A 72,089-nucleotide genomic window follows, 5' to 3' on the forward strand; every position below is an offset into this window, starting at 1 on the left:
CACCCTTCTTACATTGGCCTGTTATAGCGCCACCAGCGGGTCAACTTTTGCACAACACATTTTTGGAACAAAATGGACCAATCTTTGACGTCAGTAACGTCAAAGAGAGCACTGCCTGCGATCTTGACATTTTGTACTTTTATAGCCATTGTTTTCTGGCTTGAAGCGAGCCCACAATTGTTTCGAAGGAACAATATTTTTCTAGTGACAATATCTAACCGTCATATCAAGTTCTCCTCAAAACTTCGGTTCCTTTCTACTCTTACATACTTAGACAGAAAATGAAAATAAAAACATCAATGTGTTCAGCTTACAGTGGCGAAGTGTGCTATTATTTTTTACAGCAATTGGCCAAATGGTGGCGCTGTAGGAAGCCTTCGAAAGTGCGAACTTTGAACAGGTATAGCTCATGCTCTGATATACGTACAGCCATGAAACCTGTATACACGTATGCGTCTCCTCTTGCCGAACAACTTTTACGCTCTGACTTTTGACCTTTGACCTTTAGATCTCCCACAATTTGGAATTATATGAAAAACAGTAAAAATCTATCTCCTCCTGGGATTTTCGCGTTACGCTCATAAAACTTTTTTCACATGAACTTTGGACCAATACGGTCAAACTAGTCTCGGCGGATTTCTTTTAAAGTGAAATATATTTTTTTAATAATTCAATCCATATTGCGGTTTTATGCAAATTATTCTTCGGCCTCTAAATCATACATGCAAAGTTACACGTTCATGGCATTTGGCAAAGATGTAGAGGGTTAGTCAAAGTATCACTGAAACCAATTTTATTCCAATCGGCCAAAGGGGGGCGCTATACAAAGCGTTTGAAAATTCAAACTTTAAACGGGCATAAGTCATGCCTCGTTTCGTTTGAAGACATGCAACTTGCTTACACGCGTGCTTTGACTCAAGCAGAAGACATCTGTGTCTTTTTTAAGTAAGCTCCGCCCTTAGATTTTCCACAATTTTGAGCAGTTTGTAAAACGCTTAAACCCGCTTTTAATCTGGAATTTTCGCGTCACGTCCACAAAACCTTTTTTTACATGAACTTTGGACCAATATCTAAAGATCTGTCAGATCGGATTTCTTTAAAATTTAAACATGCTTTTTAATATAAATTCAATGAATATTGCAGTTTTATGCAAATTATTCTTCTGCCTCTAAATCCTACATGCAAAGTAACATGTTCATGGCATTTGGCAAAGATGTAGAGTGTTAGTCCAAATATCACTAAAACCAATCTTACCCCAATTGGCCAAAGGGGGGCGCTATATCATTTTGAGCAGTTTGTGAAATGCTTAAACCCGTTAGGATTTTTTTTTTGCAATTTGCATGAAACATTCTACACACAATCTAAGGACCTTTATCTAATATGCCTATGAAGTGCACACACACAAAAAAATAATAATAATGAATATAGCTGCAAGCAGCGATAAAGTGACCAAAGCCAAAAACACCTCAAATCATGAACACAGCCTGCAATGTGCGTGAAATCTTGCAAGCACATTCCCAATAGGTCAAGGAACAGATACCACCCTTCTTACATTGGCCTGTTATAGCGCCACCAGCGGGTAAACTTTTGCACAACACATTTTTGGAAGAAAATGGACCAATCTTTGACGTCAGTAACGTCAAAGAGAGCACTGCCTGCGATCTTGACATTTTTTACTTTTATAGCCATTGTTTTCTGGCTTGAAGCGAGCCCACAATTGTTTCGAAGGAACAATATTTTTCTAGTGACAATATCTAACCGTCATATCAAGTTCTCCTCAAAACTTCGGTTCCTTTCTACTCCTACATACTTAGACAGAAAATGAAAATAAAAACATCAATGTGTTCAACTTACAGTGGCGAAGTGTGCTATTATTTTTTACAGCAATCGGCCAAATGGTGGCGCTGTAGGAAGCCTTCGAAAGTGCGAACTTTGAACAGATGGAGCTCATGCTCTGTTATACGTACAGTCATGAAACCTGTATACACGTATGCGTCTCCTCATGCCGAACAACTTTTACGCTCTGACTTTTGACCTCTGACCTTTATATCCCCCAGAATTTTGAATTATATAAAAAACAGTAAAAATCTATCTCCTCCTGGGATTTTTGCATTACGCGCACAAAACTTTTTTCACATGAACTTTGGACCAATACGGTCAAACTAGTCTCGGCGGATTTCTTTTAAAGTGAAATATTTTTTTTTAATAATTCAATCAATATTGCGGTTTTATGCAAATTATTCTTCGGCCTCTAAATCATACATGCAAAGTTACACGTTCATGGCATTTGGCAAAGATGTGGAGGGTTAGTCAAAGTATCACTGAAACCAATTTTATTCCAATCGGCCAAAGGGGGGCGCTATACGAAGCGTTTGAAAATTCAAACTTCAAACGGGCATAAGTCATGACTCGTTTCGTTTGAAGACATGCAACTTGTTACACGCGTGCTTTGACTCAAGCGGAAGACATCTGTGTCGTTGTTAAGTAAGCTCCGCCCTTCAATTTTCCGCCATTTTGAGCAGTTTGTAAAACGCGTAAACCCGCTTTTATTCTGGAATTTTCGCTCCACGTGCACAAAACTTTTTTTACGTGAACTTTGGACCGATATCTAAAGATCTGTCAGATCGGATTTCTTTAAAATTGAAACATGCTTTTTTAAATAAATTCAATGAATATTGCAGTTTTATGCAAATTATTCTTCTGCCTCTAAATCATACATGCAAAGTAACATGTTCATGGCATTTGGCAAAGATGTAGAGTGTTAGTCCAAATATCACTAAAACCAATCTTACCCCAATTGGCCAAAGGGGGGCGCTATATAATTTTGAGCAGTTTGTGAAACGCTTAAACCCGTTAGGATTTTTTTTGCAATTTGCATGAAACATTCTACACACAATCTAAGGACCTTTATCTAATATGCCTATGAAGTGCACACACAAAAAAAATAATAATAATGAATATAGCTGCAAGCAGCGATAAAGTGGCCAAAGCCAAAAACACCTCAAATCATGAACACAGCCTGCAATGTGCGTGAAATCTTACAAGCACATTCCCAATAGGTCAAGGAACAGATACCACCCTTCTTACATTGGCCTGTTATAGCACCACCAGCGGGTCAACTTTTGCACAACACATTTTTTGAACAAAATCGACCAATCTTTGACGTCAGTAACGTCAAAGAGAGCACTGCCTGCGATCTTGACATTTTGTACTTTTATAGCCATTGTTTTCTGGCTTGAAGCGAGCCCACAATTGTTTCGAAGGAACAATATTTTTCTAGTTGGTAAAGCGCCTGTCTAGTAAACAGGAGATCCTGGGTTCAAATCCCAGCAGTGCCTTGTAGCATCTGCTTTCGGGCTTACATGGAATATCGGGCTTTCAAGAAATATCAGGAATGTAGCCTATTTGGAACCCAAAACGGAGGTGTCTCTTCCAGGCATGTTGAAAGAGATATTCGAAGGTTGTGGGTTCGAGTCCCTCCACAGTGGCTAGGCTATGTACCTAGGTTTCTGACTTTTAAAAATATTCTTTAATAAAAACCTAAACATTTTTTTCAGATTGGGCTGCACCTGACTAGAAAGGAAAAAAAGTCTGTTGTAGTCTCTGTGGCGCAATAGGATAGCGCGCTCGGCTGTTAACCGAGAGGATGGTGGTTCGAGCCCACCCAGGGACGGGACATTGGAGGGTTTTCGCTAGTACCATACATAGTGGCAGGCCAGAACCATGCACAGACAAAGATGCACTTGTGGAATGTTTGGGAATTATGTCAGTGTACAGTCTCCACTTTCGCCCTGCCAAAACCTTCTGCCGCAAAGGTCAATTGGTGCTCGTAGAATTTTTGCACACAATACCGGTTTGTTTTTTATTATATCAGGTCCATAGCATCGAGCTACAGAGCTCAAAGGGGCGAGGCATTAATCATTAAACATGTATTTTTTTGCTCTTGAGATGCAAGCAAAATGTCCAGGTCACTGGCGCTGTGGCTTAGTTGGTAAAGCGCCTGTCTAGTAAACAGGAGATCCTGGGTTCAAATCCCAGCAGTGCCTTGTAGCCTCTGCTATCGGGCTTACATGGAATCTCGGGCTTTCAAGAAATATCAGGAATGTAGCCTATTTGGAACCCAAAACGGAGGTGTCTCTTCTAGGCATGGTGAAAGAGATATTTGAAGGTTGTGGGTTCGAGTCCCTCCACAGTGGCTAGGCTATGTACCTAGGTTTCTGACTTTTAAAAATATTCTTTAATAAAAACCTAAACATTTTTTTCAGATTGGGCTGGACCTGACTAGAAAGGAAAAAAAGGCTGTTGTAGTCTCTGTGGCGCAATAGGATAGCGCGCTCGGCTGTTAACCGAGAGGATGGTGGTTCGAGCCCACCCAGGGACGGGACATTGGAGGGTTTTCACTAGTACCATACATAGTGGCAGGCCAGAACTATGCACAGACAAACCTGCACTTGTCGAATGTTTTGGAATTATGTCAGTGTAATTAATCTCTCAATCTCCACTTTCGCCCTACCAAAGCCTTCTGCTGCAGAGCTCAATTGGTGCTCATAGAATTTTTGCACACAATACTGGTTTGTTTTTTATTATATCAGGTGCATAGCATCGAGCTACAAAGCTCAAAGGGGCGAGGCATTAATCATTAAACATGTATTGTTTTGCTCTCGAGATGCAAGCAAAATGTCCACGTCCCTGGCGCTGTGGCTTAGTTGGTAAAGCGCCTGTCTAGTAAACAGGAGATCCTGGGTTCAAATCCCAGCAGTGCCTTGTAGCATCTGCTTTCGGGCTTACATGGAATATCGGGCTTTCAAGAAATATCAGGAATGTAGCCTATTTGGAACCCAAAACGGAGGTGTCTCTTCCAGGCATGTTGAAAGAGATATTCGAAGGTTGTGGGTTCCAGTCCCTCCACAGTGGCTAGGCTATGTACCTAGGTTTCTGACTTTTAAAAATATTCTTTAATAAAAACCTAAACATTTTTTTCAGATTGGGCTGCACCTGACTAGAAAGGAAAAAAAGTCTGTTGTAGTCTCTGTGGCGCAATAGGATAGCGCGCTCGGCTGTTAACCGAGAGGATGGTGGTTCGAGCCCACCCAGGGACGGGACATTGGAGGGTTTTCGCTAGTACCATACATAGTGGCAGGCCAGAACCATGCACAGACAAAGATGCACTTGTGGAATGTTTGGGAATTATGTCAGTGTACAGTCTCCACTTTCGCCCTGCCAAAACCTTCTGCCGCAAAGGTCAATTGGTGCTCGTAGAATTTTTGCACACAATACCGGTTTGTTTTTTATTATATCAGGTCCATAGCATCGAGCTACAGAGCTCAAAGGGGCGAGGCATTAATCATTAAACATGTATTTTTTTGCTCTTGAGATGCAAGCAAAATGTCCAGGTCACTGGCGCTGTGGCTTAGTTGGTAAAGCGCCTGTCTAGTAAACAGGAGATCCTGGGTTCAAATCCCAGCAGTGCCTTGTAGCCTCTGCTATCGGGCTTACATGGAATCTCGGGCTTTCAAGAAATATCAGGAATGTAGCCTATTTGGAACCCAAAACGGAGGTGTCTCTTCTAGGCATGGTGAAAGAGATATTTGAAGGTTGTGGGTTCGAGTCCCTCCACAGTGGCTAGGCTATGTACCTAGGTTTCTGACTTTTAAAAATATTCTTTAATAAAAACCTAAACATTTTTTTCAGATTGGGCTGGACCTGACTAGAAAGGAAAAAAGGCTGTTGTAGTCTCTGTGGCGCAATAGGATAGCGCGCTCGGCTGTTAACCGAGAGGATGGTGGTTCGAGCCCACCCAGGGACGGGACATTGGAGGGTTTTCACTAGTACCATACATAGTGGCAGGCCAGAACTATGCACAGACAAACCTGCACTTGTCGAATGTTTTGGAATTATGTCAGTGTAATTAATCTCTCAATCTCCACTTTCGCCCTACCAAAGCCTTCTGCTGCAGAGCTCAATTGGTGCTCATAGAATTTTTGCACACAATACTGGTTTGTTTTTTATTATATCAGGTGCATAGCATCGAGCTACAAAGCTCAAAGGGGCGAGGCATTAATCATTAAACATGTATTGTTTTGCTCTCGAGATGCAAGCAAAATGTCCACGTCCCTGGCGCTGTGGCTTAGTTGGTAAAGCGCCTGTCTAGTAAACAGGAGATCCTGGGTTCAAATCCCAGCAGTGCCTTGTAGCATCTGCTTTCGGGCTTACATGGAATATCGGGCTTTCAAGAAATATCAGGAATGTAGCCTATTTGGAACCCAAAACGGAGGTGTCTCTTCCAGGCATGTTGAAAGAGATATTCGAAGGTTGTGTGTTCGAGTCCCTCCACAGTGGCTAGGCTATGTACCTAGGTTTCTGACTTTTAAAAATATTCTTTAATAAAAACCTAAACATTTTTTTCAGATTGGGCTGCACCTGACTAGAAAGGAAAAAAAGCCTGTTGTAGTCTCTGTGGCGCAATGGGATAGCGCGCTCGGCTGTTAACCGAGAGGATGGTGGTTCGAGCCCACCCAGGAACGGGACATTGGAGGGTTTTCACTAGTACCATACATAGTGGCAGGCCAGAACCATGCACAGACAAAGATGCACTTGTGGAATGTTTGGGAATTATGTCAGTGTACAGTCTCCACTTTCGCCCTGCCAAAACCTTCTGCCGCAAAGGTCAATTGGTGCTCGTAGAATTTTTGCACACAATACCGGTTTGTTTTTTATTATATCAGGTGCATAGCATCGAGCTACAGAGCTCAAAGGGGCGAGGCATTAATCATTAAACATGTATTTTTTTGCTCTTGAGATGCAAGCAAAATGTCCAGGTCACTGGTGCTGTGGCTTAGTTGGTAAAGCGCCTTGTTAGGATAAATTATGATACATAATTATGTTATTGGTGTATGAGTCTCATATGACCATATAAAGGCATAATATGAACTGAACTCACAGTATAGAGACCACATTTTGTGGATACTGTAAAGCTCAGGCTAATAGATTACAGGTCATAGTAACTTTGGTTGCCCCGACTGTAATCATGTTTTGATATACTGTGATACTATGATATAAGTCACGAGTGGTGGAAAATTACCAAGCACTACGTGTCCCTTTCTCACTGTCTTCCTTGTTATGATATAGGAACGAATCAATGAGTTCCTGTTACTTCCTTGTTATGATTTGGGAACAAATGAAAGAGTCCCACGATCTCTTACTGTCATAACTGTACTCTTTATATACTGAATGTAACTTCCATTTTGAGAGAGAGAATCCTCTGTCCTGCCGTTATGGTGGGAAGAGATTATCGAGCATACCACTAGGATGATATGCCCACTGCTTTGTCTTCCTTGTCTGTCTCTCTTCAATACAGCAATATAAGATATACGTCCTTTGGTCTCTTTGTCTTATTTTAACTATGGATTTAGAGATCCATATTTATCTTTAATAATTTATCTAATAATAATGGTCCTTCGAGCCGGATACTGTTTGTAACATTGGCCGACTGAGGGACGGATAAGTGTTCAGGGCTGTTAGCCATTTAAAGTTCACTTTCTCTCCCCCGGTGGAACAATGTTCAACACGTATCTGGAACCAGCCAAAATTGGAATTTATCTCTACATTGTTGTATTTTCAGACAAAGGAATTTTATTTGACAACAGTGTTATGAGTTTTCGATTAATGTGGAACCGCGTGGACCCCCAGGAGCAGCGGACCGTGTTGGACCGTCTTCCTTGAGGTTGGATACTCCCCCGGTCCTGGGCTGCATCTGGGATTTCCACGCTCGGCAAATTCCTAAGTGATTAAGATAAGTACATATTTACTAAGTCCCCGTAACGCGTCGTGTCTGTTGAATTTTGAATTAACGATGTTAATGTTATGATAATTGATATGATTTGTGAAGTATGTTCTCCCTCTGTCTGGAGGAGTCTAATAATGTTTTGGTTTGACACGCGTCGTAAATTAAACCCTTATCTATAGATACAGATGGTCGTAAATTTCTTTGTTTCATCTTACAACGTTTCAAGGTGGTGATCAACACCTTAAATCTATTTTTAACTATTTCCTGTTTGGTTTCTCTCCCTCTCATTGCCATGAGGAAGTAGAGACAAATATTTTCAGACTTTTAACTTTTTCGGTACAGTCGTTTTTGTTTTGTCAGTTTGTTTGGACCCTATGAATGGTCATTATATGTTGGGCTTATAACCTAGGGCGTGTGCTTATAGTCAGCCTGATTAAAACCGTGCTCATAGTCAGTTTGTGGTTATAGCTTGTTATGACTGGACCATATGAAATGGTCAGTATTTGTCAGTTTGTTACTGTTATTTGGTACTGTACCGATAATACTGTGTTTATTTGGGTCTCTCACTTTCATGGCTTTGCGCCAAGCCATTCGGAAATTGAGAAACAATATTTTATCTTTAAGACTATGTTACTGACCAGTTCTGTTTTCTGTAATATTAAATATTTTTAAGACATTTTAAAATGTCTCTGAGAAATTAAAGTTAAGATTTAAGACTAAGAATAACTAACTCAAATTATTGATGCCTAAATTCATTTAAACTGTTGTAACGTTAAGATTTAAAAACTGCTAGAGGCTTCTGGCTGTGTATTATACAATAATTTCATTTATTTGATGAGTTCTCTGTGAGAATGAGTTTGCCGTAGGCTACTGTATGTGTGTGCGTGCATGCATGTGCGTGCGTGGGTTTGAGGTGGAATGTGTGAGCTCAACCCCCACCTCTCTCTTCGTCAACGTGTGTGCCCACTGTATGTGTGAGTGCGGGCATGCGCCTGTGTGTGCGTAAATGTCGCTTTAACCCCTTATCTGTTCCGCTCCCTCTCCCCCACTCTTGTGTGAGTGTGTGCGTGAGCGTGCGTGTTGACTGTGATTCATGCCTGTCGAGGTGTATGCGTATGTGTGCCTGTGTGCCTGTTAGACATCTGCCGCCTTCAAGGTCAGATGGTCTGTGTGTGAGAGAATTGTTATGGGAACATGTCTTGTTTAGACTTTCCTTTCTCCTATTTTTCGTAAACGTTCTGATTGTTTACTGTCTATGGTATTTTGTTTAATTGCCCTGTTCTTTTACTGTTAAAACTCCATTACCCATAAATCTCTGTTGGGAACGTCATGTTCCCTGGTTACCATAACAACCAAATTAGACGCCAGACAAGGTCGCTTCTCGCCCCTGAGGCGTATTACTTATCACTGCCTCCCCTGTACCCACTGTACTGTACTGTAGTGCATGAATTAAAGATTTAAACAATTTAAATTATTTGATTTAACTTTTATGTCACAACTATAAGTTGTAACAAGAAGGGGAGTGTTTAATATATTTTAATTGTTTAATATATTTTAATTTTGATTTGATTTTAATTTATTTAATTTGTTTTTTCATTGATTTAAGATTTATTTGAAACTTAATTTGAAATATTTCTGTTTACATGGGCTGACGGTGACGGAGAGAGGACCGCAGTGTGGGGAAGGAGGAATCGGGTCAACTGAGAACCACCTGACTGAGATGGGGTGCAGACGAACCACGACCTGAGGCCCGGCCAGACCAGTGCACGAGCCAATCAACCGCAGCGGCACGATGTAAAAATCGTGCCTTGTCGGTGAGAATTCTGTTGCACTGTTGTTGATGCCATGTGTAGTACAAACACTATCATGATGAACTAAATTGTTTTGAAAACAGTAAACTGGCCAAGTCCTTCGTCCCCCCTAGGAATCACCTGAGAAGACGACCGAGACCCAGAAGAACCGGCCCCACATCAACTGCATCCTGCGTCCTCCTCCTCACGTCTCTACAATGCCCCACCGATCATCATCATCATCACCCTCATCATCATCATCGTCATCATCGTCATCCGATCAATGGTCATCCGATCAACTCATATTTTCTTTTTTCATTTTTCATTCTTTATTCTTTATTTTTATCTGTTTATTCAATTTTAATTCTGTCTTCATTCATCTGTAAGAAACGATGAATGATGTGTCACATTTCTTTAAACTTTAAGGATTTATTCCAGTTCCCTTTTAAAAAAATATATATTACAGTCCTTTTCGAAATTTGAAGTTATAAATATTATTAAAGTCTTCATAATATTATTATTATTATTACCCTGATAAAATGTTTAATATGGAGGTCATATGAACCTCATACAAATATGAAAAGGATAGATTGTTAGGATAAATTATGATACATAATTATGTTATTGGTGTATGAGTCTCATATGACCATATAAAGGCATAATATGAACTGAACTCACAGTATAGAGACCACATTTTGTGGATACTGTAAAGCTCAGGCTAATAGATTACAGGTCATAGTAACTTTGGTTGCCCCGACTGTAATCATGTTTTGATATACTGTGATACTATGATATAAGTCACGAGTGGTGGAAAATTACCAAGCACTACGTGTCCCTTTCTCACTGTCTTCCTTGTTATGATATAGGAACGAATCAATGAGTTCCTGTTACTTCCTTGTTATGATTTGGGAACAAATGAAAGAGTCCCACGATCTCTTACTGTCATAACTGTACTCTTTATATACTGAATGTAACTTCCATTTTGAGAGAGAGAATCCTCTGTCCTGCCGTTATGGTGGGAAGAGATTATCGAGCATACCACTAGGATGATATGCCCACTGCTTTGTCTTCCTTGTCTGTCTCTCTTCAATACAGCAATATAAGATATACGTCCTTTGGTCTCTTTGTCTTATTTTAACTATGGATTTAGAGATCCATATTTATCTTTAATAATTTATCTAATACGCCTGTCTAGTAAACAGGAGATCCGGGGTTCAAATCCCAGCAGTGCCTTGTAGCCTCTGCTATCGGGCTTACATGGAATCTCGGGCTTTCAAGAAATATCAGGAATGTAGCCTATTTGGAACCCAAAACGGAGGTGTCTCTTCTAGGCATGGTGAAAGAGATATTTGAAGGTTGTGGGTTCGAGTCCCTCCACAGTGGCTAGGCTATGTACCTAGGTTTCTGACTTTTAAAAATATTCTTTAATAAAAACCTAAACATTTTTTTCAGATTGGGCTGGACCTGACTAGAAAGGAAAAAAAGTCTGTTGTAGTCTCTGTGGCGCAATAGGATAGCGCGCTCGGCTGTTAACCGAGAGGATGGTGGTTCGAGCCCACCCAGGGACGCGACATTGGAGGGTTTTCACTAGTACCATACATAGTGGCAGGCCAGAACTATGCACAGACAAACCTGCACTTGTCGAATGTTTTGGAATTATGTCAGTGTAATTAATCTCTCAATCTCCACTTTCGCCCTACCAAAGCCTTCTGCTGCAGAGCTCAATTGGTGCTCATAGAATTTTTGCACACAATACTGGTTTGTTTTTTATTATATCAGGTGCATAGCATCGAGCTACAAAGCTCAAAGGGGCGAGGCATTAATCATTAAACATGTATTGTTTTGCTCTCGAGATGCAAGCAAAATATCCACGTCCCTGGCGCTGTGGCTTAGTTGGTAAAGCGCCTGTCTAGTAAACAGGAGATCCTGGGTTCAAATCCCAGCAGTGCCTTGTAGCATCTGCTTTCGGGCTTACATGGAATATCGGGCTTTCAAGAAATATCAGGAATGTAGCCTATTTGGAACCCAAAACGGAGGTGTCTCTTCCAGGCATGTTGAAAGAGATATTCGAAGGTTGTGGGTTCCAGTCCCTCCACAGTGGCTAGGCTATGTACCTAGGTTTCTGACTTTTAAAAATATTCTTTAATAAAAACCTAAACATTTTTTTCAGATTGGGCTGCACCTGACTAGAAAGGAAAAAAGTCTGTTGTAGTCTCTGTGGCGCAATAGGATAGCGCGCTCGGCTGTTAACCGAGAGGATGGTGGTTCGAGCCCACCCAGGGACGGGACATTGGAGGGTTTTCACTAGTACCATACATAGTGGCAGGCCAGAACCATGCACAGACAAAGATGCACTTGTGGAATGTTTGGGAATTATGTCAGTGTACAGTCTCCACTTTCGCCCTGCCAAAACCTTCTGCCGCAAAGGTCAATTGGTGCTCGTAGAATTTTTGCACACAATACCGGTTTGTTTTTTATTATATCAGGTGCATAGCATCGAGCTACAGAGCTCAAAGGGGCGAGGCATTAATCATTAAACATGTATTTTTTTGCTCTTGAGATGCAAGCAAAATGTCCAGGTCACTGGCGCTGTGGCTTAGTTGGTAAAGCGCCTGTCTAGTAAACAGGAGATCCTGGGTTCAAATCCCAGCAGTGCCTTGTAGCCTCTGCTATCGGGCTTACATGGAATCTCGGGCTTTCAAGAAATATCAGCAATGTAGCCTATTTGGAACCCAAAACGGAGGTGTCTCTTCTAGGCATGGTGAAAGAGATATTTGAAGGTTGTGGGTGCGAGTCCCTCCACAGTGGCTAGGCTATGTACCTAGGTTTCTGACTTTTAAAAATATTCTTTAATAAAAACCTAAACATTTTTTTCAGATTGGGCTGGACCTGACTAGAAAGGAAAAAAAGTCTGTTGTAGTCTCTGTGGCGCAATAGGATAGCGCGCTCGGCTGTTAACCGAGAGGATGGTGGTTCGAGCCCACCCAGGGACGGGACATTGGAGGGTTTTCACTAGTACCATACATAGTGGCAGGCCAGAACTATGCACAGACAAACCTGCACTTGTGGAATGTTTTGGAATTATGTCAGTGTAATTAATCTCTCAATCTCCACTTTCGCCCTACCAAAGCCTTCTGCTGCAGATCTCAATTGGTGCTCATAGAATTTTTGCACACAATACTGGTTTGTTTTTTATTATATCAGGTGCATAGCATCGAGCTACAAAGCTCAAAGGGGCGAGGCATTAATCATTAAACATGTATTGTTTTGCTCTTGAGATGCAAGCAAAATGTCCAGGTCACTGGCGCTGTGGCTTAGTTGGTAAAGCGCCTGTCTAGTAAACAGGAGATCCTGGGTTCAAATCCCAGCAGTGCCTTGTAGCCTCTGCTATCGGGCTTACATGGATTCTCGGGCTTTCAAGAAATATCAGGAATGTAGCCTATTTGGAACCCAAAACGGAGGTGTCTCTTCTAGGCATGGTGAAAGAGATATTCGAAGGTTGTGGGTTCGAGTCCCTCCACAGTGGCTAGGCTATGTACCTAGGTTTCTGACTTTTAATAAAAACCTAAACATTTTTTTCAGATTGGGCTGCACCTGACTAGAAAGGAAAAAAAAGTCTGTTGTAGTCTCTGTGGCGCAATAGGATAGCGCGCTCGGCTGTTAACCGAGAGGATGGTGGTTCGAGCCCACCCAGGGACGGGACATTGGAGGGTTTTCACTAGTACCATACATAGTGGCAGGCCAGAACCATGCACAGACAAAGATGCACTTGTGGAATGTTTGGGAATTACGTCAGTGTACAGTCTCCACTTTCGCCCTGCCGCAAAGGTCAATTGGTGCTCGTAGAATTTTTGCACACAATACCGGTTTGTTTTTTTATTATATCAGGTGCATAGCATCGAGCTACAGAGCTCAAAGGGGCGAGGCATTAATCATTAAACATGTATTTTTTTGCTCTTGAGATGCAAGCAAAATGTCCAGGTCACTGGCGCTGTGGCTTAGTTGGTAAAGCGCCTGTCTAGTAAACAGGAGATCCTGGGTTCAAATCCCAGCAGTGCCTTGTAGCCTCTGCTATCGGGCTTACATGGAATCTCGGGCTTTCAAGAAATATCAGGAATGTAGCCTATTTGGAACCCAAAACGGAGGTGTCTCTTCTAGGCATGGTGAAAGAGATATTTGAAGGTTGTGGGTTCGAGTCCCTCCACAGTGGCTAGGCTATGTACCTAGGTTTCTGACTTTTAAAAATATTCTTTAATAAAAACCTAAACATTTTTTTCAGATTGGGCTGGACCTGACTAGAAAGGAAAAAAAGTCTGTTGTAGTCTCTGTGGCGCAATAGGATAGCGCGCTCGGCTGTTAACCGAGAGGATGGTGGTTCGAGCCCACCCAGGGACGGGACATTGGAGGGTTTTCACTAGTACCATACATAGTGGCAGGCCAGAACTATGCACAGACAAACCTGCACTTGTCGAATGTTTTGGAATTATGTCAGTGTAATTAATCTCTCAATCTCCACTTTCGCCCTACCAAAGCCTTCTGCTGCAGAGCTCAATTGGTGCTCATAGAATTCTTGCACACAATACTGGTTTGTTTTTTATTATATCAGGTGCATAGCATCGAGCTACAAAGCTCAAAGGGGCGAGGCATTAATCATTAAACATGTATTGTTTTGCTCTTGAGATGCAAGCAAAATGTCCAGGTCACTGGTGCTGTGGCTTAGTTGGTAAAGCGCCTGTCTAGTAAACAGGAGATCCCGGGTTCAAATCCCAGCAGTGCCTTGTAGCCTCTGCTATCGGGCTTACATGGATTCTCGGGCTTTCAAGAAATATCAGGAATGTAGCCTATTTGGAACCCAAAACGGAGGTGTCTCTTCTAGGCATGGTGAAAGAGATATTCGAAGGTTGTGGGTTCGAGTCCCTCCACAGTGGCTAGGCTATGTACCTAGGTTTCTGACTTTTAATAAAAACCTAAACATTTTTTTCAGATTGGGCTGGACCTGACTAGAAAGGAAAAAAGTCTGTTGTAGTCTCTGTGGCGCAATAGGATAGCGCGCTCGGCTGTTAACCGAGAGGATGGTGGTTCGAGCCCACCCAGGGACGGGACATTGGAGGGTTTTCACTAGTACCATACATACAAAAATATATATAGGCTAGAGAGATCCATTGATAAAGTATGCCTTTTGACTCCTGTATGAACGTTCAGCTTTGTAAATAAATAAAAGAGAGGTAGCCCATTATTCAAACCGCCGTTCTGCTTTACAAGGTTGTACAAAAGATTCTGTCAATTTAGTTAGCAGAAGAGCTCTCACCTCGCACAGACTGTCTTGTAGGCTACTTTGCAGTGTTGATATGGGCTTGAAGCAGAAGAATTTGTATTTGTAAATGCCTAAATAGACACAGAAGAGTACCAGCTTTGCTGACAGAACGCTCTGCTTCTCATTGTTGGTCACTGGCACTTTTTGTGCATTTCATCAATGAAACAGCATTAATTGCGTTTGCAGTTCGTTCGTTTGGCTTTAGCAGCGCGATGCTGCCGAGCTCGCGCTGCTCTGCCTCTGATCTGAAAGCGAGTCGAGACAGGCTGAGGGAGCGGCGTGTATCAAAACAGCGGCGGAGTTCGGCCAGTGGAGACGCCCCTATACTCTATAGAGACGGAACGAGAGGGGCGTCTCCACTGGCCGAACTGCGCCGCTGTTTTGATACACGCGAGGGAGGGAGGGATCGCAGCGCAGGCAGAGAGTAGTATGAATAATACACGTTCTGGGGTTAGGGGTGGAAACCCGCCTCTCACAGTGTGTTTCCAAACGAACCATTGAACGTGCATTGTAAATGCCCGTGCTTTAACTGTGATATGCGCGAAACCCCGGACATTTGAAGGAATTTATAAAACCCCCCCCGGACAGGCCGGACAGCCCCCTAAAAGAGGACATGTCCGGGCAAAAGAGGACGTATGGTCACCCTACACCAGTAACACAAGGTAAGACCCTAGTCAAAAGATCCTATAGGATTCTGATAGAAAAATCCTTTAGAAAATCCCATTAAGAATCCTATAAGAATCCTTTACAGTTTTGGAACAGATCCTATTGGATATTTTCTTATAGGATAATAATCCTTTAGAAAATCCCATTAAGAATCCTATAAGAATCCTTTACAGTTTTGGAACAGATCCTATTGGATATTTTCTTATAGGATAATCCTATAAGAAAATATCCAATAGGATCTGTTCCAAAACTGTAAAGGATTCTCTATCAGAATCCTAAAGGATATTTTGGCAAGGCATTATACATTTTTATGGTACTGTAATGCCTCAGGTGCCTTGCCTGGCTGCCACCCACCAACAGGGGGTGGTGTTGTGCGGACTGATTTATCAGGCTATCAGTGTTTAGACATAGTATTAGATTGTGACATTATCATTGACATCTTGAGTGAGATTCGAACTTAGGACCTCCGGTGCTTTAATCCTGCCCTGATCCTCTGCGCCACAGCTCCTGTTAGTAAGGATGGGTTTGTGGTCCTATTTGACATTTTATAGGATCCAATAGGATTTCCCCTACACAAATCCTATTGGATTTTTTCTTATAGGATTATTATCCTATAAGAAAATATCCAATAGGATCTGTTCCAAAACTGTAAAGGATTCTTATAGGATTCTTAATGGTATTTTCTAAAGGATTTTTCTATCCTATTGGATTTTTTTCTTATAGGATTATTATCCTATAAGAAAATATCCAATAGGATCTGTTCCAAAACTGTAAAGGATTCTTATAGGATTCTTAATGGGATTTTCTAAAGGATTTTTCTATCAGAATCCTAAAGGATATTTTATACCCAATAGGATCTGTTCCAAAACTGTAAAGGATTCGTATAGGATTCTTAATGGGATTTTCTAAAGGATTTTTCTATCAGAAATCCTACAGTTCCAATAAAATCCTATTGGAACTTTGAAAAATCCTATTGGATTTCCAAAGTTCGATATAACCCTATAGGATCCTATTGGAACTTTACAAAATCCAATTGGATGTTGCAAAGTTCCAATAGGATCCTATTGGACTTTCCAAAGTTAGATATAACCCAATAGGATCCTATTGGAACTTTGCAAAAATCCTTTTGCAAAGTTCCAATAGGATCCTATTGGACTTTCCATATAACCCAATAGGATCCTATTGGAACTTTACAAAATCCAATTGGATTTTGCAAAGTTCCAATAGGATCCTATTGGACTTTACAGAGTTAGATATAACCCAATTGGATCCTATTGGAACTTAACAAAATCCAATTGGATTTTGCCCTAGTCAAAAAATCCTATAGGATCTTCGAAATTTCCAATATAATCCTATAGGATTTTGAAAATCCTATAGGATCTTATTGGTTTTTCACAAATTTCCAATACAGTCCTATAGGATTCTATCGGTACTTTAGAAAATCCAATAGGATTTTGCAAATTTCCAATAGGATCCTATTGGGTTATATCTAACTCTGTAAAGTCCAATAGGATCCTATTGGAACTTTGCAAAATCCAATTGGATTTTGTAAAGTTCCAATAGGATCCTATTGGGTTATATCTAACTTTGGAAATCCAATAGGATTTTTCAAAGTTCCAATAGGATTTTATTGGAACTGTAGGATTTCTGATAGAAAAATCCTTTAGAAAATCCCATTAAGAATCCTATAAGAATCCTTTACAGTTTTGGAACAGATCCTATTGGATATTTTCTTATAGGATAATAATCCTATAAGAAAAAAATCCAATAGGATAGAAAAATCCTTTAGAAAATCCCATTAAGAATCCTATAAGAATCCTTTACAGTTTTGGAACAGATCCTATTGGATATTTTCTTATAGGATAATAATCCTATAAGAAAAAATCCAATAGGATTTGTGTAGGGGAAATCCTATTGGATCCTATAAAATGTCAAATAGGACCAAAAACCAATTCTTTCTAACAGGAGCTGTGGCGCAGAGGATCAGGGCAGGATTCAAGCACGGGAGGTCTTAAGTTCGAATCTCACTCAAGATGTCAATGATAATGTCAAATCTAATACTCTATGTCTTAACACTGATAGCCTGATAAATCAGTCAGCACAACACCACCCCCTGTTGGTAGGTGGCAGCCAGGCAAGGCACCTATCCAATAGAATCTGTTCCAAAACTGTAAAGGATTCTTAATGGGATTATTATCCTATAAGAAAATATCCAATAGGATCTGTTCCAAAACTGTAAAGGATTCTTAATGGGATTTTCTAAAGGATTTTATAATACTATAAGAAAATATCCTATAGGATTTTCTAAAGGATTTTTCTATCGGAATCCTAAAGGATTTTCTATAGGATTTTTCTATCGGAATCCTAAAGGATTTTTTGACTAGGGTGCAAAGTTCCAATAGGATCCTATTGGACTTTCCAAAGTATATAACCCAATAGGATCCTATTGGAAATTTGCAAAATCCTATTGGATTTTCTAAAGTACCAATAGAATCCTATAGGACTGTATTGGAAATTTGTGAAAAACCAATATGATCCTATAGGATTTTCAAGATCCTATAGGATTTTCAAAATCCTATAGGATTATATTGGAAATTTCAAAGATCCTATAGGATTTTTTGACTAGGGGAGGTTTGTGACATACACACATGTGTAGTCACATATTTGTTTTTTTATTATGTATGGTTTTATTGTATTTTTAAGAGCCGCATTGTGTCTTGGAATAAGCATGGAAGTTATAGTTTAGGAACAGGCTTTAGGAACATCCCACTTTTCGCCACTGGGTGGCAACATCCACCGGTGAGACAGGTATTAGTAGATGGTCAGGTGACATCTCTCTTCAGATGAACAAGGAAGAGCATGCAACAACAACTAAAGCTGACTGTCTCCTTTTTGTCCTATTTTATCAGGTAAATGCAGTATTAAAACATAAAACCTGTTCAATATGAGCACTGTGTAGTATAAACAAAGCTTGTCTTGGTTCTTTACCAGAAATGTAGTGATTTTGTGTTTAATGTGTAGGTCTATAGTGAATCTGGGTGGTGTAAACAGATTGTACAGTTGTTCTGGTTTGTTTCAGTAACAGTTGTTCTGGTTTGTTTCAGTAACAGTAGGCATATGTGTGTGCTCCCTTTTAGTGTTAAAAGCTCCTATTACAGTGTTTAATATGATTAGTACCCTTTTGCATTTTGGAATGTTTATTTTCGTTTTTATTCATTTATCTCCAGTAAAGTGCCTTCTAATGTATCATATATCCATGTGTTGTGTTATGCCAATGCAGTATTTACCTTTTGGGTCAAGGTGACTGATGATTATAAGGTCATGTTGATATAGCATTTAAAAAAAGAAATAATTCTACACATATTATTGGTAAAACCAGTTAATTGATACTGTGAACAAACAACATATGGGAATATGCAAATAAATGTTTATTGAGATTTGGATGAATATGTGTAAGAGAGAAGAAAATGAGAAAAGATGGGTTTATTGTAATTGTGTGGACATGTAAGAAGTGAATATGTGACTGACTGAAACTCTTTAAAAGAGAGCGCAACGACACCTAAAGCTGACTTGGTGGCAGCCAGGCAAGGCACCTATCCAATAGAATCTGTTCCAAAACTGTAAAGGATTCTTAATGGCATTTTCTAAAGGATTATTATCCTATAAGAAAATATCCAATAGGATCTGTTCCAAAACTGTAAAGGATTCTTAATGGGATTTTCTAAAGGATTTTATAATACTATAAGAAAATATCCTATAGGATTTTCTAAAGGATTTTTCTATCGGAATCCTAAAGGATTTTCTATAGGATTTTTCTATCGGAATCCTAAAGGATTTTTTGACTAGGGTGCAAAGTTCCAATAGGATCCTATTGGACTTTCCAAAGTATATAACCCAATAGGATCCTATTGGAAATTTGCAAAATCCTATTGGATTTTCTAAAGTACCAATAGAATCCTATAGGACTGTATTGGAAATTTGTGAAAAACCAATATGATCCTATAGGATTTTCAAGATCCTATAGGATTTTCAAAATCCTATAGGATTATATTGGAAATTTCAAAGATCCTATAGGATTTTTTGACTAGGGGAGGTTTGTGACATACACACATGTGTAGTCACATATTTGTTTTTTTATTATGTATGGTTTTATTGTATTTTTAAGAGCCGCATTGTGTCTTGGAATAAGCATGGAAGTTATAGTTTAGGAACAGGCTTTAGGAACATCCCACTTTTCGCCACTGGGTGGCAACATCCACCGGTGAGACAGGTATTAGTAGATGGTCAGGTGACATCTCTCTTCAGATGAACAAGGAAGAGCATGCAACAACAACTAAAGCTGACTGTCTCCTTTTTGTCCTATTTTATCAGGTAAATGCAGTATTAAAACATAAAACCTGTTCAATATGAGCACTGTGTAACAAAGTTTGTCTTGGTTCTTTACCAGAAATGTAGTGATTTTGTGTTTAATGTGTAGGTCTATAGTGAATCTGGGTGGTGTAAACAGATTGTACAGTTGTTCTGGTTTGTTTCAGTAACAGTTGTTCTGGTTTGTTTCAGTAACAGTAGGCATATGTGTGTGCTCCCTTTTAGTGTTAAAAGCTCCTATTACAGTGTTTAATATGATTAGTACCCTTTTGCATTTTGGAATGTTTATTTTCGTTTTTATTCATTTATCTCCAGTAAAGTGCCTTCTAATGTATCATATATCCATGTGTTGTGTTATGCCAATGCAGTATTTACCTTTTGGGTCAAGGTGACTGATGATTATAAGGTCATGTTGATATAGCATTTAAAAAAAGAAATAATTCTACACATATTATTGGTAAAACCAGTTAATTGATACTGTGAACAAACAACATATGGGAATATGCAAATAAATGTTTATTGAGATTTGGATGAATATGTGTAAGAGAGAAGAAAATGAGAAAAGATGGGTTTATTGTAATTGTGTGGACATGTAAGAAGTGAATATGTGACTGACTGAAACTCTTTAAAAGAGAGCGCAACGACACCTAAAGCTGACTTGGTCTCCCTTTTGTCCTGTTTTATCAGGTTAACCTGCAGAGCCGTTTTAAATATATAATCTGTTTGCCACACCCTGGAATTGTGTGGTTGAGACCAGTAATGGTCAAAAGGTATTTATGGTTTAATAGTGTACAAACTACTAGAAGACATGTGTCTGCATTAGAGATGTGTGCATCATACATTCCCCCCCAACACCAAATCCATTCATCATTACAGATGAACCAACCTGGGGAAGTGGAGCAGTCCCGTAGAGAACCCAAAAGAATGACGATGGAGCACCAGGATTGTTATGTTAGTCTTGTTGCATAACTACTTCAATGTAATATCTATTATCTTGTTAATGTGTTGAGATATTTTCTCAACACGTTTTTCTGCATTTCATTTTGAAGGTGTTCTCAAAGCCATCAGCTGTCAGAGATGTGAAACTGTCTGTAAAGGAACAGAGACCCTTTATGCCGTGCTCCAGATATACCAAAGGTTAGAGCGATGTTGATCCTACTGCTTGCATGTAGAAAGAAAGATAATCGGCTGAAATGTGGAACGTTGACTACAGATGTGAATGCATTGATTGCATGTAGTATTTTTGCTGTGATCAAAAGTGTGATTGCTCCTGTGTGCAGACGTTACGGTTTTAATCACCAGGAATCAAGTTGGTCATGTACAGTATGTAGCCTTGGAAAGCTAGAAAGTGAACATCAAAGTGATTTTACAAGCTATGCCATGAACACACACGCAGATAGGCCTACACATGAAAAGATACGCACAAAGAGATTTAATGCAATTATAAGTAGACTACTATGCTGATGTCTGTTGGAATCAATGTTTGTTGGGAATGCATTCACCTCTGGTTATGCTGTATCCATTGTCAGTGTCATTAGTGTAGTCCCAGGGAGCGTGTTGATATTGCGACGTAACATTTGTTCGACCCTGGTGAATGGTAACCTGGTGACACAACCGTCTATAAACACCTGAACATGGCCAGAAGAATCGTACCTATAATTTTATAATGGACGATTTACTTATCGGGTAAGTGGGCATGATTGATTGATTGATTGATTGATTCTTTATTTCAGACCCAGGGGGATCCATATCACATAGTATAAAATACAACAACAAGAAAACTAAAAAAAAATAAAAATAATAAAGAATAAAACATACAGGTCTATATAGACATTCATGGTCTAGCATGTAGACATGTCCGCCAGTGTTTCCACAGTCTGGACGAGAATCTGACCGAGCTGCATGCAGGGTTAGTCACGGCAACAATAATTACATTTTCTGATTCAGAAACTCTGCACATAAATTTATACATCAAGTTTCTTAAAACAGCAGAGCAAGTTGGGACCCCGACGCTTACAAACATAGAGCTCGCACTAGAGCTTCTCGGAGCTCCTAGCAGAAGTCTCATACTGTCATTATAAGCCACCGTGAGTCTTCTCATGCTCTCCTTCTTATACCGACACCACATAACAGGTGGGCAGTATAAAGGGGTGTGCAATACGCTTTAAAAAGTGCAATCTTCACAGGTACAGAACACATACTGAATTTGCGACATAGTGTATTTGCCTGAGCATACAATTTTCGTCGCTGCCTATAGATGTCCATATCATTGGAGAGGTCATCTGAAATAATGTGGCCGAGGTATGTGATCTCATTACACACACTGAGAACAGCGCCAGACAGTAAAAACGTTGGGAAGGTTGAATGCCTGTGTTCTCTGGTTCTGACAACCATAACCTTACTCTTTTTTGCATTATAGATGATATCAAAATCCTCACCATATTGCGAGCATATTCTTAGTAGCTGTTGGAGCCCAGCAGTAGATGGGCTGAATATGACCAAATCATCCGCATACATAAGGTGATTGATGGTCACATCACCCACCCTACAACCCGTCCCAGAGGCATTTAAAAACAGAGATAAGTCATTCATATACAGATTAAATAAAATTGGTGACAGTATTCCACCCTGACGGACAGAGTTGGACACATGAAAGGGAGTGGATGTAACATTCCCCCATTTCACCCTCAATGTTTGATGAGCATACCAGTACACCAAGATTCTAACTAAAAAACGAGGGACCCCATTTTTGGCCAATTTAAAAAATAATTTCTCGTGATTAACACGATCAAATGCTCTGGATGCATCAATAAAACACATAAACATGGAGGAGTTATGCCTGTTATAGCTTTCTAAAATTTCCTTTAGTGCAAATATGCAAAGGTCAGTGCCAAGTTTACGCTTGAAGCCAAATTGACCCTTGGGCAAGTAGAAAATGACCTTACTTGCCCCACAGGCCACAAGCAAGTGCCTCTGAGACCTTATTGTCAACCCCTGATGTAGTACAGTTTAACACATCATGACCATGAAGGGCACACAGACAAACACAGGGATTTGTGAATTGTTATATTTCTGGACAACAGTTGAGCCGACCAACTTCCCACTCGAGTACCCTCAGGGTACTAAGCTCTACCATATTATATGAGGACAAGCCCAAACATATGGTTGGCCACTCATGCCAACCATAGTGTTTGTTTTTTTTTGTTTTTTTTTATGAAACATCAGTGTCACATCGTCAAATACAAATGGTTAACATTGTCAACCTCAATGAGTGTCCTGACTGATCTAACATTGTATTTTCCTCCAACTAGATTGTGTCCCTCTTTGTATAGAGGAGTCTTCACCTGAACAGAAAGAGAGGTCCCCCAGACTGGTCCAGAAGGAACCAGAACCTCGACATATTAAAGAGGAAAAGGAACTGTTCCAAACATTAGAGGCTGATGGGACAATGTTGACATTACTAACAGTGAAAAGTGAAGATGTTGACAACAGAGACACAGACGCTCCAGCCAGCACCTCATCTGCACACAGACACAACAAAGAGGACTGTGAAACATCACAACCAACTCATCCCTTTATCTGTATACTGTGTGGCCACAGTTTTAGGGAAAAACGTAATCTGACACAGCACATGAGGATTCATAAGGGAGGACGCCTCTGCTGTGACCTGTGTGGAAAACAATTCTTTACAATGTACCACCTTACAGTACACAAGCGAATTCACACTGAAGAGAAACCCTATGGATGTGACAACAGAGACACAGACAAAGAGAGGTTCCCCAGACTGGTCCAGAAGGAACCACAACCTCGACATATTAAAGAGGAACAGGAGCCGTTCCAAACATTAGAGGATGGCCCCAAGGCTGATGGGACAATGTTGACATTACTACCGGTAACTGTGAAAAGTGAAGATGTCGACAACAGAGACACAGAGGCTCCAGCCAGCACCTCATCTGCACACAGACACAATAAAGAGGACTGTGAAACATCACAACCAACTACTGATGCTCAGCTCCTCTCTTCACACTGTTCTGAATCTGATACTGAAGACAGTGACGAGTGGGAGGAGACCCGGGAAGGAGAGTCAGGTTTAAACAAACTGAAGACACCAAATGTGAAAGGACAAAGATGGTCTATGAGCAACAAGCTGTCTGACGACGATGTGAAATCAAAACACATTCCACCGTTGAGCTCTCATAGAGGGGATCAGCCATTTATCTGTATACTGTGTGGCAAAGGCTTTATGGAAAAACGTAATCTGACAATGCACATGAGGATTCATAAGGGCGAACGCCTCTGCTGTGACCAGTGTGGAAAACAATTCACTACAATGTCCAGCCTTAAAAGACACGAGCAAATTCACACTGAAGAGAAACCCTATGGATGTGAGCAGTGTGGGAAAAACTTCAGTCAGAGGGGCCAGCTTAAAATACACCAGCTCGTTCACACAGGAGACACACGCACAGGAGACAAACCCTTCTGTTGTGAACAGTGTGGGCAGAGTTATGGTACAAAGAGCTATCTCAAGATTCATCAGCGCATCCACTGTGAACTATGTGGCCAGAGTTTCAGAACCAACGACCACCTGAATGTTCACCAGAGATTTCACAGAGGACACAGACCCTTTAATTGTGATCATTGTGGGAAAAGCTTCACTACTGTATCCAATTTACAAGAACACCAGATAATTCACAAAGGAGAGAAACCCTATGAATGTGACCAGTGTGGAAAGTCTTTTAGTCGTCCTGCCAGTTTACAGGCTCACTGGCGTGTGCACACAGGCTTTAAACCATTCCACTGTGAGTTGTGTGGAAAGGCCTTCAGTACGAAATACAGTCTACAACACCACGAAACCACACACGTGCAATAGAAACCCTATCACTGTGAACAGTTACACAAGCACCAATGCAACACATTACGACATTCAGCAGACACCATAACTAATAAGCTAGGAAATCACATACACCATTAAAATGTATTAATTTTTACACATTTTATGAATCATAATCTGAGAGCCTTGTGGTAATCTGTGCAATTAATTATGGGAACATGGTTTACATGTCTCCTGCCCAGCATATGGGATCGTATTTTTTTGGATGTGCATGCTTTGTAAACTTTTTGCATGGAAAACTAAAATTGTCAGACAGGTTTTTTGAACAAACTAAATAAATGTTTTAATTTCCATTAATTTAAATTGTGGGTGTTTTTATTTACCTGGTCAATTTGTGTCTTACTTGAGACTGCAAGTAAGACAAACATGAGAGACTGCTAGATCAGGGGTTTTCTTGGGTCATGCCTTTCTAATTTTAGTCAAAGGAGCTAGGGTCAGCTTTGTATACATTTCTATGTGCATGTTTAACCATGTAAAAGTATTTGTCACCTTTGGTGTTGTAGGGGAGTATTTTCCAGTATATATCATTTTAATGCAACTTGTTCCCAATCCTATCTGCATGGCCCACTGCATTCACACAATACATGGTGGCTTTATGCTCACTACTTAACATAATGAAAGGAATAGGCCTACTGCTAAATGTTTGACCCATCCATTCAGCAACAGGGTTACACACCCTAACCCATTCTCACCTGTCAATTAACAATGGGACATTCATCTCCAAACATTCCTCAAATAAGCACATCAGAGACTTCTTACAACAAGAAAGAATGGATTAATTTGTGTAAACAGCACTGATGTATTTAAACTTAAAGTGGCTGTAACTGTAAGTGATATGTTTTGTTAAATAGCTCTATATTCCAACAGTAATCACTGCCATTGTGTGTTTGCTCATTAACAGGGATCTCTGTGTTTCTTCAGCTCTTCAGTAAACAGAACATACATGTTCAGGTCAGGATACAATTTTCATCCAACCAGGAGACAGAACTCATGTAGGATAAACAAGAGAGATTGGTAACTGGAACAATAGGAAACTGATGTCAATAAATGGGTTCTCTCTCATACTTTAATCAAGTTGCTTACCCACTTGAACCTATATTCAATGTTTATTAAAGTGCTGGAGAGACCCCTGTTACTGGAAAAAGCATTATAGCAAAACATAAAACACTATAAAATCACTAGACAGTAAATATAACCACTAGGAGAAGCTGCATGTGATCGTTCACAGTTGTAATGACCAGGGTTTTTCTCTTTTGCACAACATCGTGTGCAAGTCATGGTCCGTAGGCCTGGTGATGCTGGACGGCTCTATGCATGCAGGGGGGGCCTAGAGAGAGACCATACCTGTAGTACCAGTATGTCACCAGTAGATGGAAGTATCACCAGGGAGCAACATGTGTACTCCACTACCTGACCAGTGACCACACCCATACCATAGCAAGCTTGCTGTAAGCACATGTTGCAGTAGCTGTGTGTTGCTGTGCTGTGATACTTGAGAGTGATTTCTCATACATTTAGCAGGTGAGATGGTTCTACTGGGAATGCATATGCTGTGGGAAATATGTTATGGGATTACGTGTGTTTGTGTTCTGCCTTGACCGTGTGTAAGTGTGTTAACGTGTGTGGAGTGAGTGAGTTAGCAAGTTAGCATTTAAGTATGTGGAGTGAGTGAGTTAGCAAGTTAGCATTTCAGTATGTGGAGTGAGTGAGTTAGCAAGTTAGCATTTAGCTTGGGACCTGTCCCTACTAGCTGCAGCAGGGGTAGAAGCCATGATGAGGCATGCATGTTTAGCTACTAAATTGGATTGGAGTGAGATTGATGTGGTGATATTTGATGTTATGCAATGATTATAAGGGGTTATCTGTGATGTAGTGATCTTATGCAACGTGCAGTGTGATCAACTGATGTATTATAAGGTCACAGTTTATGCTGCAGTTATTTCTCATATATTTTGCATTAAAAAAAAGAAATAAATAAATGTAGTGATTAGTGATTTGTTCTTGTTCCAACCACATAATCAAACTAGCTGCTGTACACATTAGTCAAACTAGCTACTTTAGCAGCTTTTAAGAGACATCCTGGTACTAATTAATACTGTAATAATTCATCTCCATGGGCTTTCTGTTCATTAAACAATGTGTAAAGGATTGCTGGCCATTTATACCTTGCTCTCTCTCTGTCATACAGGCTGGTCTAACAGAGAGAGTCATGGCTGAAAACATTCCAGGTGCTGTCAGTCTAGCTCCCTGTCCTATGGATGTCACCAGTGTCCTTCCATCCTCTGTGGGGAGTGACAACTTTGTGTTCATGGAGAAGAATCCCAGCAAGATGTTAGAGAAGCTAAACAGGCTTCGTCTAAACAACACTCTGTGTGATGTGATTCTGTGCTGTGGAGGAAAGCAGTTCCCCTGTCACCGTACTGTACTGGCCTCCTTCAGCTCTTACTTTGAGGTAAACACTACACACGTCCTCAACTACTATAGCCTGTCGTCCAAATACATGTCAACATGTATTAAGGGAATGCCATTACATTCTGCCTGGGCTTTAATGTGAACGGAATCTGGGCTTTAATGTGAACGGAATTTAAAGCTGTGTCTATTATTTGTTATAATAAGTGTTAAATACCTGTACATTTACAGACCCCTAATTCTGCACTTAATATGTAAATTAAAAATCAAACCTTGGTTCGAAGTGAAGCGGTGAATTTTCATTCTATGTGTTCTAGAGCTATGAAATCTGTGTTCTAGATCTATACATTCTATGTTCTAGATCTATACTTTCTACGTGCTTCAGTTCTATGTTTTTATGAATTCTGAATGAATGAATGAATGATTTTATCTGGAGGGCCAAATTGTCATGTGAAGCTTGACCAATCCTCAATCCTGGACGCACGGGACACACAAAGCCACTCCTTGGAAGCGGCTTTCACCGCTTCAAAAAGGCCTAAACTAAATCATGACCACTGAAAGACAATATTTCACCTTTTGAACCTGAACAGAAGATGTTTACAACTGGCATGATGGAGTCCAGACAGGAGAAGGTTGACATGATGGATGTAGAACCTCAGGAGATTGACCTGTTGCTGGGATATGCCTACACTTCACAGGTGATCATCTCCTCAGACAATGTGCAGGTAATGTATTGTCATCATAAAACCATATTCATTGTTTCCACTGTCCATTTGACTTTAGAACTTGTTGTTGACCATTAATTGTCATACAATAATTGTGATTTGATGTGACACAATTGGACATTGTTACCCTAAAGAAACTTTGGTTGCTTAATTAAATTGTTTGAATCGTGTCTGGAGAGCTGTGTGCCCTCTTTGTCTTGATCATTGGAACATATATAGGTGTTTGCCTTTTAGGCAAAACACAAATTGAACAAGTCAAATAAGTTATAACTGAAATACACAAATAAATGATTTACAGCGACCAGTACTATAATCCAAAGAAAATCATTCATGATCAAAAGAGACCATAATTATATTTATATTTAACAGTTTCATACCTTTTTTTGTTTGTAAATGTTTTGTTGTAGGCCCTCTTAGCAGCATCCAGCCTGCTGGGTGTCACAGCTGTTCAAGAGGCCTGCTGTCATTACATGGAGCGTGAGATGGATGTAAAGAACTGTGTAGGAATTCACTGCTTTGCTGAGCTCCACTCCTGTCAGAAGTTGATGAAACACAGCATGGATTTCATTCTGGAGCACTTCAGTGACGTCTACCAGCAGGTCAGACATTGAATGATACATACTCACATTATAAGATATATACATTGATCTAGCATTATTTGACTATAAACATAATAACCTCTTGTCTGTCATTGTCACCATTGAGCACTTAAGAGGAGAAAAGGGAACAGAATGGTAATTTATCATCTAATCTGTATGCCAATAGGAAGAGTTCCTCTCTCTCTCTGAGGACAAACTGACAGAGATTGTTGCCAGTGATGATCTCCATGTGTCCAAGGAGGAGCTGGTGTTTGAGGCTGCCATGCTGTGGCTGAACCACTGTCCTACCCGCACACAGAGCTTTGAGAAGGTAAGTTCCTTCTGACGGGTTCACCTGATGAAAGACCATGGACAAGAATCACTCAGGCTGCATTCACACTAAAGAGTGATATACCCTTCCTTGTCCTTTGAGAACGAGGGGGGGAAGGTGTCGTCCAATTCATTCTCTATGGAAGTCACATGGTTTCTTGCCTCTTCCAAGCCTCTTGGCTTAAATCAAGCTTGATTTAAGCCAAGAGGCTTGGAAGAGACATGAAACCATGTGACTTTCATAGAGAATGAATTGGACAACACCCTACCCCCTCATTCTCAAAGGACAAGGAGAGGGTATATGACTTTACTGTGTGTAGGCCTCTTAAGTCTGACATCATTTTGTAGGCGGAGGAGAAATTCTGGTGCCAAGAGGCACCGGCGCCCGTGAAGCTTTTTGACTATAAGCACATTTTTCTTCTCTTTCTTGTTGACAGGAAATTGATAGAATTATACTTTAGTCGTTATTTTTGTCTCGGATCTGTTGAAATAGAGAGGTACACAGCACTGCCCATATTGACAATACATCTGCTTGGCACCTGACTACAAAATGATGTCACGGCTTAAGAAGCCCATATGCAGTTGGACTAGTTAGTATGTGTTCTTTTTGTTCTTTAAGGTGATGGAGCATATCCGTCTGGCTTTTATCAGCCCATCCTATCTTAAGGTGACTGCATCTCTGAGTGAGGTCGAATCCCAGGTCTGCCAGAGGCTCATCTCTGAGGTCCAGAACCACAGACCACGCAGGTCCACAGGTACCCTGCCATGCATGTTGTACATGATGCTAACCTTGCAACAAACAGTTTGTTTGCTTTGTGAGCTTAATAATTACTAGTAAGGTGCAATTATGGGAAATTGCAAGTGTTGTTGCACTGACGCGAGTTGCGAGGGATCCACTGGGAACTAAATTCCGTCATAGCATTTCTATTTTATATATAAATGAAGTGAAGCATGACTAATCCTGTCTGATTGGTCATGCTTGAAAATAGATAACCTCAGTTAACTATATTCAACACAGATAACTTAGTCGGAGGCCTTAGGGATTGTTTGTGCTAATCAGTCTAAAAGCGCAAAATTTTGCACAGATGTAGCCCAGGGCATGCTCTAATGATTTAGCTAGGGGCGCCCGAGTCTGCGACCTTCGGGGTCGCCACAGCAGCCAAATCAAGTTGGGCTCCCATCGACTTTCTATACAGGAGGAAAATACCCCAAAACACTTTTTATTCTTGGTATTTAAGTAGGATGTGAGGGGTCTGTCTAACTAGGGCTTTGTCATGAAGCTGAATCCATTGCAAGCATTTGTTTTGCACAAAAAACATTCCTCGGGCTACAAAATGGCCCCAGAAAACAGCCACAAAACTGTGAAAAGTGATAAAAAGCAATGACACTTTTCATCACTAAACCATCGTTTTCTGGGGCCATTTGTAGCCAGATGAATGTTTTTTGTGCAAAACAAATGCTTGCAATGGATTCAGCATCATGACAACCCCCTAGTTAGACCCCTCACATCCTACTTAAGTACCCAGGGTATTTTCCTCCTGCGCTGTGGCGATCCCGAAGGTCGCCGACTCGTGTTGCCTGTAGCAACCACACTAATTATATATATTTTTTTTAAAGATTTGGTTTAAAATGTGCTTAAATTCAAACGTTAAATTAACAATAAGCTTCAAGTGTTATACATATACAATTGGCTCCTTGGGTAATTCATTGACTGTTAATTTTTGTAATCATAACATTCCACATGCTCACACATTACTCTACTGACTACTGTGTTTGTCTTCTATTCTTCTGTACAGACTCACATGAAGTGATCCTGATGTTGGGGGGATGGGAATGTCTATATGAAAGCAGCAGCAACATTCGCGACATGGAAGATATGAATCCTTGCCGCAGCATTCAGTTTTTTGATCCCCTGGAGTCTCATCCTAAATGGAGGACTCAGACACATCTGCCATTTGCTGTATGGAGTCCTGGTCTGGTTGTGTCAGGTGAGGAGTATGCTACTAGTAAGACGCATCAGGGTGACAAGCAACCTCGCCCTAAAAGGCGAGGTCGCGCTATGTCTTGGCCGCCTGTCCAGTGATGTATATCGGACAGGTTACCCATATATGGAAATCCATGTACTGTGTATAGAGATATGCTGTGAGACCCCAAACATGCTTACTCAGTTATTTGTGATGTGAAAATTCTATGACATCTATCACTTCTGGCATCATATATACAATCCCTTTTACCCCCATACATGGAGATCCCTGTCTGAACCTGGGCTGTCTTCCTCCATGTATGGGCATTCCCATATGAAGTCCTGTTAGACATGGGCTTAATATTTATGACATCAGGGATCTCCATATATGGGCATAAAAGGTATTCTGTTAGTGGTTCCCATGACATCACAACATACAATCCATTTTATGCCCATACATGGAGATCCCTGTCTGAACCAGCCACACCACTGTGATGTCACCTGTTTATGCCCTTATGGAGATCCCTGCTCTGAGTATCTGACATCACTGGGATGTCACCTATGATGTCACAGTGATGTGTCAGGGGAACCACAGTGTCAGGCGTTATAGACGGATACGGACAAGCTATGACCGTTCAATTACTAAACTGCGACCTACGGTCGCAACAATTGAACTGAAGCAATGTTGTCATGCTTAGCTCTGTTTTCTACCCGCTTCAGAATCAGAGTCATTGTAAACAAAACAACCACCAAACCACTACAGCTAGTGATGAAACCCAAGTCATTACTCATTTGAAATCTTCTCTCACCATAGGCTCCATGTTGTATTTGGCTGGAGGAAAGTTGATTGATGGTTCAATCAGTAGAGAGATGTGGCGTTATGACACTTCCCGTGACTCATGGTTGAAGATGGCTCCCATGAACGAGGCTCGCTGGGACTTTGGTGAGACTGAAACTATGCTATTCAACATTCAAACTTTTTGGAATAACCACTATGGGTTGTTGCCTTAAGGAGAAGCCACGGTTCTAATCTGTTTATTTTTGTCCTTGCACAACCCACATGGTCCGTAGGCCTGGTGATGCTGGACGGCTCCATGTATGCAGTGGGGGGCTTTAGACACCAGTTAAACAAGTGGAAGTCTGTGGATCGCTACGATCTCAACACCAACACGTGGCAGCTCATGGACTCTGTCGGTCTGCCAGACCGTTGGAACGGCTCTGCTGTGGTCGCACTCGACGGACTGATCTATACTGTTGGTATGGGACAGGCAACTGAAAATGTTCAAAGCATTTGTCATATAAGATATATTACAGGATTTGATTAGACCAGTGTGTGGCTCATTATTTGCACGGGTAGATACCATCTACTAGATAGCTATTTCAACCAATCAGATTGCTTCGTCGGAAATACCTGTACTACTTATTTATCGTTCTCCCACTCACAATGAATAATATGTTGTCATGTGTCCTCCTGGTCCCTTGGTGTCGCTGTTATGGGGGATGGCTCTATCACAGGTCATATCTACGACCCAAAGGCCGACGATTGTGATGAGAAATATACGTACATGAGAAAGCTGCCCAGATGCCCAGAGAAAGGTGTCCTGATGTTCAAGTGCAACCCTCAAACGTCTGCATGGACAGAAACTGCTCGCCCGTGTTATCATCGCATTCGCTATTCAGCTGCCTGTACGCTCAGAGGACGGATCTACGTCATAGGTATCATAACTGTTCTCAATGGCTCTCCGTTCCTTAGACTCACTTCAACTTCAATGTGGCTTGGGAACATGACACAGTTGCCATCCTGTTAATTCCTGTTTATCTACAGGTGGTGAATGTGAAGAGGATTACGGAGCGACACCGCATGTGGCGGTGTACGACCCACAGACCGACCAGTGGAACCATTGCGAGTCCATGCAAAAGATGCGCGTCCTTCCTAGTGTGGTCGTGGTGGATCAAAAGATCTACGTACTAGGAGGGGGAAACAGGACCATCACGTAGGTTGATGTTCCATGAACGTCTGGGAAAGGTTGGCTGCTTGTTCACACATTACGTCAGGGGTCTTCAACGTTTTCAGGACAAGGACCCCTTAGTTGAGAGAGAGATGAAGCAGGGACCCCCACAACCTTTTCATAGATTCCATATTGTTTCATTGTTTGACAGCACAATCACCAGTGTATTTTGGATTCATGTCAATGTGTGTTTTCAGACATTTAACCACTTGAACCGTCAATAGTTAATGAACTTGACCTTTCACTCTGTAGTCTGCTCTTTTTCCCCTCTACACCAAACCTCTGTGCCGAAAATAGAGCTTGTAGATCTGCTATTTTTGTCTAAAGTTCTCCGAATATGGACGCTAGTGTTCAAGTGGTTCATTTAGAAAAGGAGAAAAAAAAGGTTCTATCACTCAAAGATTTGGAGGACCCCCTGTAGTAACTCTGAGGACCCCTTAGGGGTCCCAGACCCCCTGTTGAAGACCCCTGCATTACATGGCTTTTTGTCTCTCTTGATATAGGAGTCACCGTCCTATTGAGCAGTACGACGACAACACAGGCCGGTGGACGACTTTGGGGAAGACGCCCGGTCGCAGTGAATTCACCTGTGTTTCTCTCTGGCTGAGGAAGGATAAATCTGAACAGGTGGGTAAAATCCTGAGTTTCACTTTAACTATGAGATATTGACCTGTGCAAATCAACTATAACGACAGTGGTGAACAATACCAATGGGACAATTTCAGAGCGACTTGAAGAATGATAAAAAACTATTTACAGTCAATTGACAATCAGATTTACTAGACGTTTCGCTCGATGTCACTCATGTTCAGCAGGTTTATAGAATGTTATTGTTCATCAGTGTATTATCTTCACACCATCATGATGACGTGGACTGACCATAACCACATGAAATGAAACATTAAAATTCACATTGCATCACAACATGGTAAGCTTGTAGATCAGCTATTTTTGTTAAAAGGACAACTCCGCCCCAAAATAACATCTAGGCTCACTTTCCTACTTAGGCCTATATTGATCCCAAATAACTCTCCATGGTTCTATTAGGCAGAAATGCCCCTGTTGTCTAGTTTCCCAAGCAGAACCCAGCAGCCCTCATAGCTTAGAGTGGAGCCCATAAAAGCCTATCGCTTTCACACTATTTGTTGCGGTCAAAAGTGATTATTATTTTTTTCATGAACATTTTACTAGTTGTCATTAGAAACACACCCATGCCTTGGTTGTCCCACACACACCACCATAGTTTGTTCTGTCCCTGAAAAGAATTCTCACCCCAAAACATGATTTACAAGACTGTGGTGGCTTGTGTTGGACAACCAAGGCATGGATGTGTAATCCATTTAATGACAACTTGTGTAAAATTAAAATCACTTTAGACTACAACTTATCGGTTACATAACCGATAACCTGTTAAGGAAATGTGTAAAAAAATGCACTATTACTCATTTAAAAAAGGAAAATACACCAGTTTTTTTCCCCCACCATTATAAAGTGCCCTATGTACACATTATAAAACACAATTAAAACACAATTTGCAAATATCTACATACTCGGAAACAAAACCAGTTTCTGACACTCTGTTTTTGCATTCCTAAATAATCTCAGGCACCAAGACCCTGCTGCAATTCTTTTTCTGCAACACTTCTGTTCTACAAACACTTAAATAACAAAGAAGCTACAAGGGGTGTCGCCAAATACCGAACCACACACTTAACGCTGTTCAAATCCATAATTGTATGGCAAGCTATCCAAAACGACTACTAATATGTATGTAATTAATTGTGACATAAAATGTAATATTTAATTCTGTGTGTAGCGATGCAACTCTCTGGGTGACAGATGTCTAAATGAACACTCAACTGTTGAATTTATTGTAGGCGAAGAGGAAGCCACAGGGGAAGCAGATCACCTGCACAAACTGCAACAGAGAATTCAGCTCAAAAGGGGGACTGAAAACCCACAGCAAACACTGCAACGGTGGACAGAGCACTCAGCCCCAGTACCCCCAGAGTGACAGTATATAGAAATACCTGGTCAAGGGGGCACGGGGCACAGTCGATAGGACCTTTAAACACAGCTTAAAGGTCCTGGGTTCGATTCCTGCTGTGGGTGCTGGGGCGTGTTCTTTCCTCTGCGTCTTCAGCACCCACACCCTAGGTGGGGTTGGCGAAAGGGCCCTTATGTGTGGAATTTGCAAGTTCTCCCTGTGTCCCCTAGGGTAGGTATCCTCACAAAAAAAGCTGTAATCCTGGTCTCTATAATGCCTCCCCCTGGCCAGCCGGGGCGCCTGATGGAGGGGAATGGAACTGGTTGGAATAACCGCCAGGTGATAAGAAGCGGTCTCACTTCTCATGCTCTGAAGGGAGCATGAACTCAGTTCGGGCCTCTCCCCACAGAATAGACAAACTTTAGAATGCAATTGTAGCCAATCAGGAGGGAATATGGGAAATGGGACAGCTCCATGTTGATGACATGACTTTAGAGATACTCTGTACCGCTTCGTGATTTTAGGCCAAAATCTGTAGAAGCAGTGTCCCAAAATGTGTTTTGCAAAAATCGGCCTGATGGTGGAGCTAGAAGAGGGCCATGTGAGAAATGAGGATAGGGCAACGGTGCCAGAGATAAGGGTAGGGCAAAAGTGTGACGTGACGGACATACGGACAGACAGACAGCCGGTGGAGCTTTTCCCTCTCCCCAGCTTGGCAGAGGGAGTGCAGCGCCCAGGATTACAGTTTAGGAAATTGAAAAAATGGGTTACAAAATTGTGGGATCAAACATTTAAAAAGAAAAAATGGGTTACAAAATTGTGGGATAAAACATTTAAAAAGAAAAAAAGAAAAAGAAAGACCTGGTCAAACATTAGTCAATTGCAAGAGAAAGTTTCTCTCTCAAATGTATAGTACTTACAGTGTTCAAAAGTGTCGTAAAGTAAGATATTATTATTGTTTCAGAAATACGAGTGAGCTTGTAGAATTGTATAATTGTTACATACAATGTTATGTAATGGAATATTTATCCTTTTTTTTTGTTTTCTTTTTTTACTTTACCTGTAGTTTGTTTCAGAAATATATTATCGATACGAGTGAGCTTGTAGAATTGTATAATTGGTTACATACACTGTTATGTAATGGAATATTTATAATTCTTTTTCTTTTCTTTTTTACATTTTCCCTTGGTTTGTTGTCAACAACATAACTTAATGTTGCACCAAGCAGGCCTGTGACCTACAGTGACTTAAGATACTTGGGGTGGAAACCTTATATTTCCATAACTGTTACTTTTCAGGAAATGTAAAGAATCTGTTCTGGTGGATCCAATCTACGGTAGTTATTATTTTGTCACAAGCTCTTTTCATTCATTTTTGAAATCTTATAAAAAGCACTTTCACACAACACGTTATGCGCTTGTGGAACGGTTTCATTCATTTTTGAAAACGTATACAAAGCACTTTCACACAACACGTTATGCGCTTGTGGAACGGAAACATTTGCTCCTTTTGTGTGATGCTGTTTGGCATAGTAGAGCACTTCATGTGTGATTTACAATTAACTCTTCTAAAATCTCCCCCAGCCAACTACAGTTGCACTTGAATTAAATGGGCATACCTTTAACCAAAACATGGCAGGAGACATGCCATATATTATCCTTGAACATTGTTATGTTGCATATTTCCAAAGTTACCCACATTCCTGAGCCTTCTCCCATTAAGTCACAGATGGATAATAGTTTAATTTCTCAGGTTCTAAAGCTTAATTTGAAATGTCATCTAGATTTTTGAGTTTGTAAAGAGATCTTTCCAGCTTGTTGTTCAGGGAGCTTCATGGTTATTTGACCTGCATGTACTGTCTCATAATGTGATGGCATCCATGTGGACAGTAGTATAAAAGAAATGTACTCAAATACTGTACTTAAGAACGGACATAAGCAAATGTTGCCATTGTTGTGTGGCGCAACAAGATATTGCCGACAATAAAAATAAATCATTTTTCACATTTCTTCTGCTTGTGAATGTTTTTTTATGTATTCTTTTCATGCCAATGGGAAGATGTTCATTATAATTGGAGCAGTTTAACCGTAGTACCAGTATGTCACCAGTAGATGGGGAAGTATCACCAGGGAGTGTGCAAAGCACTACCTGACCACACCCAGCTTGGCCAGGAATAATCGGGGGCCTTAGGGAGACTGCTAATCAGTCTAAAAGTGCCACATTTTGCACAGTTGTAGCCCAGGACTTGCTCTAATGATTTAGCTAGGGTGCCCGAGCCGGCGACCTTCGGGGTCGCCACAGCTGCCAAATCAATTTGGGCTCCCATCGACTTTCTATACAGGAGGAAAATGCCCAGATTTATTTGGTGCAGAGCAGAAGCCGTTTGACAAGTGCCTGTGAGGTCAAAACAGCGGTTTGGTTGGTCTCAGGACGTTGTGTAAACACAATCCAATAAAAAATACTAACTTTGAAGCTAAAGAAATAACCGCACTAGCCTAAGGACTATCTACTCTGTTAGTTATGAGAGGGCCTGCGAAATCTAGCAACAGGGGCATCCGAAATCTAGCAAAAGGGGCAGCTATGAAAAAAATCGACTAAAGCAGATATGAAGGGGTATGATAAAAGGCAGATTTAACCCTATATGTGTTTTGGTCTGAACAACTCCTTTAAGGTCACTGTGGCCTCAGGGCATGCCATTTCTTTGAGGGGCATAAGGCCAAACTGAGGTACAACGACGGCCATGGCCTTCATGGCCTCCCTGCCCTGGTTGGGAGAGAACTATAGTGTGTTGCCTATGGGCAACCACAGAAACTGAGTAACCCCAAAAGTCCATTGAGTTCAATGGAGGAGTGGTGCAAGCTTGACATCACGTATAGCAATCATGTACCGGTATGGCGTGACATCACATCACGTGACATCACATATAGCCAATTAGCCATCATGTATGGTGTGACATCACGTGACATCACATATAGCCAATTAGCCATCATTTATGGTGTGACATCACGTGACATTACATATATCCTATAAATAGGAAGCCACGCTTGCAATTTCACAGAATTGCACCTTTTTGGTTTACTATTGATGTCCATTTACAGACACACTGTACTATCTTAAGGGACATAAAACGATTGGTCAACCAAGTCAGTTGGCTTCGAAACCTACAACAGAGCTCACAAAACCACAGCACCACCTCCATTCCCAGCATGGCCGCCAGGATGTCGAACAGCAGCTCAACCCCAGGGAAGGCCCTCCTGGGCACCCTGGGCCCTGTCGGTAGGATCAGCCCCGAGGGATCCCCGTTGATCAGCAAGAAGAAGCTCCAGGACCTGGTGAGAGAGATGGACCCCAAGGAGCAGCTGGACGAGGACGTGGAGGAGATGCTGCTGCACACGGCCGATGACTTCATAGAGAGCGTGGTGACTGTGGCGTGCCGGCTGGCTCGCCACCGCAGCTCCACCGCCCTGGAGGTCAAGGATGTCCAGGTGCACCTGGAGCGCCACTGGAACATGTGCATCCCCGGCTATTGCTCGGACCAGATACGGCCCTTCAAGAAGGCTTTCACCACAGAGGCTCACAGACAAAGGATGGCGCTGATCCTCAAGACCAGCAAAAAGTAACAAGAGTGTAGCGCAGTGATTCTTTTCTAATCAGGTTTTCCATCCTCTTTTTTTCCTCTGGGATCTCTGGGTTCTTTACTGTAAAGTCATAGCTGCCAGTTCCCACCTGATGTTGGGTGGGAGTTCTGACTGTTCCAGGCCATATTGCAATGCTTCACACAGGTGGAACCTCACAGAGAAGTTCTCTTCCATTTGTCAAAGGAGGCAACCTTGTCCAGTCTAAAGACACGTTTTTGAAGAAGTTCACATTAATCTGATCACATTTGTGATAGGTCTTATGCCTCAATTGTATATTTAGTCCAAGTCCAGTAATGACAGGCCTGTTTGTACTCCGTTCCTACTACAGTGTTATCCCTCACTGGTCATGAAGCGGAGCCGATTGGGCAATAATAATAATTCTTAATGATATTTATGGACTGACCAGAATGAGCTGAAAATATGGCTATACTTTTATTCTCATAAGTATTAAAATAAGAAAAGATTGGAGGGTACATGGAGATCCCCAGGCATCAAAACCAGGCCCTTAGTTGCCAAGGCCCTGCTTGGCTTTACTAATTAACATACGTTTAATGCCCATATGTGGAGATCCTTGTCCCAATGTCATCTATATTAAGGACATATCTGGGAATGTCCATATTTAGTAATGCCCATTTATGGGCATGTTTTAACATTGTTGACTATCATGCAGGGGTCTCCATATATGGGTAACTGGTCCGATATACATCACTGGCGAGATGGCCAAGAATTGGCGCAACCTCGCCCTTTAGGGAGAGGTCGCATGTCGCCCTGAGGCATCTTACTAGTGAATATATTCCCAATATGGGCATATTGATTGTATCTTGGCATGTCAGTGTGACGTATCGAATATGTGTCCATATATGGAGATCTCTGTATATGTCAGTCCTTGTCCCTTTTATGCCCATATATGGAGATCCAAGTACATTAACGGCAGGGACTCCGGACCCCATGGTTCTCGGCGTCAATTAGTAAGTAGTAGATTAGTCAGATAACCCAACAGATTGAAACTCTTTCCAAAAGGTTTATGGTGGAATGGGTTTTTCTTTCGTGTGGATACACTGGTGCTTCTTCAGGGAATTTGAGCTACGGAAACTCTTGTCACACTGTTGACATTGGAATGGTTTTTCTCCAGTGTGGATATGCTGGTGTGTCTTCAGATGACTTGACCTCTTGAAACTCTTGCCACAATGTTTACAGAGGAAAGTTTTTACTCCAGTGTGAATAAGCTGGTGTCTCTTCAGGTTACCTATGTCCCTGAAACTCTTGTGACACTGATTACAGGAATACGTTTTTTTTCTCCAGTGTGGATACGTTGGTGCTCCTTCAGACCATATGAGCGACTGAAGCGCTTGCCACATTCTTTACAGTGGAAAGGTTTTTCTCCAGTGTGGACACGCTGGTGCTCCTTCAGGTTACCTAAGGTACTGAAACTCTTTCCACAATCTTCACAGAGGAAAGGTCTTTCTCCAGTGTGGACACGCTCGTGTCTCTCCAGGTGACTTATGTGCCTGAAACTCTTGTCACAATGTTTACATGTGTGGTTTGCTTTCTTGTATACGTCATCACATCTATAACCAGTAAGACTCCCTAATCGGGAGATAAGCGACCGTTGGTCGCTTATCTCCTGTCACACTGCTGACATCAGTATGACATCACACCGTACACAAATGACCCTTATATAAGACCGGCATTATCTACCGACAGATTAGTAACAAGATGTCAAAATCATTGAAGGTTTACCCTACTAACCAACTGTTTACCATAGCAACCATGTTTTTTACCTTAGCAACCAACTGTTTACCCTAGCAACCAACTGTTTACCACAGCAACCATGTTTTTTTTACCCTAGCAACCAACTGTTTACCCTAGCAACCAATTGTTTACCATAGCAACCATGTTTTCTTACCCTAGCAACCAACTGTTTACCCTAGCAACCAACTGTTTACCATAGCAACCATGTTTTTTACAGGGCCTGGGATTGATGACATCAGAAATCTCCATATATGGGCATGAAAGGGATTTCGTTTCTGGAAATATGTCTGTGGGGTGCCACATTTGTAATAAAACACTTACATCACACATCTGGATAGCCATACAGCCCATCTAGTTTGCCTGTGTCCATTTATGCCCATATATCTGATGACATTGGGACAATGATCTCCATATATGGGCATAAAACTTATGTTAATTAGTAAAGCCTGGGGATCTCCATATATGGGCATGAGGGGTACCCTAAAAGGGCATCATCTGGGAATAGCAAATATAGTTATCCTAGAAAGTGAAAATCTTACATCAAAGGCCATAACTACCTACCTACCACCATACTGCATTCCTCATTAAACTACCTACCAGTAAGATGCCTAAGGGAGAAAAGCAAAGGGCGAGGTTGCACCATTTCTTGGTCTTCTGGCCAGTGATGTATATCGGACCATTTAACCATATATGGAGACATCTGGTACCCATAGATATTCACAGATATGGGCTTAATATTGATGACATAAGGGATCTCCATATATGGGCGTAAAAGGGATTTGGTTCCCCTGGCATCACAGGGATCTCCATATATGGGCATAAAATGGATTTGGTTACCCTGGCAACACGGGGATCTCCATATCTCCATATATGGGCATAAAAGGGATTTGGTTCCCCTGGCATCACAGGGATCTCCATATATGGGCATAAAAGGGATTTGGTTCCCCTGACATTACAGTGATGTCAGTGGCTGGTTCTACAGAGGGGATCTCCATTTATGGGCATAAAATGGAATGTATGTATGATGATGTCAGATATCATAGACGTCATAGGACTTTCACATAACGAATAACTGAGTAAGCATGTAAACCCGTAAAATCTATATTTGGGCATGGCTGATTTATGACCTCATCATGATGACACGAGCAAACACAGCTGAATTGTATAAATGATCAGTGCAGAAACCAACAGAAGTATTTGACCAAGACCAGCAACAACAGATTGTTGCCACAGCAACGTACACAAAGGTTTGTGTACACATGTGGTCTGATGTCATACTGATGCGGAGATATGAGCAGAGCAAAGCAGCCCATACTTGGGCATGGACGACTTATATCTCCATATACGGAGATGGCCATATATGGAGATACGATGACATCACAGAGTCCACAGCTGATGATGTGGCGTGATGTCATACAATACACAAACAAGCCCTATATAAAGGGGCAATTCTCACCAGGGAAGAGAGCATTGCCTGGAATGTTGAATCTCCATATATGGAGATAACCTACGCATTACACAAAGTCTGACCTCACCAGCCCATACTTGGGCATGGACGACTTATATCTCCATATACGGAGATGGCCATATATGGAGATACGATGACATCACAGAGTCCACAGCTGATGATGTGGCGTGATGTCATACAATAAACAAACAAGCCCTATATACTGATGCGATACGATGACATCACAGAGTCCACAGCTGATGATGTGGCGTGATGTCATACAATAAACAAACAAGCCCTATATACTGATGCGGAGATATGAGCAGGGCAAAGGTGTGACGTGTGACGTGTGACCGACCGACCGACCGACCGACCGACCGACGGACGGACGGCCGGTGGAGGTTTTCATAGTAAACTGCTCCCTGACGGTCGCAATTACTTCTCCTGGCATAGTTATGGTCTTGGTCAGCTCTTGATTCACCAGTAAGACTCCCTAATCGGGAGATAAGCGACCGTTGGTCGCTTATCTCCACAAATATCACAACCTCCACCTCTCACGTCATACGGGTAGCCATAGTTACACCTGGAATGTTGAATCTCCATATATGGAGATAACCTACGCATCACACAAAGTCTGACCTCACCAGCCCATACTTGGGCATGGACGACTTATATCTCCATATACGGAGATGGCCATATATGGAGATACGATGACATCACAGAGTCCACAGCTGATGATGTGGCGTGATGTCATACAATACACAAACAAGCCCTATATAAAGGGGCAATTCTCACCAGGGAAGAGAGCATTGCCTGGAATGTTGAATCTCCATATATGGAGATAACCTACGCATCACACAAAGTCTGACCTCACCAGCCCATACATGGGCATGGACGACTTATATCTCCATATACGGAGATGGCCATATATGGAGATACGATGACATCACAGAGTCCACAGCTGATGATGTGGCGTGATGTCATACAATAAACAAACAAGCCCTATATACTGATGCGATACGATGACATCACAGAGTCCACAGCTGATGATGTGGCGTGATGTCATACAATAAACAAACAAGCCCTATATACTGATCACTCTCTCTCTCTCTCTCTCTCTCTCTCTCTCTCTCGGTCGGTCACACGTCACGTGTGACGTGTGACCGACCGACCGACCGACCGACCGACCGACCGACCGACCGACCGACCGACCGACCGACCGACCGACCGACCGACCGACCGACGGCCGGTGGAGGTTTTCATAGTAAACTGCTCCCTGACGGTCGCAATCATCTCCATCTCCTGTTCTCTGGCTGGTTATGAAGCTGGCCATTTGAACGGCCGCTGGTTCTTCATCAAAGCTGCTGCTATCCTTGGACTGTGATGTGGATGACATGATGTGCTCTCTTTCGGCTTGGAGATTTGTCGTCATTTTCTCTTCACTCACTTGTTGTAGCCCAATGTCCTGTGCTGAGAAGAGTTCTGTTGGAGATTCTCGAGTGCAGTCTCTTTATATACCCTTTTGCTGAGCTGGACGAGTCATCCTGGTGATGTCAGATTGAGTCATCTATAACCATATATGGAGTGTGTGATGTCAGATGTAGGTGTATCTATCAGCTCCATATATGGAGATCCTCAGCATGGTGATGTCAGAACATTAGCAAGCAAGTAAATAAGGACACAAAATTAAGTCATTATTACCTGTTGTTGCTGCTTCTGCTGCTGCACGATGCAAACAATGTTTTTTGGCAATGTCCTAAAGCCCACTGATGTTTCTTTGCCTGGTCCCATGGACAGACAGCGGTAAAACCTGACTTTGTGTGTGTGATTGGGATCGCCTCGGTATACTCCCTGAGGGAGTGGAGGAAGTTGCTCGGGATAAGGAAATCTGGAAGTCTCAGTTGGAACTGTTATCCCCTCTACCCGATTCCGGTTAAGTGTTTGTAGATGGATGGATGGATGGATGTCCACCATATGATAGTACATTTAACCATAAACATTTATGTGAAATTTGTGTGTTTGACAGTGTGACGTAAATCACAAGGTATATGCCCATATATGGAGATTCTTTGATTGCAGCACTTGTTCTGTTTATGCCCATATATGGAGGTCCCTGATGGCATCAGTAGGACTATGTGTTTGCATGTCAGTGTGATGTAAATCGCATATGTGCCCAACTGCCCATATAAGTGTAAGATGGGCCAGTCTTACTATTACGTTCAGAAATAACTGTATTACAATAATGCAATACTATTAACCATTTATTATCATTAAAGGAATATATATATATTACTGTTGTATGATTGTTCTTATATAAACCCAAATGAAAAAGGGGGACCTTTGTTGCCGGACAACGCCAGTTGGACTTTAACCAACAAACCATTAAAGGTTTACACACCACTAGGCTAAGACACAGGTTCGTAATAATACCAGGCTGGGAGAGCAATAGTGGGTACGAACACCTAGGAGAGACTGACACCACAACGTTTGTTCAGGGGGGTACAAAAGTACAAAAGATTTATTACCCTATACAGGGGGTCTCTAAAATGCCCAGAACCACAATAAAACATAAAAGAAAACCTAACGTCCTAAAAGGCGCCGCTAATTAAAAAGCAATTCAAATCATTTATTAATGGTTAAAATATTAATAGTTAAAATATTATCTTTGATTCCTACTAGTAAGTGCAGGGTGCAATCATGGGTCGCTCTACTAGTGTTCGTGTTCAACGAATAGGTATAGCAAGGGGGTGGGCACCAGAGAGCCCAAGGTAGCCACACAGCTCAGCAGTATTCAACAGCATACATCCTACGTCAGATTCTGAAACACACAAGAGGAGGCCGCCAGCTCATATGTTCACAGGTACAGAATTGGTCGTCCTAAGGTACGGTGCTTTAACTTCATGTGTCGCGATAGACAGGTACTTACACACCCGGCAAGCAGATGCTTGCCGGGATACTCACTTGCCAGTGAGTGATGTATGCGTGCGACACACACAGGACCGTCCCTCTCACATATAAGGATATCTCTGTATCTGTCAGTCCATGTCCTTTTTTATTCCCATATATGGAGATCCCTGATGGCTTCATTTGGAGTATATGCCCAATATGGGCATATTGATTGGATTTTAGGACTAAGCCTGTGCCTGTCAGTGTGACGTAAATCACATACTGTATGTGCCCATATATAGAGATCTTTGTATCTGTCAGTCCTTGTCCCTTTTATGCCAATATATGGTAATCCATGATGTTCGTGCAAGTACAGTAACGGCAGGGGAGCAGCTAAGAACATAGGCACACATCTAAGCTATCCGTGTGCTAAAGTTGGAGTCTGACTCGTGTCGGAGTGACGTAAATCGCATATGTGCCCATATATGGAGATCTCTGTATCTGTCAGTCCTTGTCCATTTTATGCCAGTTTTTATTTTATGACAGTTTTTATTTTATGCCAGTTTTTATTTTATGTCAGTCCTTGTCCATTTCATTTTATATTACTAGAAGCTGGGCCGCCCGACCTGGCCAACTCGGAACAATGTAAATAGGGAATGAATGCCCCGCCCTTTAGGACCCATCTGTCTGCCTGTGTCCATTTATGCCCATATATGGAGATATCTGTATCTGTCTGTCTGTCTGTCGGCGTCCATTTTATGTCCATATATGGAGATCACTGCAGTTATAGTTCTGGGTCCATTTTATGCCCAGATATGGAGATATCTGTCTATCTGCGTCCATTTTATGCCCATATATGGAGTATCTGTCTGTGCCTCCAACTGTGTTGCAGACACAGTGCCGGTTCCCCCTTTAATGCAAACCTCATTATACCTGTTGTCATAGGACCCGTTTTGAACATCTATTTGCCTGTGTCCATTTATGCCCATATATGGAGATATCTGTATCTGTCTGTCTGCGTCCATTTTATGCCCATGTATGGAGATCTTTGACCATCTGTTTGCCTCTGTCCATTTATGTCCATATATGGAGATATCTGTATCTGTCTAACTGCAATCCATTTTATGCCCATATATGGAGAACGCGTGTGCCCGTGGGACGAACGGTTCTCGAGATACGTGGATTACATACATACATACATACACACTCACAGAGATTTTTTGTTGACTCATGTGGCGTACGTGATGTCAGAGCCTTTTATGAAGTGATGTCACAATGAGTCAGAGCTTTCGCCGATTTCCTCCGGAACAGCCTGATGTCAACAATCAACCCCGCATAAGGAGATTCCGAACGTTTCGCGCCGGTTCGGGAAAACCGCGCGTCGGGTCGGGTCGAGACCCGGCACTGCACTCCGTGCCGCGGCGGGGAACGCGCGTGCCGAATCTGAAGCCGGAGGGACGAACGGTTCTCGAGATACGCGGATTACAGACACACAGACAGACAGACACGCAGAGACTTCTCGCATTTATAGATAGATAAGTTCCTTTTCTTGATGTACTTTGCTCTTAACTGTACTTTGTTCTTGTTTTTTCTTTTATCTTTTTCATACTTCTCTGTAACTTTGTAAATAAACTTATACTGCTGTGCTGCCTCTGGGCCACTGATTTTCCCCGTTTGGATAATAAAGGTATCTATCTTATGCCCATATATGGAGATCCCTGATGGCATCATTAGGAGTAGGCTATATGCCCAATTATGGGCCCATGGGTCTCTGTGTCAATTAGTAGTAGTGTTGGATTGGATTATATACTGTAAGTAATGCGTTGGATAAATGTGGAGAAATTGACACATCGACACATTTCTCTCTTAAATCACACTGGATTCACTGAATTTCAGTAAATGTTAACATCAAGCTAATTTCATCCAAAAAGGTGCGTAATCTCTGTATATTTGTTTGCATCCCTTTCCCTCCGCATATCTCAAGAACATCGGACTGGTCGACTTGAAGTGCATATCAATGAGGACGCAGGGTAGTGTTTTGCCCAGTGGGAAGTCAGTCGGATCATTGATTTAGGGAATGGATCACCTTATAAGGAGATGTCTGAAGAAAGCACAGAATCTTTGTGATATGATTCTATGTCATGATTCTATGTAATTTAATGACATCAAGGATCTCCATGTATGGGCATAGAAGGGACACAGACAGATACAGACATCCCCATATAACAAAAATGGATATCATGGAAAGTTTTTTTTTTTCTTCATTTGTCTGAGGTAACAGATTGAAACTCTTTCCAAACAATTGGACAATGGACATTTATGTTTCTTTAGTGTGGACACTGATGCTTCTTCAGGGAATTTGAGCTTTACCAACTGATCATACTGTTTACATTAGAATGGCTTTTCTCCAGTGTGGATACGCTGGTGAGTCTTCAGGTTACCTATCTGACTGAAACTCTTGTCACATTGATTACATTGGAATGGCTTTTCTCCAGTGTGAACATGCTGGTGTGTCTTCAGATGACTTGACCTCTTGAAACTCTTTCCACAATCTTCACAGAGGAAAGGTCTTTCTCCAGTGTGGACACGCTTGTGTCTCTCCAGGTGACTTATGTGCCTGAAACTCTTGTCACAATGTTTACATGTGTGGTTTGCTTTCTTGTATACGTCATCACATCTATAATTACTTCTCCTGGCATAGTTATGGTCTTGGTCAGCTCTTGATTCATCATCTCCATCTCCTGTTCTCTGGCTGGTTATGAAGCTGGCCATTTGAACGGCCGCTGGTTCTTCATCAAAGCTGCTGCTATCCTTGGACTGTGATGTGGATGACATGATGTGCTCTCTTTCGGCTTGGAGATTTGTCGTCATTTTCTCTTCACTCACTTGTTGTAGCCCAATGTCCTGTGCTGAGAAGAGTTCTGTTGGAGATTCTCGAGTGCGGTCTCTTTATATACCCTTTTGCTGAGCTGGACGAGTCATCCTGGTGATGTCAGATTGAGTCATCTATAACCATATATGGAGTGTGTGATGTCAGATGTAGGTGTATCTATCAGCTCCATATATGGAGATCCTCAGCATGGTGATGTCAGAACGTTAGCAAGCAAGTAAATAAGGACACAAAATTAAGTCATTATTACCTGTTGTTGCTGCTTCTGCTGCTGCTCGATGCAAACAATGTTTTTTGGCAATGTCCTAAAGCCCACTGATGTTTCTTTGCCTGGTCCCATGGACAGACAGCGGTAAAACCTGACTTTGTGTGTGTGATTGGGATCGCCTCGGTATACTCCCTGAGGGAGTGGAGGAAGTTGCTCGGGATAAGGAAATCTGGAAGTCTCAGTTGGAACTGTTATCCCCTCTACCCGATTCCGGTTAAGTGTTTGTAGATGGATGGATGGATGGATGTCCACCATATGATAGTAAATTTAACCATAAACATTTATGTGAAATTTGTGTGTTTGACAGTGTGACGTAAATCACAAGGTATATGCCCATATATGGAGATTCTTTGATTGCAGCACTTGTTCTGTTTATGCCCATATATGGAGGTCCCTGATGGCATCAGTAGGACTATGTGTTTGTGTGTCAGTGTGATGTAAATCGCATATGTGCCCAACTGCCCATATAAGGATATCTCTGTATCTGTCAGTCCATGTCCTTTTTTATTCCCATATATGGAGATCCCTGATGGCTTCATTTGGAGTATATGCCCAATATGGGCATATTGATTGGATTTTAGGACTAAGCCTGTGCCTGTCAGTGTGACGTAAATCACATACTGTATGTGCCCATATATAGAGATCTTTGTATCTGTCAGTCCTTGTCCCTTTTATGCCAATATATGGTAATCCATGATGTTCGTGCAAGTACAGTAACGGCAGGGGAGCAGCTAAGAACATAGGCACACATCTAAGCTATCCGTGTGCTAAAGTTGGAGTCTGACTCGTGTCGGAGTGACGTAAATCGCATATGTGCCCATATATGGAGATCTCTGTATCTGTCAGTCCTTGTCCATTTTATGCCAGTTTTTATTTTATGCCAGTTTTTATTTTATGTCAGTCCTTGTCCATTTCATTTTATATTATAAGTTCCTTTTCTTGATGTACTTTGCTCTTAACTGTACTCTGTTCTTGTTTTTTCTTTTATCTTTTTCATACTTCTCTGTAACTTTGTAAATAAACTTATACTGCTGTGCTGCCTCTGGGCAACTGATTTTCCCCGTTTGGATAATAAAGGTATCTATCTTATGCCCATATATGGAGATCCCTGATGGCATCATTAGGAGTAGGCTATGTGCCCAATTATGGGCCCATGGGTCTCTGTGTCAATTAGTAGTAGTGTTGGATTGGATTATATACTGTAAGTAATGCGTTGGATAAATGTGGAGAAATTGACACATCGACACATTTCTCTCTTAAATCACACTGGATTCACTGAATTTCAGTAAATGTTAACATCAAGCTAATTTCATCCAAAAAGGTGCGTAATCTCTGTATATTTGTTTGCATCCCTTTCCCTCCGCATATCTCAAGAACATCGGACTGGTCGACTTGAAGTGCATATCAATGAGGACGCAGGGTAGTGTTTTGCCCAGTGGGAAGTCAGTCGGATCATTGATTTAGGGAATGGATCACCTTATAAGGAGATGTCTGAAGAAAGCACAGAATCTTTGTGATATGATTCTATGTCATGATTCTATGTAATTTAATGACATCAAGGATCTCCATGTATGGGCATAGAAGGGACACAGACAGATACAGACATCCCCATATAAAAAAATGGATATCATGGAAAGTTTTTTTTTTCTTCATTTGTCTGAGGTAACAGATTGAAACTCTTTCCAAACAATTGGACAATGGACATTTATTTTTCTTTAGTGTGGACACTGATGCTTCTTCAGGGAATTTGAGCTTTACCAACTGATCATTGCGACCGTCAGGGAGCAGTTTACTATGAAAACCTCCACCGGCCGTCCGTCGGTCGGTCACACGTCACACGTCACACCTTTGCCCTGCTCATATCTCCGCATCAGTATGACATCACACCACATGTGTACAGAAACCTTTGTGTACGTTGCTGTGGCAACAGTCTGTTGTTGCTGGTTTGTTAGTGTACGTTAGCAACCACCTTAGCAACCATGGTTTTACCCTAGCAACCAACTGTTTACCCTAGCAACCAACTGTTTACCATAGCAACCATGTTTTCTTACCCTAGCAACCAACTGTTTACCATAGCAACCAGATACGCAGAGCAGGGATCTCCATATATGGGCATAAACAGGTGACATCACACTGATGTCAGATACTCAGAGCAGGGATTTCTCCATAATATATGGGCATAAAAGGGATTCTGTTAGGGATCTCCATATATGGGCATAAAAGGGATTCTGCTAGGGATCTCCATATATGGGCATACAAGGGATTCTGTTAGGGATCTCCATATATGGGCATACAAGGGATTCTGTTAGGGATCTCCATATATGGGCATAAAAGGGATTCTGTTAGGGATCTCCATATATGGGCATAAAAGGGATTCTGTTAGGGATCTCCATATATGGGCATAAAAGGGATTCTGTTAGGGATCTCCATATATGGGCATAAAAGGGATTCTGTTAGGGATCTCCATATATGGGCATAAAAGGGATTCTGTTAGCTGTTAGTGATCTCCATATATGGGCATAAAAGGGATGCTGTTAGGGATCTCCATATATGGGCATAAAAGGGATTCTGTTAGGGATCTCCATATATGGGCATGAAAGGGATTCTGTTAGGGATCTCCATATATGGGCATAAAAGGGATTGTATCCCAGATGATGCCCTGTTAGGAGATCCACACTAACAGAATCCATATATGGTCCTACCGACAGCTGCTATAAGCCAACCCTGGCGATAAGGTCTGAGTCGAAGAAATGCTTCTTTCCTGGTACTGTTTACATTAGAATGGCTTTTCTCCAGTGTGGATACGCTGGTGAGTCTTCAGGTTACCTATCTGACTGAAACTCTTGTCACATTGATTACATTGAAATGGCTTTTCTCCAGTGTGAACATGCTGGTGTATCTTCAGATGACTTGACCTCTTGAAACTCTTTCCACAATCTTCACAGAGGAAAGGTCTTTCTCCAGTGTGGACACGCTCGTGTCTCTCCAGGTGACTTATGTGCCTGAAACTCTTGTCACAATGTTTACATGTGTGGTTTGCTTTCTTGTATACGTCATCACATCTATAATTACTTCTCCTGGCATAGTTATGGTCTTGGTCAGCTCTTGATTCATCATCTCCATCTCCTGTTCTCTGGCTGGTTATGAAGCTGGCCATTTGAACGGCCGCTGGTTCTTCATCAAAGCTGCTGCTATCCTTGGACTGTGATGTGGATGACATGATGTGCTCTCTTTCGGCTTGGAGATTTGTCGTCATTTTCTCTTCACTCACTTGTTGTAGCCCAATGTCCTGTGCTGAGAAGAGTTCTGTTGGAGATTCTCGAGTGCGGTCTCTTTATATACCCTTTTGCTGAGCTGGACGAGTCATCCTGGTGATGTCAGATTGAGTCATCTATAACCATATATGGAGTGTGTGATGTCAGATGTAGGTGTATCTATCAGCTCCATATATGGAGATCCTCAGCATGGTGATGTCAGAACGTTAGCAAGCAAGTAAACCAGTAAGACTCCCTAATCGGGAGATAAGCGACCGTTGGTCGCTTATCTCCACAAATAGGCCAAAAGTTTGTTTTACCAATTATCAAGACATACGGGCAGTTGACAGTTTGCCATGGTTACTCATTGAAGTTGAATCTCCATATATGGAGATAACCCACGCATCACACTAAGTCTGACCTCACCAGCCCATATTTGGGCATGAGCAACTTATGTCTCCATATATGGAGATATGATGACATCACACAGTCCTCAGCCGATGATGTGGCGTGATGTCATACAATACACAAACGAGCCCTACAGTATAAAGGGGCAATTCTTGCCAGGAAAGAAGCATTTCTTCGACTCAGACCTTATCGCCAGGGTTGGCTTATAGCAGCTGTCGGTAGGACCATATATGGATTCTGTTAGTGTGGATCTCCTAACAGGGCATCATCTGGGATACAATCCCTTTTATGCCCATATATGGAGATCCCTAACAGAATCCCTTTCATGCCCATATATGGAGATCCCTAACAGAATCCCTTTTATGCCCATATATGGAGATCCCTAACAGGATCCCTTTTATGCCCATATATGGAGATCACTAACAGCTAACAGAATCCCTTTTATGCCCATATATGGAGATCCCTAACAGAATCCCTTTTATGCCCATATATGGAGATCCCTAATAGAATCCCTTTTATGCCCATATATGGAGATCCTTAACAGAATCCCTTTTATGCCCATATATGGAGATCCCTAACAGAATCCCTTGTATGCCCATATATGGAGATCCCTAACAGAATCCCTTTTATGCCCATATATGGAGATCCCTAACAGAATCCCTTTTATGCCCATATATTATGGAGAAATCCCTGCTCTGAGTATCTGACATCAGTGTGATGTCACCTGTTTATGCCCATATATGGAGATCCCTGCTCTGCGTATCTGGTTGCTATGGTAAACAGTTGGTTGCTAGGGTAAAAAAACATGGTTGCTATGGTAAACAGTTGGTTGCTAGGGTAAACAGTTGGTTGCTAGGGTAAAACCATGGTTGCTAAGGTGGTTGCTAACGTACACTAACAGACCAGCAACAACAGACTGTTGCCACAGCAACGTACACAAAGGTTTGTGTACACATGTGGTGTGATGTCATACTGATGCGGAGATATGAGCAGGGCAAAGGTGTGACGTGTGACGTGTGACCGACGGACGGACGGACGGACGGACGGCCGGTGGAGGTTTTCATAGTAAACTGCTCCCTGACGGTCGCAATAAGGACACAAAATTAAGTCATTATTACCTGTTGTTGCTGCTTCTGCTGCTGCTCGATGCAAACAATGTTTTTTGGCAATATCCTAAAGCCCACTGATGTTTCTTTGCCTGGTCCCATGGACAGACAGCGGTAAAACCTTACTTTGTGTGTGTGATTGGGATCGCCTCGGTATACTCCCTGAGGGAGTGGAGGAAGTTGCTCGGGATAAGGAAATCTGGAAGTCTCAGTTGGAACTGTTATCCCCTCTACCCGATTCCGGTTAAGTGTTTGTAGATGGATGGATGGATGGATGTCCACCATATGATAGTAAATTTAACCATAAACATTTATGTGAAATTTGTGTGTTTGACAGTGTGACGTAAATCACAAGGTATATGCCCATATATAGAGATTCTTTGATTGCAGCACATGTTCTGTTTATGCCCATATATGGAGGTCCCTGATGGCATCAGTAGGAATATGTGTTTGCGTGTCAGTGTGATGTAAATCGCATATGTGCCCAACTGCCCATATAAGGATATCTCTGTATCTGTCAGTCCATGTCCTTTTTTATTCCCATATATGGAGATCCCTGATGGCTTCATTTGGAGTATATGCCCAATATGGGCATATTGATTGGATTTTAGGACTAAGCCTGTGCCTGTCAGTGTGACGTAAATCACATACTGTATGTGCCCATATATAGAGATCTTTGTATCTGTCAGTCCTTGTCCCTTTTATGCCAATATATGGTAATCCATGATGTTCGTGCAAGTACAGTAACGGCAGGGGAGCAGCTAAGAACATAGGCACACATCTAAGCTATCCGTGTGCTAAAGTTGGAGTCTGACTCGTGTCGGAGTGACGTAAATCGCATATGTGCCCATATATGGAGATCTCTGTATCTGTCAGTCCTTGTCCATTTTATGCCAGTTTTTATTTTATGCCAGTTTTTATTTTATGTCAGTCCTTGTCCATTTCATTTTATATTATAAGTTCCTTTTCTTGATGTACTTTGCTCTTAACTGTACTCTGTTCTTGTTTTTTCTTTTATCTTTTTCATACTTCTCTGTAACTTTGTAAATAAACTTATACTGCTGTGCTGCCTCTGGGCCACTGATTTTCCCCGTTTGGATAATAAAGGTATCTATCTTATGCCCATATATGGAGATCCCTGATGGCATCATTAGGAGTAGGCTATATGCCCAATTATGGGCCCATGGGTCTCTGTGTCAATTAGTAGTAGTGTTGGATTGGATTATATACTGCGTTGGATAAATGTGGAGAAATTGACACATCGACACATTTCTCTCTTAAATCACACTGGATTCACTGAATTTCAGTAAATGTTAACATCAAGCTAATTTCATCCAAAAAGGTGCGTAATCTCTGTATATTTGTTTGCATCCCTTTCCCTCCGCATATCTCAAGAACATCGGACTGGTCGACTTGAAGTGCATATCAATGAGGACGCGGGGTAGTGTTTTGCCCAGTGGGAAGTCAGTCGGATCATTGATTTAGGGAATGGATCACCTTATAAGGAGATGTCTGAAGAAAGCACAGAATCTTTGTGATATGATTCTGTCATGATTCTATGTAATTTAATGACATCAAGGATCTCCATGTATGGGCATAGAATGGACACAGACAGATACAGACATCCCCATATAAAAAAAAATGGATATCATGGAAAGTTTTTTTTTTCTTCATTTGTCTGAGGTAACAGATTGAAACTCTTTCCAAACAATTGGACAATGGACATTTATTTTTCTTTAGTGTGGACACTGATGCTTCTTCAGGGAATTTGAGCTTTACCAACTGATCATACTGTTTACATTAGAATGGCTTTTCTCCAGTGTGGATACGCTGGTGAGTCTTCAGGTTACCTATCTGACTGAAACTCTTGTCACATTGATTACATTGGAATGGCTTTTCTCCAGTGTGAACATGCTGGTGTGTCTTCAGATGACTTGACCTCTTGAAACTCTTTCCACAATCTTCACAGAGGAAAGGTCTTTCTCCAGTGTGGACACGCTCGTGTCTCTCCAGGTGACTTATGTGCCTGAAACTCTTGTCACAATGTTTACATGTGTGGTTTGCTTTCTTGTATACGTCATCACATCTATAATTACTTCTCCTGGCATAGTTATGGTCTTGGTCAGCTCTTGATTCATCATCTCCATCTCCTGTTCTCTGGCTGGTTATGAAGCTGGCCATTTGAACGGCCGCTGGTTCTTCATCAAAGCTGCTGCTATCCTTGGACTGTGATGTGGATGACATGATGTGCTCTCTTTCGGCTTGGAGATTTGTCGTCATTTTCTCTTCACTCGCTTGTTGTAGCCCAATGTCCTGTGCTGAGAAGAGTTCTGTTGGAGATTCTCGAGTGCGGTCTCTTTATATACCCTTTTGCTGAGCTGGACGAGTCATCCTGGTGATGTCAGATTGAGTCATCTATAACCATATATGGAGTGTGTGATGTCAGATGTAGGTGTATCTATCAGCTCCATATATGGAGATCCTCAGCATGGTGATGTCAGAACGTTAGCAAGCAAGTAAATAAGGACACAAAATTAAGTCATTATTACCTGTTGTTGCTGCTTCTGCTGCTGCTCGATGCAAACAATGTTTTTTGGCAATGTCCTAAAGCCCACTGATGTTTCTTTGCCTGGTCCCATGGACAGACAGCGGTAAAACCTGACTTTGTGTGTGTGATTGGGATCGCCTCGGTATACTCCCTGAGGGAGTGGAGGAAGTTGCTCGGGATAAGGAAATCTGGAAGTCTCAGTTGGAACTGTTATCCCCTCTACCCGATTCCGGTTAAGTGTTTGTAGATGGATGGCTGGATGGATGGATGTCCACCATATGATAGTAAATTTAACCAGTAAGACTCCCTAATCGGGAGATAAGCGACCGTTGGTCGCTTATCTCCACAAATAGGCCAAAAGTTTGTTTTACCAATTATCAAGACATACGGGCAGTTGACAGTTTGCCATGGTTACTCATTGAAGTTGAATCTCCATATATGGAGATAACCTACGCATCACACTAAGTCTGACCTCACCAGCCCATATTTGGGCATGAGCAACTTATGTCTCCATATATGGAGATATGATGACATCACACAGTCCTCAGCCGATGATGTGGCGTGATGTCATACAATACACAAACGAGCCCTACAGTATAAAGGGGCAATTCTTGCCAGGAAAGAAGCATTTCTTCCACTCAGACCTTATCGCCAGGGTTGGCTTATAGCAGCTGTCGGTAGGACCATATATGGATTCTGTTAGTGTGGATCTCCTAACAGGGCATCCTCTGGGATACAATCCCTTTTATGCCCATATATGGAGATCCCTAACAGAATCCCTTTCATGCCCATATATGGAGATCCCTAACAGAATCCCTTTTATGCCCATATATGGATATCCCTAACAGCATCCCTTTTATGCCCATATATGGAGATCCCTAACAGCTAACAGAATCCCTTTTATGCCCATATATGGAGATCCCTAACAGAATCCCTTTTATGCCCATATATGGAGATCCCTAACAGAATCCCTTTTATGCCCATATATGGAGATCCCTAACAGAATCCCTTTTATGCCCATATATGGAGATCCCTAACAGAATCCCTTTTATGCCCATATATGGAGATCCCTAACAGAATCCCTTGTATGCCCATATATGGAGATCCCTAACAGAATCCCTTTTATGCCCATATATGGAGATCCCTAACAGAATCCCTTTTATGCCCATATATTATGGAGAAATCCCTGCTCTGAGTATCTGACATCAGTGTGATGTCACCTGTTTATGCCCATATATGGAGATCCCTGCTCTGCGTATCTGGTTGCTATGGTAAACAGTTGGTTGCTAGGGTAAAAAAACATGGTTGCTATGGTAAACAGTTGGTTGCTAGGGTAAACAGTTGGTTGCTAGGGTAAAACCATGGTTGCTAAGGTGGTTGCTAACGTACACTAACAGACCAGCAACAACAGACTGTTGCCACAGCAACGTACACAAAGGTTTGTGTACACATGTGGTGTGATGTCATACTGATGCGGAGATATGAGCAGGGCAAAGGTGTGACGTGTGACGTGTGACCGACGGACGGACGGACGGCCGGACGGCCGGTGGAGGTTTTCATAGTAAACTGCTCCCTGACGGTCGCAACCATAAACATTTATGTGAAATTTGTGTGTTTGACAGTGTGACGTAAATCACAAGGTATATGCCCATATATGGAGATTCTTTGATTGCAGCACTTGTTCTGTTTATGCCCATATATGGAGGTCCCTGATGGCATCAGTAGGACTATGTGTTTGCGTGTCAGTGTGATGTAAATCGCATATGTGCCCAACTGCCCATATAAGGATATCTCTGTATCTGTCAGTCCATGTCCTTTTTTATTCCCATATATGGAGATCCCTGATGGCTTCATTTGGAGTATATGCCCAATATGTGCAAGTACAGTAACGGCAGGGGAGCAGCTAAGAACATAGGCACACATCTAAGCTATCCGTGTGCTAGAGTTGGAGTCTGACTCGTGACGTAAATCGCATATGTGCCCATATATGGAGATCTCTGTATCTGTCAGTCCTTGTCCATTTTATGCCAGTTTTTATTTTATGCCAGTTTTTATTTTATGTCAGTCCTTGTCCATTTCATTTTATATTATAAGTTCCTTTTCTTGATGTACTTTGCTCTTAACTGTACTCTGTTCTTGTTTTTTCTTTTATCTTTTTCATACTTCTCTGTAACTTTGTAAATAAACTTATACTGCTGTGCTGCCTCTGGGCAACTGATTTTCCCCGTTTGGATAATAAAGGTATCTATCTTATGCCCATATATGGAGATCCCTGATGGCATCATTAGGAGTAGGCTATATGCCCAATTATGGGCCCATGGGTATCTGTGTCAATTAGTAGTAGTGTTGGATTGGATTATATACTGTAAGTAATGCGTTGGATAAATGTGGAGAAATTGACACATCGACACATTTCTCTCTTAAATCACACTGGATTCACTGAATTTCAGTAAATGTTAACATCAAGCTAATTTCATCCAAAAAGGTGCGTAATCTCTGTATATTTGTTTGCATCCCTTTCCCTCCGCATATCTCAAGAACATCGGACTGGTCGACTTGAAGTGCATATCAATGAGGACGCAGGGTAGTGTTTTGCCCAGTGGGAAGTCAGTCGGATCATTGATTTAGGGAATGGATCACCTTATAAGGAGATGTCTGAAGAAAGCACAGAATCTTTGTGATATGATTCTATGTCATGATTCTATGTAATTTAATGACATCAAGGATCTCCATGTATGGGCATAGAAGGGACACAGACAGATACAGACATCCCCATATTAATAAAATGGATATCATGGAAAGTTTTTTTTTTCTTCATTTGTCTGAGGTAACAGATTGAAACTCTTTCCAAACAATTGGACAATGGACATTTATTTTTCTTTAGTGTGGACACTGATGCTTCTTCAGGGAATTTGAGCTTTACCAACTGATCATACTGTTTACATTAGAATGGCTTTTCTCCAGTGTGGATACGCTGGTGAGTCTTCAGGTTACCTATCTGACTGAAACTCTTGTCACATTGATTACATTGGAATGGCTTTTCTCCAGTGTGAACATGCTGGTGTGTCTTCAGATGACTTGACCTCTTGAAACTCTTGCCACAATGTTTACAGAGGAAAGGTTTTTCTCCAGTGTGGATACGCTGGTGACTCTTCAGGTTACCTTTGTGCCTGAAACTCTTGTCACACTGTTTACAGTAATGCGTTTTTTCTGCAGTGTGGATAAGCTGGTGAGACTTCATGTCAGTTAACCGACTGCAACTCTTGTCACATTGTTTACAGTGTGGATACGCTGGTGCTCCTTCAGACCATTTGAGTGACTGAAGCTTTTGCCACAATGTTTACAGTGGAAAGGTTTTTCTCCAATGTGAACACGCTGGTGCTTCTTCAGGTTACCTGATTGACTGAAACTCTTTCCACAATCTTCACAGAGGAAAGGTCTTTCTCCAGTGTGGACACGCTCGTGTCTCTTCAGGTGATTTATGTGACTGAAACTCTTGTCACACTGTTTACATGTGTGGTTTGCTTTCTTGTATACATCATCCCATCCATCTTTACTTCTCCTGGCATAGTTATGGTCTTGGTAAGATCTTGATTCTTCAGCTCCATCTCCTTTTCTCTGGCTGGTTATGGAGCTCGCCATTTGAACAGCCGCTGGTTCTTCATCAAAGTTGCTGCTATCCTTGGACTGTGATGTGGATGTCATGATTTGCTCACTTTCGGCTTGGAGATTTGCCATCATTTTCTCTTCACTCACTTGTTGTTGCCGGTGTCCTGTGCTGAGAAGAGTTCTGTTGGAGAGTCACGAGTGCGGTCCCTTTATATACCCTTTTGCTGAGCTGAAATGAGTCAGCTATAACCATATATGGAGTGTGTGATGTCAGACGTAGGTGTATCCATCAGCTCCATATATGGAGATCCTCAGCATGGTGATGTCAGAACGAGTCAGCTATAACCATATGTGGAGTGTGTGATGTCAGACGTAGGTGTATCTGTCAGCTCCATATATGGTGATCTGGGTTATGATCCCGTCAGCTCCATTATGGAGATACAGGTGTGATGGTGACCTGTCAGATAAACTAGATAAACAATTCTAAAGCCTTTGTAACAGATCGTCGTGGACTCACTCTTGTGCACAAACACAAAACTGGAGCAGGGGTGGAGTGTCATAGGCGTGTGTCTGGAGGTTTAGTGGTGTCTAAGTGCTGGACGACACATTTGAGGTCTAAATGAGGCTCTCATGAGGCAGGAAGAGTTTCCCTCATGTAATCTCTCTCAGTCTTTAACTTGGCTATCCATCTCTTTTATCCCCGTATTTTTTTACTCCGCTTGTTTAGACCGCAGCTTGAAGTCATTATTTCTCTTGGATGCACTGTTCTTATCTTATAACTATTTATTAATCGAGAAGTGTCTGGTGTCTGTCCGATATGCTTGTATGTAAGCTTGAGGATAGGTCAAGCTTCACATGACATTTCGGCCATCCAGACTATAAATATATACCGGTAGGTAAAGCATAAATGGGTAAGGCTGCATACGGGTAAGGATGAGTAAGGACGGTAAGGACTAGTAACTATTGTTTTAAAAGATGTCTGGGTGCCCAGTGAGAAGTGAGCCTATGCAAGCTTGAGGATTGTTCAAGCCTCATATGACATTTTGGCTATCCAGACTATAAATAGGCAACCCCATAGGCAAACTGTATGAATTCTATTTATAGTGACTCATAGGAATAGACTACGTGACAACCAGGAATAGTCTGGTGACCACCGGAGAGACGGGTGACAGCCGGAATGTAGACAGCACCCAGGAGCAGTATTGGTTAGCGCCCCAGCCTGTGTCTTGTCTTCCGTGAGGAAGAAGCCCAACACACCCACGGTGAGGCCTTTAGGAGGGCCATTCAAGCCGCATGCGGAGCCTGCAGCACCACCGTTGGGCCAGGTGGAGCCTGCAGTACCATTGCAGCTAAAGACGCTGCTGAATGGGAGTCTGGTGCAACGCACAGGTCCTGGACCTGGTGAGAGCAGGAGAGGACCTGGTGAGACTTAGGAGGGCCCGGACAGGAGTCAATCCACAGAGCCTAGTCCTTCCACGCACTAGCTTGCCCCTCCCAGTTGTTCTGGAGCGGCGGATTGTATGGCCCTGTCTTTCCCTAATAGGACTGACCGTGGGTAGCTACTGGGACATAAGTCCCAGTAAGACGTAAGTCCCAGTAGCGCCATGTGTTGTGATGAAGCGTTCCCGATGAAACCTTACCTCCTCCGCCCCTACTCCGGGAAAGGGTTGCCTGAAGACCAGCGCATCTTCTATTACCGGCTTTCCAGCGAGGCGCATTGTCGAGAATGCCTTCGGAATCCTCAGCCAGCGCTGGAGAGTGTACATGGGGCGAATCCAACTCAATCCCGATCTTTCTATCTATCTATTCATTCCCCCTATTGTGTGTTGTCTATTCTAATTACCATTCTCTATATGCCCATATGACTATGCATATTCTATCTATGTTTTTGCTAGTGATTCTAGCTTTGTTAACATTTTATATTTGACATATCTCTCTGAATTGTGAAATTGAATTATATTCATGCCTGTGAATACCTGTAAGGTGATATAGAAATAAAGTGTATTATTATTATTATCATCATCAGAGACGGGGGCAGATTTGGCCGAATCCGTGCTGGAAATGTATTCTGACCCTGCAGCTGCAGTCCCTGATGTGAGCACAGTCAGCGCACTGAGAGGTCCCCCAAATCTGCGAGGAAACCGGGCATCAAGAGAAGCTTTGTGCGCACGAGACACCTTCAAGGAATATTTTAACTCGCCTGCTGGTCAAGTTCCCTGGCAGTATGACTATGTCCGCCATGGGATGATTCATTAAAAAGCATGCAGAACGCCACAAAATGTGTCGATTATTTTGTTATTATATCTAAATGATACATGTGTCCCTTTGAGAATTATAAACTATGAGGATGGTACCGGTACACAGTCAACCATTTAGTTCTGTTTGCACACACTCTGACGTTAATTAAAAGTGGTGTATATTATTATTATTATTCTTTTTTACTGTATACCCTGGCTATCTCGCTAGCTCTTTAGTAGAACATCATAACATTGTTGATCGGCCTGTGTTAAATTGAGTCTTTGCCACTGTTGTTGAGTTGTGCCTGAAATTAATTGATGCATAACAAGGGGTTTAATGCTGTGATGAAAACAAAATGAACAAAAAGTAAGGACCCAACAGATTTGAAATAATCTATTCTGCTATTCGGTTTTGTGGAAAACAGAATATATGTATGTTTTTGTTGCATTATTTACTAGAACATAGCCTATACACAAATAAGATATATGCTAGGCTACACATTTGTTAACTATTTGGCACAGCAATCTTAGTTTCAATAAACTTGTTCAAAGATCTTTTCTCTGTGTTTACTTCAGAAAAAACACAAGTGGCCCTATATGTAAGCAACTGAATAGGATGTGGTCTCTCAAACTGATGATTATGAAAGTGTATTCCAAGAACCAGGAAAACACAGAAAAACAGTACAATTGCAATATGGCTTTTGACAAATACAATATGACAAAACCATACCATAACAAAGCTGAAAGCTCTATATGAACTTTTTATCTTATATAACCACAATGAAATTAACTTCTTAACTTCTTTAACTTCTTAACCTTCACCAACAATAATGAAATGTAAGTTATTCCTGTGTATTGTCTCTTTTTAACAACCATGAAATGTATTATTCCTTTAATATTTCTTTATATCAAACATGAAATATGCCTTCGCATTAGAAAACATTAAATGTACGTTTCACTCTATGAATTATCCCTTTATGAATTACCACCTAAATCTAAACAATTACTCAGTATGAATAGTTTTTTTTAAGCCAAAATGACAATCTCCCTGAGTGCAACCAATTATTAAATAACAATGAAATGAACCTTTTATCTTATATAGCCACAATGAAATGAAGTTATTCTTTCTTTTATCACTTTAAACAACCATAACATGTAATTATTTATATTATGGATCTCCTTTTATCAAACATGAAATATACCCTTGTATTATGCATTAGAAAACATGAAATGTACAACCTTTGGGGGTTGGGTGGTAGGACTATGCCTAGTGTATAACCCAATTCCTGCAGAAAGCTGGCATCAGGTGGGAAGAACTGAGAATGGTTTTGGAGTGGGGGGCTGCCAAACTCTGCATCATGGATGATTTGCTGGATCTTTAATTTGACCATTGACAGCTTTTGAGGTGGTTGCCTTCTCAGTGGTTGTGCCAGGGCGCTCAGAAAAGTTGAAACTTCATCACGTTCCTCTTCTCTGCGCCGATGTTGCTCCTCATCTCGCACTGTATCCCTTGCTACCTTAGCGGCGAAGTAGCGGTCCAACACATCTGCTGTAGGGTACCCGCCTCCTGTGGTGCCCTTTTCTTCCTCTGGCCGTGTGATGTGCTTGGGCCTGGGGTGGGGGTGCTGCGTCCACTTTGGCTGCTTCCCGCATCATCTCCGCCCTCCGCTTCATTTTCATCTCCATTCTCATCACTGGTGTCATTCGCCTCAACATTGTTGTAAGATCTGAAACAGTGAAGTGATTAATTAAACATTGCTGCCAACTTTTCAGAAAACCTTGAAGTGAGATTTTGATGGCGTTTGCAAATATTAAGTAAGTAAGCCAAGAAAGACCTCCCATGTTCACCCCCACCTCATACCCCTCCCATCTAAAATAACAATAAGTTCCTACCCAAAAGACCCCCCACACATTTTCCTCACAATGGGCTCGATTCATCAATCTGGTCTTAAGTATAGTGTAAATAAAGTGACTAAATCTGTCGTGACCCCAATTTGGGAATTGTCCTAAATGCCGGTAAGATCAAAATATGGGCCTAATTTGGTGGTAAAGTGCTTGATGAATCGGGCCCAATGTCTATTTATCGAGACATTTGGTTCTCACAAGTATCAAGCAGGGGTAGGTCAAACCAGGGACCAGTTAAACTGGTCTCCCAATCTGCGTTTAATTGACAGGTGACGACAATGTTCCTGCACCTGTGTGGGTGTGATCACTCACATTTAATACAGCAAGATTAGTTAATCTAGTAGACACTCATATCCAGAGCGACATACAAGTACATGATCTGAATAAGCAGAGTAAGCATGAACTCTAGTTAATAAAGAATGTAAATAATCACGTAAATAGAGTGCAAGGATTGTAGGGACTCAATAATCCTAGTGTAGCCGGTTGACTCATGGCCTCAAAACTGTAGTATCTCCAAAGGATAGCACTTTGGATCAATGGTTAAGATGCTGAACTTTCACTTGGTGAACTTTCACAGTAGCATGTCTAAAACAACATTTTATCTATATTCTACATCTAAATCTTGATGGCTCAGCCAGTTAGTAAACACACGGCCCCAGGTTTGAATCTGACACCGGATTAAATGCCTCTGCCCCCCTGTTTTCTGTCTCTCCTGAAATAAAGCATAAAATGTTTTAATAGACATCATAGGTCTTCAGCAGCAGCAGCCATCAAGCTTTACAGTGGGTATTTCAAGGCTGAACATAAATACAATTTGAGATATATAATAATATTATATTTATTCATGGGTTGCATTTGTAGTCCTAAATGGCCATGTTGAGGACCAACACAGGTGTTTCAATTTACCTGATTGACAACATAGAACTAATGTTCTACGCCAATTAGAACACAACAACATGGCCAGTGTAGGACTACAAATGCAATCCATGAATAATAGGCTGTACAATGTGAAACCTACATAATATATGGTATCTATATTTTCCCCTCTGCTTCTATGACATTTCCAGCTCTTCATAACTATTCAATTTGATGTGAGTAGGGGAGGATTATATTCGTCACAGTGACCAACTAAATAAGTAATCTTGTGAGTATTGGAGACTGTATTTGTCTCTGTGTTTACTGTTCCATCCAACAGACACAGATGCGAGCTCAGTTGCTTAACGCTGATTTACCGGAACGAAGCGGATAAAAGCGCAGAACCTTTTTTTAGGCTTCTTTAGGACCTAACGATGAATTTTATAAGGGTAAACATCATGGATTTTTGATGTTTACCCATATAATATCCATATCAAGTTGGGCTCCCATATACTTTCTATACAGGAGGAAAATACCCACAAAAGAAATCTGCTTTAAGTAGGATGTGAGGGGTCTAACTAGGGGGTTTGTCATGATTCTGAATCCATTGCAAGCGTTTGTTTTGCACAAAAATCTTACCTTGGGCGAGAAATGGCCCCCACAAACACCCAAAAAACTGTGAAAAATGATGACTCATCACTAAACCATCATTTTGTGGGGCCATTTCTCGCCCAAGGAAAGATTTTTGTGCAAAACAAATGCTTGCAATGGATTCAGAATCATGACAAACCCCTAGTTAGACCCCTCACATCCTACTTAAAGCAGATTTTCTTTCTGGGTATTTTCCTCCTGTATAGAAAGTCTATGGGAGCCCAACTTGATATGGATATTATAAGGGTAAACATCAAAGATCCATGATGTTTACCCTTATAAAATCCATTGTTAGGTCCCAAAGAAGCCTAAAAAAAAGTTCTGCGCTTTTATCCGCTCCGTAACGGTAATTTCACTAAGCCATTGCACTGGATGTAACAACATATAGTACTGTAGTGTACATTCACACAATTTGTAAACAGTACAAGCTCATCACAACCTGATGAATCACACATTGCATTGGGAGCTTTTAGATCTGCTATATTACATTTTAAAAATAGATTTTTGTTGTTGCTGAAAATCTGCCCAAATGAGTGACACCAAGGTTCATTTCAATGTCAACATTGAGTGAATAGTGGCAGAACGATGGAATGTGTGATTTCCACAAGCATCAGATTTTTCATCCAGAAATGGGATATGGATACTGCCTTAAAGGAGTAGTTCATCCCCAAATGATTTGATTATAATACATTTACCTCCATTGATTCGGAATCAATGCGGGTACATTTATTATAATCACATCACATCACCTTCCAGTCTTAGGAATGTGACTCACTCTCCATGGTGTGAGTAATCAATATAAAAAGGTTATTTAGGGGGTGATCTACTCCTTGAGAATTTGAGCTGCAAACCCTGGTCTGGAACATGATGTGAACGTGTTCCCAGTTCCCTCCATGTTTTAAACGATGTGTCAGAAGGCTGAGCCATCTAGATTAGAACAGGTTTTTCAGCACTTACACCTACAACAGTATATCCATGTATGCATGTCCTCAGATCACACCGCTACCTGCATGACCAAAATACACACTAAAACAAATAGCAGATTGTTGTGTTGTATGTTACCAGAAGCTAGAGAGCTGGCTTGAGGAGCACGTTGCATGGAAGGGCGCAAACCAGAAAGATCATGGAGCAGTCGGAATGTGCGTGTGATCATACTGTAAATATCATGTATATGCCTGATTTCACATATGCTATCTGTAATCTCTTCTCACAGAACACTGCAAAACGTGGCGAAAAATCATCAACAAAAGTGCAACCGGTTCCACATCCCATAACACTAAACAGACCTATCACAACATATAATTAGTTTTCACCTACGGATCCAAGGGGTGTGTGTGTGTGTGTGTGTGTGTGTGTGTGTGTGTGTGCGTGCGTGCGTGCGTGCGTGCGTGCGTGCGTGCGTGTGCGCGCGCGCACGCGCGTGTGTGTGCGCGTGTGCGTGTGTCCTGGTGACAGGGTGAAACTGCACCACAGACACTTACTTTTGGCCGCGAGCCCAACTTATTGCGCCCCAGGGAGGGTAGGAAGGTGTGTGCCTGCATGCGTGTGCATGGTAGCATGATGGCATGAGCCATGGAAAAAAATAGTTCATTCAAGGTCAACAGTCTGTCTATCATTATATCCATTTGTGTGTTTTGTTCCTTGCTTTTGGCTTGTTTTTTGCACTTACACATACAGTACATGTACACTCAGGGTGGGACTGTCGGGTCTTTGCTCTACATGTACTGTAAAGTGTCTTGAGAAAACTTGTTGTGATTCGAGGCTTTAATAGAATGTAACTGAATTGTAGACCCCACTAAATTGATTATTGTTTTAGTATATAGTTTTTGTTAAAATAACTCCTGAAGTTTGTCTCTCACAAACGTCTCCCACATTTGTCATGATAGCCAGTTCATGGCAGTTTGTGTGTATGTCTTTTTTTTTCTTCCTTTTCTTTGTGTGTGTGTATCTCGATAACCGATTGGCGTGTGTATCGCAGAGGAACCGAGGAAGAGCAGTGTGAAGTCATTCTTATCTGAGGTTCTAAGACAAGACAAGGGACACACCGACACAGAGAGACAGATACTGAGATCTCCATATATGGGCATTATAGGGACACATATCATTTTACAGGACAGCTTTCCATTTGATTGTAATCTTAATAAACAATATGTTTAAGCAGTCTATACTTTAATACAGGTTTAGGTTTCAATGAATTAAAAAATATGTTTTAATGTTACAATCAAAGAAAAGTTGTGCTGCATGTAAAATGTTGAAATGTTCACTTACGCTACAAGCCCATAAAAGGGACACAGACAGAAAGATCCAGTGGGAGGGGCCTAGCCTTTAATTAAAGAGTTAGCTGACACTGCTTAGTCAGAAGGGCTGTGGTGCTCCGCAGAGTGCAGACCTATTGTCATTTTGGTCCAAGTATTTTGTAAATACATTTTTTCCCCTTTTTTGTTTCTTTTTTTGTTGGGTACGCATTTTGCTGGACTAGGTCGAAGGGTTTCTTTCTCTTGTTTGCATTATATGGACTTTGTCTTGTCATCTTTCTACAATCTACAGCAGACTGTGACTTCGTTTCGTTATGGAATTGTCTGACAAGTGAGTAGAAAGAAAGTCTTTCAAACCGTCAAACCTTTAAAAACAATGCAAGACATAATAACAATGATAATAATAACAATCATCATCATCCTCATAATCATGATAAATTACTGGAATATGTAACATTATAGCAGAAGGTGTCCGTGTGTGCGTTCATATCTGCGTGCGTGCGTGTGTGATGAAATAAGATAAGATGTTTATTTGTCACTATAGAACATACAAATTTTTGTTCAGTGCTTCCACAAACAAACGGCATCACAAAGAAAGAAACACTGAGCAACATTATGCCATAAACTGCTAGTCCGTTCATAGTCAGTGCGTGCGTGCGTGCGTGCGTGCGTGCGTGCGTGCGTGCGCGCGTGTGACGACTGACCCGCTAGGGTCGGGAGAACGCAACATAAAAGGATAGGACAACGACTTTCCAAAAAAGGTTTCTTTTATTATTTTCTTAGTCAGAGACAAAATCTCTATTTTTCTGCTTTTTTTCCAGTGTTGAGAAAAGGCTTCGAGGTGCTGGTTTACATGGAAGGAAAAAACCACTGCACTGTAAAGAAAAATATCCCTAATCTGAATCCCTAAACAAAAAGAAAAATACAAATACTTAACCTTACTTACCTACCTAAAGAACTTACAAAAAGAATAAAGGGAACCAAAACAAAAAGACCAAACACCCCTACATTGTGACAAAACGAAATGGTACAATAGTAAGGAATGAATAACAATAATAGTATGTGATAAACAACTGAGGTTGGGAGGGCTGGAGAACTAAGGCAAAGTACTGAGGCCAAAACGGTAAATTAACTAATGAAAACAAATAACAAATGTAGGCAAAAGATGTACTGAACTTACAAAGAGCAACCAAGGCAAACGAAAGCAACTAAAGCAAATAGAGGCAATGGGTTCAAAGGAGAGAGGAATTGAGCCTCTGCTGCAAACAAGCCGTCTGTCCTTCACTGTGGTTAGCTCAGAATGGCACTTTGTAGAAACAGCCTCAGAGGGATGGCCAATCCTAGCCTGGGCGTTGACAGGTACTGGCGAATGGGACTGGCATGGGCAGGACTGAGGGCCGGACCTGGCAATCTGCTCACTCATTCAATAACCACCTCAAGCTCATGCATGGCACCACACCCAACTCTCCACTCAGCATTCACTCCACAGTCAGTCTCCATTCACCACCTTAATAATAGAAAGAAGTACATTGTCATACAAGCCTCAAATCATATATATATATATATTCCAACCCACTATAACTACAAATGAATTCCATTACACAAGGTTCAAACAAATAAGAATATCATAATGGAATCATAATACGGGTAATAATAATAATCATTAATAATAATAATAATAATACGGCCGTTGGCCGTAACAGTGTGTGTGTGTGTGTGTGTGTGTGTGTGTGTGTGTGTGTGTGTGTGTGTGTGTGTGTGTGTGTGTGTGTGTGTGTGTGTGTGTGTGTGCGTGCGTGTGTGTGTGTGTGTGTGATGTGTGATGTGTGTGTGTGTATGTGTGTGTGTAACATGAACTACCTGATACCAACACATCTATTGTCTGTAGAAGTTCACCTGTAAGGCATTATTTGGGATTGTTCTAAAGAAGGAAGGGAACTCAGACAGGTGCACAATGCGTAATGTGTGTGTGTGTGTGTGTGTGTGTGTGTGTGTGTGTGTGTGTGTGTGTGTGTGTGTGTGTGTGTGTGTGTGTGTGTGTGTGTGTGTGTGTTCGCGTCCTGGTGACAGGGTGAAACATCACCACAGCCACTTACTTTTGGTATTTATGCGTGAGAACTTATTGTGCCTCAGGGAGGGTTGGAAGATGCCTAGATATTTAATCTGTTGATAGTAAGGCTGGGACTTTAACTGATTAATTAATAAGGGTAATAATAATAAAAAGAATGTGAAATTTACATTTAAAAAACTCACTCGTTGATTCACTCATACAACAAAATGTGTTTTACTTGAAGAAAAATGTTTCTCAGGTCAAATATCGATGTGCGATTAAAATGCGATTAATTAATCACAGAGCCTGTAATTAATTAGATTAAAACTTTTAATCGCATCTAAGCCCTGGTTGATAGATATAGAGTTTTTACAACCATGTAATATAGTCATGTAAAACGTTGCACGAACACACTGCTTGTATTCGGTCTCTTCACACCCACAGCGTTACGAGTGTGAACCCGGAGTCAGACGTCGTGGAGGTACCTGATGAGGACTGGATGATGCAGACGCTGGAGAAGCTGGAGAATGATGACTTCATCAAGTTCAAGTGGTGGCTGAAGCAGCCGGAGCCTAACGTAGGCTTCCCGCCCATAAACGACCACCGCCTGAAGGACGCTAACAGGGAGGACACCTGTGATCTGATCAAGCAGGTCTACGTCAATAACAAGGTTGAGATCATGAGAAGGGTTTTGAAGAAGATGAAAAGGGAAGATCTACTGCATCAAAATGGTTTGTGACCCCTCCCCAATATATATATATATATTGCGACCGAAGGTCGCAGTTTACCATGAGAAATGTCACAGCTTCTCTCCGTGTGTGTACACATTTACAGTCTATGGTTTGGTTCCCTTGACACATCACTGTGACATCACCGGTGATATCACAGGTGGCATCACCTATGTAAAAGTCCATATATGGGTATTCCCCAGAATCCCTTTTATGCCCAAAATGTGAAGATCCCTGATGTCATCCATTATATCACTGGCCAGATGGCCAAGGCATCAAACCGCCAAACTATCTCAAATTGTGATGTATGTAGTATGACCCGAGGCCCCTTACTAAGTAGCATACATTTACACTATACCTTCCCCGAAAACGTCAATATGGATACATATTACCAGTAAGACTCCCTAAATATCACAACCTCCACCTCTCACGTCATACGGGTAGCCATAGTTACACCTGGAATGTTGAATCTCCATATATGGAGATAACCTACGCATCACACAAAGTCTGACCTCACCAGCCCATACTTGGGCATGGACGACTTATATCTCCATATACGGAGATGGCCATATATGGAGATACGATGACATCACAGAGTCCACAGCTGATGATGTGGCGTGATGTCAAACAAGCCCTATATAAAGGGGCAATTCTCACCAGGGAAGAGAGCATTGCCTGGAATGTTGAATCTCCATATATGGAGATAACCTACGCATCACACAAAGTCTGACCTCACCAGCCCATACTTGGGCATGGACGACTTATATCTCCATATACGGAGATGGCCATATATGGAGATACGATGACATCACAGAGTCCACAGCTGATGATGTGGCGTGATGTCATACAATAAACAAACAAGCCCTATATACTGATGCGATACGATGACATCACAGAGTCCACAGCTGATGATGTGGCGTGATGTCATACAATAAACAAACAAGCCCTATATACTGATGCGGAGATATGAGCAGGGCAAAGGTGTGACGTGTGACGTGTGACCGACCGACGGACGGACGGCCGGTGGAGGTTTTCATAGTAAACTGCTCCCTGACGGTCGCAATTACCAGTAAGACTCCCTAATCGGGAGATAAGCGACCGTTGGTCGCTTATCTCCACAAATATCACAACCTCCACCTCTCACGTCATACGGGTAGCCATAGTTACACCTGGAATGTTGAATCTCCATATATGGAGATAACCTACGCATCACACAAAGTCTGACCTCACCAGCCCATACTTGGGCATGGACGACTTATATCTCCATATACGGAGATGGCCATATATGGAGATACGATGACATCACAGAGTCCACAGCTGATGATGTGGCGTGATGTCATACAATACACAAACAAGCCCTATATAAAGGGGCAATTCTCACCAGGGAAGAGAGCATTGCCTGGAATGTTGAATCTCCATATATGGAGATAACCTACGCATCACAAAAAGTCTGACCTCACCAGCCCATACTTGGGCATGGACGACTTATATCTCCATATACGGAGATGGCCATATATGGAGATACGATGACATCACAGAGTCCACAGCTGATGATGTGGCGTGATGTCATACAATAAACAAACAAGCCCTATATACTGATGCGGAGATATGAGCAGGGCAAAGGTGTGACGTGTGACGTGTGACGTGTGACCGACCGACGGACGGCCGGTGGAGGTTTTCATAGTAAACTGCTCCCTGACGGTCGCAATTAACAATGTCCATATATGGGCATTCCCAGAAACAAAATCCCTTTTCATGCCCATATATGGAGATTTCTGTCATCAATTGCAGGCTCTAACTGGTCCAAGGGCCTACTTTACTCTGATTTACACCTTACCTTCCCCGAAAAAGTTAATATTAAGTCCATATATGTATGTATAAATACAAATAAAAATAACATTTCCATACACAGTATGAGCATTCCCAGATGATGCCCTGTTAGGGTACCCCCTTATGCCCATATATGGAGATCCCAATGCATCAAACCCAGGCCCTAACTCGCCATGGCCCTGCTTGGCTTTACTAATTAACATACGCTTTATGCCCATATATGGAGATCCCTGTCCCAATGTCATCAATATTAAGGACATATCTGGGAATGCCCATAACATTGTTGACTATCATGCAGGGGTCTTCATATATGGGTAACTGGTCCGATATACAAAACTGGCCAGATGGCCAAGAAAGGGCGAGGTCGCATGTCGCCCTGAGGCGTCTTACTAGTAGTAATAATAATGTGGGGTGTGACTATACAGTAACTGCATTATTGCAACAATTTGATTTCCAACAATTCAACTATATAGATGTGTCAACTACTACTTTTATATTGTAGTGTGTTGTAAATAACAATAATAGTAATCACGGCAGTGATCCTCAAATTGTTTGCAGCATGATTTCTGTCGCTCAAGATAATAGCTCTGAAAAGAGAGTGCATTCACTTGCATAGTTATTACTGTATGACACACTGATGTGTAATCTTTCTATTGTGTTATTTGAGTTTGGAACTGGCCTGGGTTACATGTTTATGTTACTGTTTATTTTCAAATAAATAATACTGGTTACAAAACCATAGCAGTTGGTTACAGACAGTGACCTTGACACACACACACACACACGCACGCACATGCACACACACACACACACACACACACACACACACACACACACACACACACACACACACACACACACACACTATATATATATATATATATATATATATATATATATATATATATATATATATTTACATCACTTGTAAATGTGGCCTTACCCTAACCTCTATC

At 41.6% G+C, this 72,089-nt stretch overlaps 2 protein-coding genes across 2 annotated transcripts; both read left to right on the plus strand.

Annotated features, from left to right (window-relative positions):
- Nucleotides 1–27,024: 27,024 nt before the first annotated feature.
- Nucleotides 27,025–34,853, plus strand: LOC308304881 (kelch-like protein 24; the record flags this gene model as incomplete). Its single annotated transcript, XM_080749509.1, has 11 exons — nt 27,025–27,267; nt 27,815–27,949; nt 28,357–28,548; nt 28,715–28,858; nt 29,477–29,612; nt 30,654–30,845; nt 31,635–31,763; nt 31,892–32,026; nt 32,646–32,814; nt 33,333–33,456; nt 34,707–34,853. 11 exons carry the CDS (start codon nt 27,025–27,027, stop codon nt 34,851–34,853), a joined length of 1,746 nt encoding a protein of 581 aa, XP_080605635.1.
- Nucleotides 34,854–38,022: 3,169 nt separating this feature from the next.
- Nucleotides 38,023–38,436, plus strand: LOC308304882 (transcription initiation factor TFIID subunit 12-like; the record flags this gene model as incomplete). Its single annotated transcript, XM_080749510.1, has 1 exon — nt 38,023–38,436. One exon carries the CDS (start codon nt 38,023–38,025, stop codon nt 38,434–38,436), a length of 414 nt encoding a protein of 137 aa, XP_080605636.1.
- Between the last annotated feature and the right edge of the window lie 33,653 nt (nt 38,437–72,089).

Source organism: Nannobrachium achirus (assembly GCF_963921795.1).
Source record: "Nannobrachium achirus genome assembly, chromosome: 19".
Taxonomy (NCBI): Eukaryota; Metazoa; Chordata; class Actinopteri; order Myctophiformes; family Myctophidae; genus Nannobrachium; species Nannobrachium achirus.